Below are 72089 nucleotides of genomic sequence, written 5' to 3'. Positions count from 1 at the left end.
AGCAGCAAATCTACAACAAGAAAACATCCAGGGCACGTGTTGTAGTGGAAAATGCGTTTGGAAGACTAAAGGGTAGATGGAGGTGTCTTATGAAGAGGAATGACAGTGACATTCAACTTACAAAATCCATGGTCCTAACGTGCTGTACTCTTCACAATCTTTGTGAAAGCCATGGAGAAGACTTTGACCAGGATTGGAATACATCTCCAGAAGAGCCAGTACCAGTAATAGCAGCACAGGATATGGAAGAAGAGTGCAGCGAAATACGTCAGGCTCTGATGAGGCACCTTAACGTTAACGTTGTTACCGTGAATAATTAAAATCTTTAATTACTTTTTGCTAAATGCTAAATAAAATCAGACATACTCAGAGAAGTCGTTCTTGTTTTTTATTCCACCAAAAAAATCATCTTCATACATATTTTGTAAAAGCAAAATTTTGATAATGTAGAAACATTGTTTACAATAAAGAGCTTGTAAAGGTTTGTTTTTTATTAAGCTAGTGCAGGGATACGCAATTAGCGGAAATCCAGCTGTTTTGCAGAACTACAAGTCCCATCATGCTTTTGCCTCTGGGTGTCATGCTTGTGACTGTCAGAGTCTTGCTATGCCACATGGGAATCGTAGTTCTGAAACAGTTGGATATCCACTAATTGCATATCCCTAAGTTTTTTTCTTCAATTTCACTACCAATAAATGTTTTTTTTTTGTTTTCTTTGTATGAATTTCTCACTTCCTGTTCCTCCTTAGTAAGCTGTTCAATAAGCTGTGCTGACTGACTAAACACAGCTCAGATGATGTTGTCAGGTTTACTGAGAAGGAACAGGAAGTGAGAAATTCAGACCAAGAAAAAAAACATCTAAAAAGGAAATTAAAGGAAAAGGTAAACCAAAAATGCCAAGTATATTCGCAATTACATCTACAATGCAAAAATGAGAAGAAATTAAGCGATCGGGGGTGCCCTTTGTTGAAATCCAGGCTCCACCGTCCAAGGGGGGTGATAACGCAAAGGAGGCAGAAGGGAATCAGAGCAGCAGCACAAAGAAAGCCATGTGCAGCAAGGAGCAAATGTGTCCAATCTTGTGTGATCGCTGATGGCTCAAAGGAGCCTATTAAAAAAAAAATCTAACCTTTAAAACCCACTTTATTTTTAAACGTAAACATGGGTACAGGTCCTGTGCTGCATGAAAGGCACTAATGTCTGGGTGGTGACCTGGGTTGACGATTGGCTCCAATCACTTGAACAAGCTGACCAAGGACACCGAGGAAGGCCTGGTTGAAGGTAGCCAACTGCTCCATCTGCTGCCGGGCAATTTCTGCCTCCTGGCGCATAGCTTCCTGTGCATCCTGACGTAGTGCTTGAAACCGCCTCTCAGAAAGGTTATCCATTCTTTCCAGCTGCCTTTCTTCTGCTGCCCGCAGATCCAACTGTAACCTTCTCCTTTCACCTGTAATATACAAAATACCTAAATATTGCTTTTGGTAACATCTGCCAAACCAATACTGTAAGCTCCTTTCTCATCTGCCCCACTAGACTGTACCACACTGATTCACTGCCACACCTCTGTTCCCCCCGCTCATCTGCTACACCAATACACAGCACTGCTCATCTGCCCACTGCTGAACCCCCTTCTCATCTCTTCTACCACTGTACCTCCTGCTAATCCCCCCCTTCTCATCTCTTCCACCACTGTACCTCATGCACATCTCCCCCACAGCTGATCTCCCCCTCCTCATCTATTCAACCACTGTACCTCCTGCACATCTCCCCCACAGCTGGTCCCCCCCTTCTCATCTCTTCCACCACTGTACCTCATGCACATCTCCCCCACAGCTGATCTCCCCCTCCTCATCTATTCAACCACTGTACCTCCTGCACATCTCCCCCACAGCTGGTCCCCCCCTTCTCATCTCTCCACCACTGTACCTCATGCACATCTCCCCCACAGCTGATCTCCCCCTTCTTATCTATTCCAACACTGTACCTCCTGCACATCTCCCCCACAGCTGATCTCCCCCTTCTTATCTATTCCAACACTGTACCTCCTGCACATCTGCCCCACTGCTGTTTTAGTTTAAGAAAATGCAGTTAAAAATTACTTTATTATCATCATGTCTTACCATTGTGCCTTGGTGCATTGGGAGTACTCTGTAGTTGGCTACTCTGTGGTTGGCTACTCTGTGGTTGGCTACTCTGTGGTTGGCTTGAGGAAATACTGCTGCTGTTGCTGCTGAAAGACATTGAAGGTCCATCTTCTGATAAGTTTGATGCATCAGTGGAGAGTCCATCAACTGTTTCTGAAAATAAACATATGGTTAGATATTATATTTTAAATGGTAAGCAGAGCGATATCCTATGCCAAGTTTTTAAAAAAAAAAAACTTACCAAAGGGGTCTACCATAGATTCGAGAATTACAGTTGCAGAGTCCAGACCTCCCTCCCTGCCTTGGTTTGCTGGCCGATGACCGTAAATGGCGTCCATGGCGTCGTACCACCTCCAAGCAGTTGGACAGTTTCCACTACGGCTGTTGGCGTCCTTAATTTTTTTATATTGTGCTTTAAGCTTTTTAAGCTTTGCCCTACACTGGCCCGACGTCCGTTCAAATCCCTCGGCTGCCATCCGCTGAGAAATATCTTTATAGACCTTTTCATTTCTCACTGATCCATCAAGCTCACTCTGAATAACGCCATCGCCGATGATTGCTAAGAACGTAGATAGTTCCTCAGATAACCAGACCCTGCTGTTGTTTGCTGGCATCCTTCTCCTTTATATGGACTAATAAGGCGACGTGGTGATTGTTTGGCGCTTTGCTTTGACGTCAGCATTGATGTTTTCTGACCACCAATCAGTGGAAAGTACTGTGTAACGCCAGTAGCTCCGCCCTAACCGTACCGTTCCATTTTCTATGGACCCACATGAGAAGCAGGACCCTGAATGGTGCGGTACGGTTCGGTTTTATGGCACGCTTTCATAATGGAAACACCCAAAATAGCGTACCGTACCGAACCGTACCGAACCGATCCGCTCAGTGGAAACGTAGCATAAGAAACTGCCCTAACCAGGTCCATACCCTCCCGCTCAGTCAGGATAGTGTCTATTCTGGAGAGCGTCTTGTGCGTTTCCGTATAACAGGAGTACTCCCTAATATCAGGATGATGAAAACGCCAAACATCTCTGAACCCATGAGCAGACATCCACCCCGCGAGGGGGACTGGGGTGCCAAATGTTGCACCCAGCCTATCCAGAGCAGAGTCTGACACAGAGTTGAAATCACCCAAGATAAAGATCCTCCCCTCCGCTACCTCATATGTTGTCCATATCATGTCATCTAGATGAGCTAGCGAAAAGGGAGGAGGAACATACAAATTTACAAATGTTAGAAAACTATTCAGCACTTGTATGACCAGAATAACATACCTCCCCTTAGTGTCAGTCCGAACCGCATGTACGGATATGGGCAAAGCTTTGGTGACCAGGGTGGAGACCCCTCTTCCATAGGAGGAGTAGCTGGCATGGTAGGCCCCTGCAATATGAGCCCTTTTTAGAGAGCGGACCCTGGAGCCCTGGAGATGAGTCTCCTGAAGTAGAATTAGGTGTGGTTTATACTTTTTAATATAATCAAAGATCAAAGATTGTTTAAATTTTGAGTTGAGGCCTCTGACATTCCAGGCCAAAATCTTGAGACTCACCTCCATGGTAAAAAGACATGAGTTGGGGGACCACCTCTCCGGGACACAGCCACCCATAGAATCAGGGCTCCAGACCCCTCCCCCGACATACAGAGAGCAGAGTAGCAACAGTATCGTGGACTCACCCCAACACCCCCCACCCCCTCCCCGCACCCAGCCCCAACCTGCCAGGCATAGAGACATAATAGTTAACTGATTTCTTTTAAAAACAATTAAAAATAGATAATCAATCATATAATGTACATTTAGTTTCTAGTTTCGTTTTTACATGCTGTTTCCTGCTTCTGTGATGTACAGAGCCACAGAGCCAATATAGTGATGGTTTGGAAAACAAAAGTGATAGGTGTTGAGGGGTTTTAGGCACACAGTAATCACACCTCCTTGATTAGTGACCACCGAGAGAAAGCTCCCAGTACTGTGGTTATCAGGAAACAGACAACCAGGAAGTGTGGAGATCAGAGAAGAATTACAGCAACTTGAGAGCAAAAACAAACAATGAGGACATGAAAACAGCACTGTATTAAAGTAAAGGAAGCTATTAAGATAAAAAGAAAAATCCTTTACAAACCCTTTAAGTCTTGTGTTCGGACTTTTTGGTTGCAGCTTTCTTTCATTTGTGATTTGCATCAATTACTTTGTTTATTCACATTGAGAGGTGGAGGGATAAGCGCAGGAATATTTATTTATTTATACAATGATCATTGCTGATGGATATACCCTGCGGCAGTGATCGTCCAAAAGACAAAGAAAACAGACTGGCTTGTTGAAATGAAGTTGTTTGATAAATCATCTTTAGTACAAATAGCCTGCCTATAGATGGATCAAAATTAGTCCGGATTCTACCGAGCCAAATTTTGATCTGTCTACGGCCAGCTATAGCTTTTTCCAGAACTGTTTGAGAGGTGGAGAAGGAGGTGATATGTTGCCTCCTCATCGCCTGATTCAGGGCCCATTCACACTAGAATGCAGTGCGGGAAAAGACACATTCCCGTGTGACTTCCCGCACCGCATTCCAATCACACTGCCCTTAACGTCACTCCAAATGCAGGATGCAAACGCAGTGTGTTTACCCACACCAGATCACATGGTACAAAAGTAGCATGCAGGGGGGTTGCCATGCATCTTAAAAATGTAGCCCACTTCAATCGGCAGAGGATCCATGAGCAGATCCCTTCCTGAATCAGAGCTGAACAGGATGGATGTCAGTTTTTTACATCTGTGCCCATTTCTGTTTGTGGGAGGAGACACAGGAGGACCTGTGACAGCTCTATGGGCGGCTGGATGAAAACAGACTCCAGTGTCTATTTACTGTCTGGTTACATCAGGCTTTCTCCGATGTGTCACATTTAGGTCCAGATAAATGGAGGAGGACACAGTCCTTTTCTATTTCCCCCCCCCCAGACCTGGAAGAATTCAGAGCTAGGTAGGTGTAAACATTTCATTTACATCAGCTTGTCCATACGGCTGCATGGACCTTTCCGATCAGGTCCTCCTGAAAGATTGAGAAGAGGACCCCGAATGAACTGATGTGAAAGGACCCCTGTAGGTCACCAGAGTGCACTTATTTCTGCACTCCTATGACCTGTATTCAGCTGACAGCGGGCTAAAGTCTGCAGTCGGCTGATGTTAAAAAAATTGTTACTATGCAATTGCATGCCACAAACATTTTGGCGCAAGTCAATATATTGGCCCCACCCCATTATTTAACCAACAGGGATCAGGGATTGGTGGGGATGATAGACGGGGGGGGGAGTTTTCCATTTTAGCCCCAGGCACTGGATTACCTTGTTTCAGCACTGGGCCGAAGGTAATCTGAATGAACTGAGAGGCTAGCTGGAGACAGTCCTTTTAAAAGATTGGGAGATGCAGTGTTTCCTGGGAATGGGAGGAGGAGTCTTCTCTCTCAGATGTTGTCTTGAAAGACTTCTGGAAAAGACGTTACTGGTGAGTGTAACTTGGGATTTCAGAATTTGCCTCCTATTGACTTCAATGGGGTTTGTATTTTACATCGCCAATGTTTGGATTTTTTAATGGATTTGCGAAAGGTGCCCACAAGTCAATCTCAAGCACCACTCCCCCCCATCACTATGCAGCACAATGCTCTAAATTAGAACAAAGAAATGAGATTCTCCTGCAAGAAATTGTAATAAACTGTCAATTTTACCAGCCAATGGGAATAATAGATTGTCCTCCATAAAATAGAATACAAATATTTAAACATGTATAATATTGTACATATTCCTTCTATAACATATATTTAATAATGAATGTACAAAATAGAAAGTAACTTTATTTAATCCTTTATATAGAATTCTGACTTTTTATTTTTTTCTGTATAGGTGGATTGATGAACTGAGTTTTTGGTCAGACTTGTCTTAAAAAATAAGTCAGATGAGAAACGAGCCATATGAGTGTCTTAAGTGACGGAAAGTTATTCTTGCAATTCACTGGAGGATTCACGCAAGATTCAAGACATATCAGTGTTCTAAATGTTGTAAGTGTTTTGGATCCTCTTCAACATTGATCCATGCTCAGAGGACAACAAGAGAGAAGTAATTTCAGTGTTCTGGAAGTGACAATGACTTTACAATAAAGTCCAACCCATGTATACATAAGAGGAGTCATTTCAGAAGATATTTCTCGTTTGGAATGTAATAAAGGTTTTACAATGGAGGCAAAACGTATCATACACCAGAAGGTTCACACTGGAGAGAAGCCGTATCAGTGTTCTGAATGTGACAAAGCATTTTCAACCAAGAACAAGCTTATCATACACGAGAGGGTTCACACTGGAGAGAAACCGTTTCGGTGTTCTGAATGTGGCAAAACTTTTAAACAGAAGGGTGGCCTCCACACACACAAGATGATTCACACTGGAAAGAGGCCATATCAATGTTCAGAATGTGACAAAGCTTTTATACAGGAAGCTAATTTTATTACACACAAGATGACTCACACTGGAGAGAAGTCATATCAGTGTTCAGAATGTGACAAAGCTTTTACATCGAAGTCAAATCTTATCAGACACCAGAAGATTCACACTGGAGAGAAGTCATATCAGTGTTCAGAATGTGACAAAGCTTTTATAACAAAGAAAGGGCTTATCACACACCAGAGGGTTCACACTGGAGAGAAGCCTTATCAGTGTTCAGAATGTGACAAAGCTTTTATAACAAAGAAAGAGCTTATCACACACCAGAGGGTTCACACTGGAGAGAAGCCGTATCAGTGTTCTGAATGTAACAAAGCTTATAAAACAAAGTCAAACCTTATCATTCACCAGATGATTCATACGGGAAAGAAGCGGTATGAGTGTTCTGAATGTAAAAAAGCTTTCACAGAGAAGAGAGAACTTATAAGTCACCAGATGGTTCACACTGGAGAGAGGCCCTATGAGTGTTCTGAATGTGACAAAGCTTATACAGACAAGAAAGGGCTTAACAGACATCGGAAAATTCACATTGAAGAGAAGCCATATGAGTGTTCTGAATGTGACAAAGCTTTTACACAGAAGTCATGTCTCATCAGACACCGGAGAATTCGCACTGGAGAGAAGCTGTATCAGTGTTCTGAATGTGATAAAGCTTTTACAGAGAGGCACACCCTTTTCCGACACACAAGGGTCCACACCAGAGAGAAGCCATATAAATGTTCTGAATGTGGCAAAGCTTTTGCATGTAAGTCATATCTTATCACACACCAGAAGATTCACACTGGAGAGAAGCTGTATCAGTGTTCAGAATGTGATAAAGCTTTTATAGTGAAGACAAGCCTTACCACACACCAGAGGGTTCACACTGGAGAGAAGCTGTATCAGTGTTCAGAATGTGATAAAGCTTTTACAGTGAAGTCAAACCTTATCATACACCAGAGGGTTCACACTGGAGAGAAGCCATTTCAATGTTCTGAATGTGACAAAGCTTTTACGAATAATGCCGGGCTAATCAAACACCAGAGGATTCACACGCTTCAGCTGCAGTAAAGAAACTCTGGAAGAAGGGGGAGGAGCTAAGCTGCAATGAAAGACTTCAGGGTGTTTTATTAATTTCACAGCTCATGTCATCTCACAGATACTCAAAGTATATTGCTATTGTGAAATAATAAATAAAATAAGTGAGCAAACAAGAATGTGATGGATGGACACTTTAGTATTTATGTCTATCGGGTACAGCCTAGACTATTCTACATTTTGACAATTTTTTTGGGCGGGCAACAATGAACCTTATTCCTTATGATTCTCATCTGTACCTTTTTATGTGGCTTTGTCTGAACATGTAATGCATTTGTATGATTCGCTAACTGAGCTGTATTCTCAAGTGTTTTCCTAATTGCCTGATCCTGAGCCAATACATGACCAACACTGCCTCAGTACAGGGAGACTGGGTAGCAGTCAAGCGACATCTTGCCCAGACTCTGAAGCCTCAGTGGGAGAATCCTTTCCAGGTTCTGCTGACAATTGCTATACCTGCCAATCATGAGGGCTCCAACTAAGCCCATCTTATACATTTTATTCCTCCCTTCTCATGATCAAGGCCTCCTGTCCATCTTCCACCTCCTCTCATGGATGACAACTTTGCAGACAGGGACACCAACCATGCCAAAGTCTCCATTCCATGAGAAAGCAACTTTATCCCAGCTGGCTACTTGTGTTTTATTCAGTTCTGATGAAAGTCTATAGGATTCCATCAGGTGAAGATTGGATCTCCTTATTATCTAGTTTTCCTGTCCGTCTATTGGTCACCTCCATAGACCAATCATACAGTACAGCTACAAGAATTCTGATCTCACAAAGAGTATGTGGTCATATCCCTACAACTTCATCTGGGGGACTGAAATTTCCCTGATTGGGGTTCTCTTTATTGAGTGAAAAGATCTTTTATTTTTTGGTAGAATTTTTTTTTGTGAAAACATTTTTTTGATCCTAGAAGCATTGTGTGATGTTAAGTATAACTATGGGCAAAAACAATGATGACATAAATGGTGCAATCTGTCATTAACCATTTTATTCCCCGAGACTTTCTCCCCCTAAACCCACCGAGTCACAGAGCGTTTTCTTTTTTTCAATGTCTCAGTTCTGCACATTATGGCCCGGATTCACAAAGAGTTACGCCGGCGTATCAGTAGATACGCCGACGTAACTCAGAATCTAAGCCCGTCGTAAGTTTAAGTGTATGCTCAAACTGAGATACACTAAGGCCCCGTACACACGGCCAAGAAACTCGACGGGCAAAACACATCGTTTTGCTTGTCGAGTTCCTTGTTCGGCTGTCAGAAAACTCGTCGAGCCAAATTTTCCCATTGCCCAACGAGGAAATAGAGAACATGCTCTCTATTTGGCTTGACGAGTTTCCCGACGGGTTTCTCTGCGAAAAGTGTACACACAACCGTTTTTCTCGTCAGAATACGTCTCCTATCGAGTTTCTTGCTGGATTCTGCCGAGAAAACCGGTCATGTGTACAGGGCCTTAAACCTAGCTAAGATACGACGGCCTGTGCCGACGTATCTTAGGGTGCAATTTTTATGCTAGTCGCTAGGTGGCGCTTACGTTGATTTCGGCTTAGAATATGTAAATGACTAGATACGCCGATTCTCGAACGTACGCTTGCCCGTCGTAGTAAAGATACGCCATTTCCGTAAGAGGTACGCCATGTAAAGATAAAGCTGCCCCCTAGGTGGCGTAGCCAATGTTAAGTATGGCCGTCGTTCCCGCGTTGAAATTTGAAAATTGTACGTCGTTTGCGTAAGTCGTCCGTGAATAGGGCTGGACGTAATTTACGTTCACGTCAAAACCAATACGTCCTTGCGGCGTACTTTGGAGCAATGCACACTGGGATATGTCCACGGACGGCACATGCGCCGTTCGTAAAAAACGTCAATCACGTCGGGTCAAAAATAATTAACATAAAACACGCCCCCCTCATCCTCATTTAAATTAGGCGCGCTTACGCCGGCCCCATTTACGCTACGCCGCCGTAAGTTAGGAGGCAATTGCTTTGTGAATACAGCACTTGCCTCTCTAACTTACGGCGGCGTAGCGTAAATACGATACGCTACGCCGCCGTAAAAATGCGCAGATCTACCTGAATCCAGCTATATATCTTTAGAATTTGTAGTCTACCCAAATGTATTATAGATCAACAGATTTTCTGGGCTTTACCCACCTGAGCTCCGGAAGGTTTTACCCCTTTTGTGTCCAGGGCATTTTCAGCACTGCGTTATTTTAACTGGCAATTCTCTGTCATGCAACGCTTTACTCCACTGAAATTGATATGATTTGTTTCATACAAATAGAGCTTTCTTTTGGTGTTATTTGGTCACCACTGTTTATATATATAATGGAAAAAAAACATTTTGAAAAAAAAACAACAATAATTTTTACTTTTGATTATCTAAAAATAAAATAAGAATAAAAGAACCACATTTCTTCATATATTTTGGTCAAAATGTATTCTTCTAAACAAAAAACAAAAACAAAATTCCAATAAGTACTGTATATATTCTGATGTACTGTTGGCCTATTTCATTTTTTGGGACCCCTAAAAAGCCAGGACAGTACAAATACCCCCCAAATGACCACTTTTTAGAAAGTAGACAGTCTGAGGTATTTTTCGTAAGAGGCATGGTGAGTTTTTTGAAGTTGTAATTTTTCATCACAATTTTTTGGAAAATTAAGATTTTTTTTTTCACAATTTTGTTTTTACATCCTGTCACCGGTGCAGTACAGCGTCATCATATGACTGGTGTGGCAGTGATCAGGGGCACTAACAGGTGACAGTATTAAATAAATAAATATTTTGGCCGTATGCTTGCCTTTACTTGACTATGTCTCGCCTTTTTCTATTTTACAATAAAGCTCTTTTGAAAACAAAAAATAAATAAATATAATTACATTTTTTAAAATATTTTAAATAATATTTTTTTTACCTTTTTCCCACATTCTTTCATCAGAGTAGTTTAGTGACACTGTACTACTCTGAGGGAGGGGGGTGGGGATTTGATCAGGGATTTTCTTTTCTTTTTTGACACTTTAGTTTGCTGCTGCAGTGATGGCCACTGTAAGGCCTCGTACAGACGGACGGACTGTTCGCTGAAAACGGTCCGCCGGACCGTTTTCAGCGGACATGTCCGCCCGTAGATTTCTGTCTGATGGTTGTACACACCATCAGACAGAAATCCGCGCGTACACGATACCTGGTGACGAGGCCGCGACGATGATGCGGCGACGTGCGCGGCCCTGGAAGTTCAATGCTTCCACGCATGCGTCGAAGTGATTTGACGCATGCGAGGGATGGCGGACGATCGGACATGTCCGGTGAGTCTGTACAGACGACCGAACATGTCCGATGGACAGGCTTCCAGCGGACATGTTTCTTAGCATGCTAAGAAACATTTGTCCGCTGCAAAACGGTTGGCTGGACAAATGTCCGCTGGAAACCTGTCCGGTCGGCCATACACACAACCGAACATGTCTGCTGAAACTGCTCCGCTGACCAGTTTCAGCAGACATGTTCGGTCGTGTGTACGGGGCCTAACAGAAATGTCTTGCGCTGTCATGAATGGGTTACATGCATAACTATTGTGTGCTAGACATGTGCATTTATTTTTGTACGAATGCAATTTCGTCCACATTTCTGATATTTTCACATTCGTTTAAACAAACAATAGCGAATGCGCAGAATCCGAAATCCAAAAGATCCAACATAAAAAATGCTTTATATTCGTTTTGTTGCGACAACAGTTGGATATAGATAGACGATTCGACATGACGGTGACAATAGCGATCTGTGTCTATCGAACCTGCGGTTGAATGTGTCTAACCTTAACTCTATTCATAGTCCAAGATTATTCTACATAGAGAGGAAAGATTCGACTCAGAGAGAAAACAGTGGATATAGAGAGAAAAGATTCAACGTAGAGCGAAAATATTTGACATTATAGAGACATGAAGATTTGACGAAGCAGCTAAAAACATACGATTGCCTCCAGCGGATTTATGGTCAAATGCTCCGCCCATAGGCTATGGAAGAATTCTAATGTTGGTTGACTAGTAATAATAATTAATAAATATAATTATTACTAGTGTCATATAACATTAGAATTCTACCATAGCTTGTGGGCGGAACATTCGACCTGAAATGTACGATTGCGGCGTCGTACAGTATAGATGCTTCGTCAAATCTTCTTAGAACATCCCACAGACACCATAAGCCTTTAATGACAGATTCGACCTTAATTCACTCGGATTTTTGGATGAATGCATTTTTTAACAAAACAAAATAAATAAAAAAGTATTTCGGAAGTAACTAAATAATTGTATTTTTTGGACCAAAACTAAATTCTGAAACAGAATATTTCAGTGTGCACATGTCTATTGTGTGCTGTGATTGGCCCACGGTTATCACGTGGTACAGGGTGCAGTGAGTTTTCCCAGGTACCATGTGAAAGCTGTGGGCCAATCACAGCATCACTGCATAAATCACAGCTGTTAGGAATAGAATTCCTTCATAACAGCTTTGTTTACATTGTGATCTTGTGATCACATAGCGATGGATCCCACATGACCCCCGGGCCTATCAAAGCGGATGGTTACTGGCAGATGAAATATGCTTTGTCTTGCGGACACACCGGCCGCTGTATCGGCGACCTGAATGCCCCAGGGAACACGCCAGTGTGAACGTGCGAAGCGATGCAGGATACAGGCGATACTTAGCCTATAGGTGTTTCCCACCCCCAGTATATGTACTTCAGGAGGTCGGCAGCTGGTCCCTTTAATAGGAAATTTAGATATATATGTTTTTTTCCTGGGTTTTTCTTGGGAATACATTAAAAAATATTTGTGTTTTCAGTAATTAATTACAAAGCAGCATTTACATAATTTGTGCACCCCCATATATTATTTCTAATCAGATCATTTTTGGTGAAACAAGTTTTTAAACTTTACACAGTAAGAAAGTTGCACAGTAATAGACGTTGTGCAGTGTACAATCACGATAGGAGAGAATGTAAATGAGCACAGGATTGGAAAATCATCGTCACTCAATTTACAATAGTAGAGTTTTCTATCAGCAGCATATAGTACTTTTTCCTGATGGGGAAAATAGAGAGATCCTGCTCTTTTTTTTTTTTCGGCAGTTTTCCCGTCGGAAAAACTCCGATGGAGCATACACACGGCTGGGATTTACCGGCCAAAAGCTCTCAGCTGAGTTTTCCCGTCGGAAAAACGGTTGTGTGTACGAGGCTTTTTAGTTTCTGCTATAAAATCTTTCTTCATAAATTTAGGCCAAAATATATTCTGCTGCATTTATTTACTCAAAAAAACAAATCAGTGTCTATTATGTATTCTGTGTGAGAGTTATCGAGTCTACAGACTATGGTGAGTATATATGAAATGTAACATCCCCGATGTTCTGATTGTCCATCTCATTTTATTGAGGTTCTAAAATTCCAGGACTTTACAAATATCACCGAAATGGAAAGTAGACAGTCCAAGCTCTTCAGTAAGAAGTATGAGGATTTTATTTGAATTTGTAATCTTTTGCCACAATTTTTGGGAAATGGATAAAGTAAATAAAATTTGATTTTATTTAACAAAGTTGTCACTTTACCAAATTATTTCCCACACACGGCACAGGAATCCTTACAATTACACCCCAAAAATACATTCTTCTATTCCTCCTGAGTACGGGGATACCACATGTGTGAAATGTTTTTCTCACTTAGATGCATAGAGAGGCCCAAAATCCAAGGAGCACCTTTGGCATCTTCAAAGTGCGTATATTTTGCATCTACTATCCTGACTACTTATCATGTTTATTGAGGCCCTGGAGTGTCCGGACAGGAGCAACATCTACAAAATGCCAACTTTTACAAAGAAGACCTTTCACTGTAATAAATAGAGACATGACGAGTCTTTTGAAGATCACATTTTTGGGAAATTGAGAAAAACAAAGTAAAAATGTAGAGTATTTGGTTTACACACCGCTGTCATATAATAAAATATTTCTACAACAAGTTTTGTAGCATTATTGGTGATACACAGGAACAACTGTCCAAATATAGTCCAGATGTATATCCTGGTAATCTTAGAACTCCCATTTCAAATTTCGCCATGTGTGAGAGAATTGTACTGATTTTTCAGATTCTACCTCGTGATCCCACACCATTCAAAATGGACTCTTACCAGAACCAATGGACCCCATTACAGAGTCACTAGTGCCTGATCCAGAAATTCCATCCGGAAGTGTAGGGCCATTGAAAAATCTTTAAACCATCCCAGGATGTCTCAGGTGGATAACATATTGTGCTTCTCTACCCCGATTCATTTCACATGTGTGGTCTGGCTGTGCTCACCTATGAGGTTTATTAGGTATTAGGTGAGCACAGCCAGACCACACATGTGAAAAGAATAGGGGGAGAGAAGCACTGCAGCAAGGACTACCCTACAATATGTTATCCACCTGAGACATCCTGGAGATGGTTTAAAGATTTTTCAATGGTCCTACACTTCCAGATGGAATTCCTGGATCAGACACTAGTGACTCTGTAATGGGGGCTAATGGTTCTGGTAGTCCATTTTGAATGGTGGTGGATCACGAGTAGGGATGAGCTTCGAGTCAAACTCATGTTCCACTCGAACATTGCCTGTTCGTCTGTTCGGCGAACAATTAGGGGTGTTCGCGGCAAATTCGAAAAGCCACGGAACACTCTGTTAAAGTCTATGGGAGACATTTAAAGTGCTAATTTTAAAGGCTAATATGCAAGTTATTGTCCTAAAAAGTGTTTGGGGACCTGGGCCCTGCTCCAGGGCACATGTATTAATGCAAAAAAAGTTTTAAAAATGGCAATTTTTTCGGGAGCAGTGATTTTAATAATGCTTAAAGTGAAACAATAAAAGTGAAATATTCCTTTAAATTTTGTACCTGGGGGGTGTATAGTATGCCTGTGAAGTAGTGCTTGTTTCCCATGCTTAGAGCTGTCCCTTCACAAAGTGTCATTTCTGAAGGAAAAAAAAGTAATTTAAAATCACTTGCGGCTATAATGAATTGTCGGCTCCCGGCAATACAGAGAAAAGTCATTCATAAAAAAAAAGTGTGGGGGTCCCCCCAAATTCAATTACCAAGTCCTTCAGGTCTGGTATGGATATTAAGGGGAACCCTATGTCAAATAAAAAAAAATGGCGTGGAGTTCCCACCAAAAATCCATACCAGACCCTTATCCGAGAATGCAAACTGGCAGGCTGCAAGAAAAGGGGGGGCGAGAGAGCACCCCCCTCCTGAACTGTACCAGGCCAAATGCCCTCAACATTGGGAGGATGCTTTGGGGGTCTGTGACCCCTCAAAGCATCATGTCCCCATGTTGATGGGAACAAGGGCCTCATCCCCACAACTCTTTTGGGGGGAACTCCACCCCATTTTTTTCTAAATTTGGAGTGGAGTTCCCCTTAAAATCCATACCAGACATGAGTTTGACTCGAACTCGAATCTCATCCCTAATGTTGACATTCATGGTTCCCTCAATGATCTGTAGCTCCCCAGTGACGGCAGCACTCATGCAGCCCCAGACCATGACACTCCCCCCCACCATTCCTGACTGTAGACAAGACACACTTGTCTTTGTCCTCCTCACCTGGTTGCCGCCACACACGCCTGACACCATCTGACACCAAATAAGTTTATCTTGGCTTCTTCAGACCACAGGACACGGTTCCAGGAAACCATATCCTTAGTCTGCTTGTCTTCAGCAAACTGTTTGCGGCTCTTTCTTGTGAATCATCTTTAGAACTGACAGGCTGACCCCCCCACCCCTTCACCCTCTGCAGCAATGCTGGAAGCACTCATACGTCTATTTCCCAAAGACATCCTCTGGATATGACGCTGAGCATGTGACCTCAACTTCTTTGGTGGACCATGTCGAGTCTTGTTATACCGCTGGATGGTCTTGGCCACTGTGCTGCAGCCCAGTTTCAGGGTCTTGGCCATCTTCTTATAGCATAGGTCATATTTATGTATGTAGAGACACAATTCTTTATTTTTTTTCAGATCCTCAAAGAGTTCTTTGCCATGAGGGGCCATGTTGTACTTCAAGTGACCAGTATGAGAGAGTGAGAGCGATAACACCAAATTTAACACACCTGCTCCCCATTCACACCTGAGACCTTGTAACACTAACGAGCCACATGTCACCGGGGAGGGAAATGGCTAATAGGGGGTGTCCTCACTTGTGTTGCCAGCGGTTTAGGCATTAATGGCTGTGTGTTGAATTATTTTGAGGGGACAGCAAATGCACACTATTATACAAGCTGTACACTCACTACACAACATTATAGATACAAAGTGTCATTTCTTCATGTTGTCACATGAAAAGATATAATAAAATATTTTCAAAAAATGTGAAGGGTGTACTCATTTTTGTGAGACACATTGGCCCGGATTCACAGACATCGGCACACATTTATGCCGCCGTAGCATATCTCCTGTATGCTACGCCGACGCAGCGTAGAGAGGCAAGCATGGAATTCACAAAGCCAATGCTCCCAACGTTGCACCAGTGTGGCATATATTTCGTAGGCGTAAGCCGGCGTAGGTGGAAGTGGGGTAATCCATGCAAATGAGGCGTGACCCCATGCAAATGATGGGCCGATGCTGGACGCATCCCTGCGCGCATGCTCACAACCACGTCGGAACAACTGCCTAAGATATGCCGGATCACTGTGTACGTTGTTAACGTAACCTACGCCCAGCCAAACACAAGTCCAACGCACAATGCGTAGACTTGTGTTCCCTGGTCCATACCTTTGCATGGGTTTGCGCCTCATCTATGGGGAAGTACTTTATGCCGGACGCACAACTTATGCAAACCGCGTATATCATGCGCCGGGCGCAAGTACGTTCGTGAATCACCGTATTTCCCTCATTTGCATATTTGAATGCTTAATCAATGGGAGAAGCAACATACGTCCAGACAACATTTGCGCCCACGCCCCACCGGCGTAAGTAAGATACGTCGGGTAGGATGGCCTGTTTTTAGACGTAAGTTGGTTTGTGCCGGGCGCATGTTTGCACTATGTCGGCGAAAAGTGATTTACGTCGGCGTAAGTGCTTTGTGAATCCGGGCCTATGTGTGTATATATATATATAATTTGCGTTTTATGGTTGGCCCCCCCTTTTGTCCTTGTTCCCCCATGTGCCCCCCCTAAATATGAAAGCTAGAGACGCCACTGCCCGTGTGATCTGTACAGCCGGAGCCAATTGTTCCTTCTGGAGGAAGGAAAGAGTTAAAGCTCTGAAATGAATGGAGACGTGTATAGAACTTGTACAAACAGACCTTTGCACCCGTTATCTGCAAACTTAGTAACAGTTTAACTTGTAGGGCCCCTTGGAACACTCTGTGCTTTATAATATTCAGCTAAAGTCATGCCATGGAATCCCAATGACACTTCTCTTTTTAGTACCTTCTTAAGAGATGATTTCTTCCTATCTGGTGTTATTTCACAAATACTGTCTGGATCCTTGTGTCTCTGCTGTGATATTCAAGTAGTAAATAAGCGATATTGTGCTAAGTGCATATAGAGTAAAGTTATATGATGTAAGTGACGCGGATGATCCGTGACCGACAGCAGCTCTCACACCAATATACACTTCATAACAACAATTCAAATAAAAAATGTGTAGCGCTGTCCAACCATGACCTTAACGATTAACCATTTCCTTACCGGGCCTATCCTGGCACCCCTCTTCTACAGGCAAAAATCATATTTATTTTTGCTAGAAAATTACTCAGAACCCCCAAACACTATATATGTTTTTTTTAGCAGACACCCTAAGGAATCTCGCACAGTATTTGTGCAATCATTTTTCAAACGCCTTTTTTTTGTAAAAAAAAAACGGATTAACCACTTAAGCCCCGGACCAATATGCAGCCTAAAGACCCAAGGTGTTTTTACAGTTCGGGACTGCGTCGCTTTAACAGACAATTGCGCGGTCGTGCGACGTGGCTCCCAAACAAAATTGGCGTCCTTTTTTCCCCACAAATAGAGCTTTCTTTTGGTGGTATTTGATCACATCTGCGGTTTTTAGTTTTTGCGCTATAAACAAAAATAGAGCGACAATTTTGAAAAAAAAGCAATATTTTTTACTTTTTGCTGTAATAAATATCCCCCAAAAACATATATAAAAACATTTTTTTTCCTCAGTTTAGGCCGATACGTATTCTTCTACCTATTTTTAGTAAAAAAAATCGCAATAAGCGTTTATCGATTGGTTTGCGCAAAATTTATAGTGTTTACAAAATAGGGGATAGTTTTATTGCATTTTTTTTTTTTTTTTTTTTTTTACTACTAATGGCGGCGATCAGCAATTTTTTTCGTGACTGCGACATTATGGCGGACACTTCGGACAATTTTGACACATTTTTGGGACCATTGTCATTTTCACAGCAAAAAATGCATTTAAATTGCATTCTTTATTGTGAAAATGACAGTTGCAGTTTGGGAGTTAACCACAGGTGGCGCTGTAGGAGTTAGGGTGCACCTAGTATGTGTTTACAACTGTTTGGGGGTGTGGCTGTAGGAATGACGTCATCGATCGTGTCTTCCCTATAAAGGGAATGACGCGATCGATGCGCCGCCATAGTGAAGGACGGGGAAGCCGTGTTTACACACGGCTCTCCTCGTTCTTCAGCTCCGGGGAGCGATCGCGACGGAGCGGCTATAAACAAATAGCCGCGCCGTGGTCCCGGATCGCTCCCCGAGCGGACCCGACCTCCGCATGTAGCGGGGGGGGTCCCGATCGGACCCCCCACCCGCTAATAGGCGAGGACGTACCTATACGCCCATGTGCCTGTACGTGCCATATTGTGGACGTATATGTACATGGGGTGGTCCTTAAGTGGTTAATGAATTAAAAAATAACAAAACAGTAAAGTTAGCCCAAATTTTTTGCATAATGTGAAAGATGAAGTTACGCCGAGTAAATAGATACCTAACATGTCACCCTTTAAAATTGCGCGCGCTCGTGGAATGGTGCCAAACTTCCGTACTAAAAATCCTCATGGGCGACGCTTTATTTTTTTTTACTGGTTACAGGTTTTGAGTTTCAGAGGCGACACCTCACATGTGTGGTCTGAACACCGTTTTCATGTGTGGGCAGGATATACGTATACATTCATTTCTGCGTGCGAGCACACGGGGACAGGGGCACTTTAAATGAAAATTAACATGATTTTTTTTTAAACTTGTTACTTTGATACTAAAAAAAATAATTATTACTTTTATTCCTATTACAAGGAATGTAAACATCCCTTGTAATAGGAATAAGCATGACAGGTCCTCTTTACAGTGAGATATGGGGGAGGGGGGTCAATAAGACCTCACATCTCACCTCTGGCTGCAAAGCCTGAAATAATAATAATAAAAAAAGTTTACCGCTTCCTAGCCAAAGCAGCGCAACTTTTTTGAATGCAGAGGCTGGACATGACGTCATAACATTGCGCCCGGCCTCCGACGAGCATAGAGACTCCGGCGACCATCTGGTTCTCTATGGTAGGAACCCGGCGGATCTGTTCTCAGACTCACCAATCGCAGCGGTAAGTCGGTAGAAGCACCGAAGGGTGGTGGGAGGGGGGTTGTCCCCTCTCGCCGCCCGCAGGAACGATCAAGCGGTGGGACTGCCGCTATGTACATTCTTACGGTGCACAGAATCACCGGCTCTAAAAGATGATATCTGAATGATGCCTGTAGCTGCACCCGTCATTCAGATATCCCGGCTTAAAGTCAAGGACGTCCACCCGGTACAAAGTGGTTAAAGTGCAAAAAAAAACATTAATGTAATGCAATAAGGTGAAAATTTAAAAAAATGAAAAAAGGGAAAAATTAAAATTATTATTAATAGTCCAAATGTCCCAATTCCACATCCATAAAGTGAACTCAGAGGGCCAGATTCAGGTAGATCTGCGGCGGCGTAACAAATCGCATTTACGTTACGCCGCCGCAAGTTTTACGGGCAAGTGCTTGATTCACAAAGCACTTGCCTGTAAAGTTGCGGCGGCGTAACGTAAATCCCCCCGGCGCAAGCCCGCCTAATTCAAACGATCCGGGTAGGGGGTGTGTTCCCGTGCCGAACGTACTGCGCATGCGCCGTCCCTAAATTTTCCCGAGGTGCATTGCGCTAAATGACGTCACAAGGACGTCATTGGTTTCGACGTGAACGTAAATGGCGTCCAGCCCCATTCACGGACGAGTTACGCAAACGACGTAAACATTTTAAAATTTCGACGCAGGAACGACGGCCATACTTAACATTGGCTATGCCACCTAGGGGGCAGCTTTATCTTTACGCCGCGTATCTCTAACGGAAATGGCGTAAATTTACTGCGACGGGCAAGCGTACGTTCGTGAATCGGCGTACTGACTCATTCGCATATTCTACGCCGACCGCAATGGAAGCGCCACCTAGCGGCCAGCGTAAATATTGCGCCGTCGTATCTTAGGCATGTTTAAGTGTATCTGAGTTTAAGAATACATTTAGACATACGACGGGCTTAGATTCGGAGTTACGTTGGCGTATCTGCTGATACGCCGGCGTAATTCTTTGAGAATCTGGCCCAGAATGTGTGCTGATCCAATGTCCAATTTGTGAAGACACCCGGTGCTCCCCACAGGATAGATGGGGGAAGTATATTGGCTTACCAGATTTGAAGACCCTCCAGGGTCTATCTGCACATTAGTGAGCTTTCACCCCTCACTATGGGCTCAGCCTCATCCACCAACCGGCCTGCTTAATTGGATTCCACAGGTGTATATTCCACAGTTAACATGAGAGAGAGAGACCTCCAACACAAGAGAGAGACCTTTGACACGAGATAGAGAGACCTCCAACACAAGAGAGAGAGAGAGATCAACATGAGAAAGAGAGAGAGAGACCTCCAACATGAGAGAGAGAGAGAAAGCTCCAACATGAGAGAGAGAGAAACCTCCAACACAAGAGAGAGAGAGACCTCCAACACAAGAGAGAGACCTCCAACACAAGAGAGAGAGAGATCAACATGAGAAAGAGAGAGAGAGACCTCCAACATGAGAGAGAGAGAGAGATCTCCAACATGAGAGAGAGAGAGACCTCCAACACAAGAGAGAGACCTCCAACACAAGAGAGAGAGAGAGAGACCTCCAACATGAGATAGAGAGAGAGACAGACCTCAGGTGAGCCTGTGTCATTTGCCAGGGTGACTGCCTGTATACATATCCTGCTGGTCAGTGGTGGTTCTGCAACTGGTATAGCAATTGGTTTTCGAGCTCGACATCTGATCGTGACAGTTGCGCAATGAGTTTATCTTCCTCTTTCATATGATGAATGTGTGACTGGACTCTGAAGTTTCCTTAACTGATGATAACTGTGGAATATACACCTGTGGAATCCAATTAAGCAGGCTGGGTAGTGGATGAGGTTGAGTGCATAGTGAGGGGTGAAAGCTCACTAATGTGAAGATAGACCCTGGAGGGTCTTCAAATCTGGTAAGCCGATATACTTCCCCCATCTATCCTGTGGGGAGCACCGGGTGTCTTCACAAATTGGACATTGGATCAGCACACATTCTGAGTTCACTCTATGGATGTGGAATTGGGACATTTGGACTATTAACCACTTGCTGATGGCTGGACGTCTAAAGATTAGATATGTGCATTCCCGTTCGTATGAATGTTATTTTCGTACGAAAATGTTCATTTTCGTACCCGCAGAATAATGTGTACATACGAAAAAATTTAAGCACCAAAATACGAAAACGACGGGATTACGAATGAGTCGCATAACGAACAACCGCAAATACGAACGAACGATCCGACGAAAATACGACAATACTCTGCCGAATCCAGGGGGTTTCGAAAGACCACTAATGAGATTCGAAAAAATGTGTATTGAAAAAGGTATACTATCACATACTCTCTCAATAAGTTATGAACTATTAGCACAGTCGGGGAGTTTCCCTCTGAGGTGCATACAAGAATGGGAACAGGAATTAAACAAGACATTTAGTAGTGAACAAAGACAACGCATATACAAGCGAGCGCACGAAACATCAATCTGCGCAAGGATACAAGAGACAAATTATAAAATCTTTGCGAGATGGTACAGGACACCTGAAAGGTTAAACCAAATTTTCTCAGAGGTATCGGATAAATGTTGGAGGTGCCAGGGAAGTAAAGGGACGATGTTACATATATTCTGGGAGTGTCCCATGTTAAGGAGTTTTTGGCGAGAGATTAGAAGGGTTCTCCAGATTTGTTCAGAATATGAGATACCAGATGACCCAGAATTCTACCTTTTACATATGAATCAAATATCAGAGAAAGCATACAGAGAAACAAGCATATGCCACCTCCTAGACGCTGCAAAGGCTTGTATAACGAAGATGTGGAAGTCACCATTGGCACCAACTATAGAGATGTGGATACGTAAAGTAAAGGAAATTAGCAAATTAGAAGAATTAGTATGGACAGCACAACATAAACAGGAAAGGCATCTAAGAATGTGGACCTCCTGGAAGTCCTTTTTGGACTCAAGGGTAGAGGTTTAAAGAGGTTAAGGGGGGAAAAAAAAAAAGTTTTTATAAGAAGACTGGAGATCTGAAGGGGTTGTGACTAGGTAGACATGAAGAATAACAGAGAAGGGGGTGAGGGAATTTTTTCCCTTTTTTTTTTTTTTTTTTTTTTTTTCCCTTTTTCCCTTTTTTGGTAGGGTGTTTTGTTGTTCTTGATGTCCCCGGGATAACAGGTGGGAAGAAGACAGAGGTTTGAAAGGGACGCATGTTTGATTTTGATGATAAGGTAACAGGAGATGTATAATACTACGTCAAATGTATGTTGAGTGGTATTATCTGTATTACTTATCTATTATGTATTGTGATTATTATTTTTTTTATAATAAAAAAACAAGTTACAAATCTAAAAAAAAAAAAAAAAAAAAAAAAAATACGACAAAACGAAAACGGCAAAAGAACGAATATGACATCTATAACAAAAGACTTGCATTCTGTATTTTGTTTGAATCCTTGTTCTGTTCGTATTTTGATTTTCAGTCGTATGTTCATATGACATCTAACAAAAGATTTTCATTCTGTATTTTGTTTGAATCCTTTTTCTGTTTGTATGTTCATATGACATCTATAACAAAAGATTTGTATTCTGTATTCTGAATTCCTTTTTTCTGTTCGTAATTTGGTTTCAAAATACAGAATGTAAATCATTTGTTATAAGATGTAATTTTCGTTTTTTTGAATGGGCAGTGAGTGTAGTTAGTTAGTGAAGCAGCTTCTCTTTTGTGCTGAGTACAGTAGTACAGTAAAGCCAAATAAACTTTTCTGTGGATTTTCGTCTGAAGTGAGATCAGTTGGCCAGACTTTTGAACCTGGAACCCAAAAATGGTTTTCTGATGGAGTTTAAAAACGAACGAACGTTCGGTAAAACGATCGTTTTTATGTTTGTTGTTAAAAAAGTCTGACCAAGTGTATGGGGCTTAACAATAGTTAATATGGATGAGCCGCGTGTTGAAAGTGAATCCCGCGATATATTTACGAAAGTACAAAATGACGAACATTCACGAAAAAATTATTGTCTAACAAGTAACGAACATGAATTAAACAGAATAACGAACCATCCCGCATGTACGAAAATAAAACGGTAACCAAAATACGAAACGATCGGAATACGAAAAAAAGCGTCGTACGAAAAACGAACGGGAACAAACAGGAAAACGGGCGTCTTACGAAAAACGAACGGAAACGAACCTACGGAACGATACGAAACAGAAAAAAAAAAAACGAAAAAAAATTCTGTGCACATGTCTACTAAAGATGTCCTCGGCTTTGTGTGGTGGTATCTGAATGATGGGTGCAGCTTCAGGCATCATTCACATATTGCAGTTTTCAGACGGCGATTCCCTACACCATAAGAATGATCATAGCGGCTGGTCAGTCAGTTGATTGTTCTTACGGGCGGCGAGAGGGGACGTCCCTCGTCCTGCCGCCCTCCGTTGCTTCTACCAACTCACTGCTGCGACCGATGAGTCAGAGAACAGATCTGCCGGGCCCCGGATGTCCACTATAGAGATATCTGGTGGACCAGATGGTCACTGGAGTCTCTATGATCGTCGGAGGCTGGGCACGATGTTATGGCGTCACGCCCAGCTTCTGCATTCTAAAAACCGGCCCTGTTTTGGCTGACAAGCCGTGATCTTTTCTTTTTTTGGGGGGAATTTTAGGCTTCCCAGCCTAGAGGTGAGATATGGGGTCCCCAGATATCACTGAAAAGAGGACCTGTCATATCATTTCCTATTACAATGGATGCTTACATTCCTTGTAATAGGAATAGAAGTGATCAATTTTTTTTTTTTTTTTTTTTTTTTTTAGCTTTTTCTTTCAAATAGTTTTTATTGGTACATGTCAAGCATATCAATACAACGTTATCAAGTACCGTGTGGTATACAGTGCAGAGTAACTTGCATAGCCTCAAAAGAAGGTACAATACCGGGTTACATATTGCACCGTCCATGCACCCACCGAGTGGGTATCTAGACGGTAGGTAAGATATAAACAGAATATGAACAGAATACAATTATGTAAACAAAAAGGGGGGGGTAGGAGGGATAAAGAGGGAGGAAGGGGGGGGAAGGTAGAGAGCATCATAAGTATATCAATACAATCAGAGGGTAATTCAAGCGGTCCATTGACCGTTATACCAAGTTTGCCAGGGATCCCAGAGGGTCAATACTGTGGAGCAGGAGTGTTTCCTACGTGCAAGGGTGGACTCGTATGTGTAGTGGGTTCTCACCAGTCGCACTACGTCCGTCAGTGATGGGACAGTCTTGGACTTCCAGTTTCGAGCGATCATTAGTCTTGTTGCTAACAGTACATGTACGGTCACCAGTCTCAGGGGCGATGGAATGTCCTCAATGGTTAGGTTAAGGATAGCTAGCGGGGGTGTCAGCGAAATGGGTGTACCAAGAATGTTCCGTAGCATCAACTCCACTGATGACCATAGCTGTCTTAAGCATGGGCAGGACCAGAAGATGTGGAGAAGAGTGCCGGGGTTTTTACATCCCCTCCAGCATTCGTGAGATGTGGCAGGGTGGAATTTGGCTATCCTAATTGGTGTAAGATTCCATCTCATCAGCAATTTTTGTGAGAGTTCCCAAAGGGAGGTGCAGGAGGTATATTTGTGGTTAGCTTTAATCGCTGTCTGCCACTGGCGGTCAGAGAACGGGGTAAGTAAGTCATATTCCCACTCCAGGAGTGGTTTGGATTTGGTGAAGGAGTTTTTTTCTTGGAGGGTTGAGTAAATTATGGAAGTACCTTTGGTCTTCGTCGTATCAGAGAAGAGAAAGCGCCATATGTGCAGAGGTAGGTGTCCTTCCAGAGGACGAGAGTTGTTAAGGCAATGTTGCAGTCTGTAGTACGTAAGGTAGTCTGAAGCAGGGGCTTGTAGGGTCTCTTGGATGTGTGGAAATGATTTGGTGGTCACTAAGGGACGTAGTTCGTGGACGTTGGATACGTGTTCAGTCAGCCAGTGGGGGATAGGTAAGTCAGGGGTCAGCAGCTGAAGTGTTTGTATGGGTATTGGGATAGGTTTGGTTGCAAGGGTCGTCCAGGAGGAGGAATGGAGTGTCTTCCATACTTTGACAGAAGCCTGAATAGTAGGGGAGTATATGGAGAGTTGTGGTTGTTTGGCAATCGTGCTGAATAGCCATTGAGAGAGGTTGGGGCCAGGAACCATGTGGGATTCTATAGCGCCCCAAAGTGTGGTGGGGCGTTCCACCATCCACTCGCGCAGCTGTGAGAGTATAGTGGCCATATAGTAATCTCTGATGTCTGCTAGGCCCATGCCTCCCACAGACCTGTGTTTGACAAGTTTAGCCTGGTTGCATCTGGGTTTCTTGCCTTGCCATAGAAAGTGTCCAAGTATGGACTGTAAGGATTTAAGGTAGGATTGTGGCAGAGGGATTGGGAGTGTCTGGAAGATGTACAGTAGTCTGGGTAAGATCATTAGTTTAAAGGCCGCAAGTCTCCCCGCCCAAGAAAATTTGTGTCTGGAAATTTTTGCAGTTTCTCGGATAAGCATCTGTTTCGCCTCGGTATAGTTTTGGGGGAATAGGGTTGATGTGGATTTAGTCAGTGTGATACCTAAGTATGGTATACCTGTGTCTGCCCAAGGGTAAGGGTATTTGTGTCTAAGCAAGTTGCTAGTGATGGCGTCCAGTCCTATGTCGAGAATGTACGATTTTTGTTCATTCACCTTATAATAAGACACATTAGCAAATTTCCGTAGTAATAACTGCACCAAAGCCAGGGAGGAAAGGGGATTACTTAACATTATTATCACGTCATCTGCAAACAAATTGGGCCAGATTCACAAAGGTTAGCGGATCTTTAGATCCGTGTAACCTATGTTTTTTAAGATCCGCCCTCGCAAGTTTGTGAGGAAAGTGTCAAATTCACAACACACTTACCTCCAAACTTGCGACGGCGGATCCTAACTCCCCCAGCGGAATTCAAATTCCGCGGCTAGGGGAGTGTCATATTTAAATCAGGCGCGCTCCCGCGCCGATTTAAATACGCATGCGTCGTCCGGGGAATTTCCCGTCGTGCATTGCTCCCACTGACGTCAATAGGACGTCAGTGGTTGCGACGTGAGCGGGACTTGCGACGCGCGTGTTCGTGAATCGGCGTACGCAAACGACGTAGGAAATTTCAAAATCGACGCGGGAACGACGGCCATACTTAACAATACTTACCCCTGCTTTTAGCAGGGGTAAGTATACGACGGGTACCGCGCTACGGAAACGACGTAAGAACACTGCGTCGGGTCCGCGTACGTTCGTGAATTTCGCGTATCTCGCTGATTTACATATTATTCAGTGTAAATCAGCGGGAACGCCCCCGGCGCCATTTTTAAATCAAAAAAAAGATCCGACAGTGTAACACAGTGTGACACTGTCGGATCTCAGCCCTATCTATGCGTATCTGATTCTATGAATCAGGTGCATAGATAGGACTAGAAAAAAACCGAGATACGATGGTGTATCTGAGATACACCGTCGTATCTCTTTTGTGAATCTGGCCCATTGATTTTATGATCCGAGATGCCAATTTTTAGGCCCGTTATTGATTCGTGAGTTCTAACGTGTTCTGCTAGGGGCTCCATGATGAGATTAAAGATTAGTGGCGATAGGGGGCAGCCTTGACGCGTGCCGTTGGAAATCAGGAAAGGTTTTGAGAGTATTTCCGAGGTATATACCTGGGCTGACGGGGAGGAGTATAGTGCCATGATGGCGGAGAGTATAGGACCCTGAAACCCAAATTTAGTGAGGGTCGCGTGCATGTAACCCCAGTGGACCCGATCGAACGCCTTCTCTGCATCCAGTGATAGGAGCAGAGAAGGCGTTCGAGTCGACCCCGCGGCATGGATGAGGTTAATGAATCTACGAATTGCATCAAAGGCCTGCCTGCCTTTAGTAAAGCCAGATTGGTCTTTATGGATGAGTAGGGGCATTAAGTCTATCAGGCGGTTGGCTATTAGTTTGGCGTGGATCTTGGCGTCCAAGTTAAGGAGGGAAATAGGACGGAAGTTTTGGGCACATGTGGGTTCCTTGCCTGGCTTCGGCAGAGTAACAATCAGGGCGGATAACATTTCAGGGGGAGAGAGGAGGAAGAAGCAGCATCGTTGCAGACATTAGTCAGAAAAGGTGCAAGTATCGGGCCGAATTTCTTATAGTACTCGCTAGTCAAGCCATCAGGGCCTGGGGATTTGTTGGAGGGCAGCCCTGCGATCGTTTGTAGGATTTCAAGGGGAGTGAAAGGTGTTCAGCGACTCCAATTGGTCCACAGACAGCTTAGGGAGATTGATGTCGTGGAGAAATGCTTCTATGTCTTGGGGAGACGGTTGGGGCACTGAACTGTCATCTTTAAGGTTATATAAGGTGTTATAATAATAGCTGAAGGCATCAGCAATCTCCGTGTGGTCAATAAGTTTCTGTTTTGAGGAAGGATGGAACAGGTGGGTAATTTTGGTTTTGGCAAGATGACCTTTGATTCTATTGGCCATGAGCTTGCCAGCTTTGTTGCCTGTGGAGTAGTGTGTGGCTTTGAAGTAGGTATGGGCCCGTTCATAGGATTCCAACAGGTGTGCCCTAAGGTCACTCCTCAGGAGGTCTAGTTTGTTTTTAGCATCAAGGGTGGGATTAGACTGATTTTGAGCCTCCAGCATTCTTATTTCAGAGGTCAAAGTGTCTAGGCGGTGTGTTTTCAACCTCCTCTCTCTTGCCCCTATTTGAATAAATATTCCTCTTATGAACGCCTTGTGTGCGTTCCACAACATAGAATTGTCTTTCACAGAACCTGCATTTAGGGAGAAAAATTCAGTTAGACGGTCTGCGATATACGCAGAGTGTTGCGGGGAGTGAATGAGGGATGCATTAGCCCTCCAGACCCTTGATCGTGCAAGGAAGGGAGAGGCATTTAAGGACATGGTGACGGGTGCGTGGTCGGACCACGTAATGGTAGAGATCTCAGAGTTCAAGACACTGGGAAGGGACCATTTGTCTACCAGGAAATAGTCAATCCTCGTGTAGGAGTTGTGGCGAGGGGAGAAGTATGAATAGTCTCTTTCAGTGGTGTGCAGACATCTCCAAGCGTCGTATAGGTCGTGTGTTCTCATGAAGGAGCCCATAGGCGATGCATTTCTGCCCGTTCGGGAAGAGGCGTCAATCGAGTTGTCAGGGACTATGTTAAAATCCCTGCAGATGATTAGGTGTCCTCGTTTAAAGCGATTGAGTTTTTTCATAAGCTTGGACAGGAAGCTGATCTGCCCTGTGTTGGGGACGTAGACGTTGACTATAGTGTATCTTACATTGTCCAAGGAGCAGTCCAGTGCAAGGTATCTACCATTGACATCTGTCATGCTGTTATGGAGGGTAAATGGTATGGTGTCTCTGATGGCGATTAAAACTCCATTTTTCTTCTCAGGGCCAGAGGCCTTAAGTATAGTTGGGAATTGTTTGTTGGTACAGGTCGCACAGATGACGTCACATAGGGACGTGCGGGCTGTTTTCCATAGTGACGCCCTCTTAGCAGGGTGGTTTAGGCCCTTAGCATTTAGGGTCATGAATTTAGGCATTTTTGGTACAGTGTAGTAAGAGCGGATAGTTAGGTACTCACAGTTCGTTGCGGGTCTTCCAGGTGTGGGATCAGGTGGGATGTGGCGTTGAACCAAGTCCTAGTTCAGGAAGTGTGTTTTCTCAGATGTGTGGAGCTCTCCAGGGATCCGGTAGAAAGGGGAAGGAAAGGAGAGGGTCAGGGAGCGCAAGGAAGGGTTAACAGTAACAGCAATGGGTGTAAACAGATTAACAACAGTGCTGGGTGTGTTTAAAACACCGTGGTCAGTAGTATATCAGAAACGACTACTGAATCTTTTGGGGGGTAAAAGTCCGTGTATCAACTGCAACGAGCAGGCACCGACCGGAGTGCATGTTTAAATAACAGGTAGTAGCGCACCAACCATATGGTCAATTAGCAACACTGGGGTGAGATTCCATGGCATTGGGATGTGGATGGTTAGGAGAGGTGTCACGGGGTGTTGCGTTGCCATCTGGAATAATGTGCCATTTTTTGAGGAGGTGAATACCCTCTTCCACCGTATGCACATTGTGTTTAACCCCATTTCTTGTAATCATAAGTTTGGTCGGGAATCCCCATTGGTAGGGAATCTTGTGATTGTTCAGAGGTTTGGTGATGGTTTGGAGCTGTCTCCGCTGCTGACGGGTGTATTGGGAGATGTCAGCGAAAAGCTGCAGCTTTGTGTAGGGCGGAGGTAGCTGGCCCAGCCGTCTGGATTTGGACATGAGCATATCTTTAGCGTGGTAGAAGTGAACTCTCATGAGGGTATCTCGGGGTATTTCAGGTGGCAGATGAGAAGGCTTTGGCAGGCGGTGAATATGGTCGATGATTGTTTACACAGGGGGGAGATCAGGTAGAAGCGTGGCGTTCATTTTTCTGGTGTATGTATTGAGGTCCGCAGGCAAGACCGATTCAGGGATGCCGCGTATTTTCACATTGTTGCGCCTTGACCTGTCCTCGAGGTCCGCCATCTTGGCGCGCAACCACTGGTGGTCGTCTTTTGCGTGGTCATGGGCATCTACTAAATCATTAACCGTGACTGTCATGGTGCTCATCTGGTGTTCAATACGGCCCACCCTCCCGTTTACATGTGTCATTTCAGTTTTAAAAGCTGAGATCATGGTGGAGATGTCACTATGCAGCGATGTGTGCAGGGAGATCAGCATATCTTTTAGCACTGTGTCCATGACAGGCTGGTCGGTAGTGGGAAATGCTGCTATAGGGGATGATGTTGGATCCAGTGAGGGGAGGCTGTCTAGTGTAGGCCTTACCTCAGAGGCCTGGGGGTGAAGGTCCATCCTCATCCGCGCTTTAGCAGGGCTGGCAGTAGTGGAGGACGGTCCGGAGGGTGGCGGTGGGCCGTGAGGGGGTGAGCTGGGATGCACGAATTCGTCCCCATCGTCCGGCAGGTCAGTGTAGGCTCTCTCCCCTCGCGGTGAGCGGTCGCGGGCGCCATCTTGGATTTGAGCGCCATGAGGTGAGGAGAAAAAATCAGTCAGTTTCCTCGCGGGCGGTAATCTTTTCGTTTCCTGGAGGTGCCAGGCGGGTTCCCCAATGTGTGTTGGCTCTGGTGGTGCATTATTAGGGCGTAGGTTGGCTGCTTTTTTTTCCCAAAATATTTTATTGGTTTTACAGGAGAATCTTATAACAAAGACAAAAGAACTAGGGTACAATGCCTAGTCCACAAAAAATTGTACATAGTCCAGTGGTGTACAGCGTTAACATACAGGTAAAGATATTTCACGGACTTGTTTGATTGTTGTAATAATTTAGGACTATAAGACAGACCTCCAGGGAGAGGCAAAGATAAAGATAAAGGTAAGTAGAGGCTAAAGAAAGAAGTAGAGAGAGGGAGGAGAGCAAGCAGAGATCTTTATACATTCTAGATACACCGTAGTGAGAATCATAGCTTTAACACCTTGAAGCACCATATATGAAATTGGCTCATTAGTAAGAGAGAAATAGAGGGCGATGGGGGGAGGGGAGAAAAATGTCATTATGATATCACAGTACCTCGGCTGAGGGGTGTTCACGTAGGTTGAGGAGTCGTAAAAGCAAAGGAACCTGAGGATAAGGCATTCTTTTCTGGTATAGATAGGCAATGCATGATGAAAGCTGACCACTTTAGTTCAAACTGAAGTTTGGAATGGTTGGGGGAGGAGAGAGTATCCATATTTTCTCTGAGTAGTAAAATTTTCAGCTCTTTTATCATGGCTAGTATAGAGGGAGGGGTAGGAGTGATCCAGTGTTGGAGAATCGTCCTGCGAGCCGTGAGCAGGGCTAGAAGTATCCATTGCCGCGTGTGTCTGGGCAGGCGGTGGTATACGGAAGAGTGTGGTTCCGTGTGGGGGGGGCAACCAAAAAGTAGGAGTGTCGGGTCCATCACGGGGCAATACTGAGTCACTCTGGATACTAGGCGAATAACCGACGTCCAGAATAACGCTATTGTTGGACAGTTCCAGAGTCTATGTAAAAGCGTTGGTTTGATAGTTAGGCACCAGGGACAGGCCGGGCCTATGTCAGGTGCTTTTGCTGCAGAAAAAGGGTAGTACGCCCTATGGATGATCTTAAATTGGGTCTCTCTCCAAGACTCATTTTGAATGATGGACCTGGTAAGATTGTATCCTTTTATAATGTCCTCCACTTCCACGATACCTGGCAGGTCTTTGGCCCATGACGACACAGAGGTTTTTTGTAGGGGTACTGAAAGTTTACCACGCAGTGGAGTGTATATGTCCGAAATTGAGTAGGTGTCATTTTTAATAAGGGTATCGATGAATGATGTTCGGAGGCGAACAGCTTTATTCGGGCATATTTTGTTTATAAAGGCTACATATTGCATGTAAGGGAAGTAGTGGCTTTGGGGAAGGCGGAATTCCAGTGACAGCTGGGAAAATGGTTTGATAGTGCCTGAGGGATCCTGGAAAAGGGAGTGAATCTTCTCTAAACCTTTGTCCCTCCATTTAGAGAAGGGCTCGTACTGGAGACTGGGTGTAAACATAGGATTCCCATAAATCGGGAGGTGCTTAGAGAATAGTGGAGGTAGCCCCAGTTTTTTTCTGACTTCTCGCCAGGCCACTAGGGTGTCTCTGAAGAGCAGGTTGTGTTTGATTGACACTGGTAATTTCTGAAATGGGCTATGAAGTATAGCCGCTAGACTAGAAGGCCTGACCAGTGATGACTCAAGATTAAAGTTAGAATATTTAGAGGAACCCAGTATCCAGTCCAGCCCGACCCTCATGAGGCAGGCCAAATTATATAGCCGTATATTGGGGAGGCCCACTCCACCCTCACCCTTCGGGAGAAACATTTTGGTCAGAGCTACTCTCGGCTTGGTCCTCTTCCAGATAAATTTGGTTATGGCTTTGTTTAGTATTTGGATATCTTTATGTTTCAGTAGTAGGGGCAATGTCTGTAGGGGATATAATAGACGGGCAAAACTGACCATTTTAAATAATGCGCATCTCCCGAAGAGAGAGAGAGGAAGATCCGTCCAAGTTTCAAGTTCACCCACTAACCTATCAATCAAAGGAGGATAATTCAGAGTATATAGAGAAGACGGTGTTTTGCCAATTCGCAAGCCTAGGTATGTTATATATGTCTTCGCTATTCTTAAAGAAGAGGGGGGGTGGACGTGGCGTTGGGGGGTAATACCTAAGGGGAGAATCTCGCTCTTTGAAAAGTTAATTTTGAGTCCCGAGCACTTACGGAAGTCCTCAAAAATATCTTGTATGGCTGGTATGTCCGTGTGGGGAGAAGATGTAAATATTAGTATGTCATCTGCAAAAAGAGCAACTCTTAGTTCCTCCTGCCCTATGTGAAGACCATGCAACCGGGGGGATAGCGAAAGGAGGCGAGATAGGGGTTCTATAGCGAGATTGAAGAGCAGAGGGGAAAGAGGGCACCCCTGTCTCGTTCCTCTGTGTAGACGGAAGGGTGGGGACTGTAAGCCTGCTGCAGTGACCGTGGCGGAGGGGGCTGAATATATGTTTTGGATGAAGGAGTAGAACGATCCCTTCAGACCCAAGCGTTGCATAACCAGAGAAAGCCACTCGAAACTAACGTTATCGAATGCTTTCTCCGCGTCGAGGGTAACTATTGCCGTATCTTCAGAGGGGTGTGTCTGTGCGTATTCGAGGGCCATCAGTACTTTGCGGATGTTGGCCGCGGCGGATCTGCCTTTTGTAAATCCTGATTGGGCGTTGTGTATAAGTGATGGCATAATATCTCCCAGTCTGGTGGCTATAATCTTAGATAGTATCTTGGAATCTATATTTAGTAGTGATATGGGGCGAAAGGATCCTGGGTCCAGTGGGTCTTTCCCCTTCTTTGCAATAAGTTTGATATTGGCCAGATGGCCCGTAGGAAGATATGGTCCCCCTGCCCAAATGTGATTGAAAACCGTGTGGAGAGTGGGTAAAAGGTCTGGGTTTAGGAGTTTGTAAAATTCGGGTGTGTACCCATCTGGTCCAGGCGCTTTTCCATTGGAGAGACCGCCCAATGCCCGTTTAATTTCTGCTAGGGATATGGGCGCATTTAGTTGTTCTAGCTGTTCGGGGTCTATCACGGGAAGTTTGGTGGTTTTTAACAGGGTTTCGGCCAGATCCCTATTCACCGGTTCTGCGCTATATAATGTGCTATAAAAGCTTTCCAATGTCTTATTGACGTCTTTGGGTGTTGTGGATAAAGAGCCGTCGGGGTTCCTGAGCTTGTCAATGTGTGTCGGCGTATAGGGGCCCCTAGTGAGTCTGGCTAGAAGTTTGCCTGCTTTGTTCCCAAATTTGTGGAAGAGTAATTGTGTTGCTGATTGTTTTATCTTTTCCACTCTTTCCGCCCAACTATCAAATTTTTCTTTGGCTGTTACCCATTCCTTAAAATTGCTGTCTGTGCGGTTGTCATTTAGGTTTTGCTGTGCCATGCGCAGTTGGTTATTAGCTGCCACGAATTGCCTTTGTGCGTTCTTTTTGTATCCCGCTGCGTATGAGATAATCCTACCTCTCAGGTAAGCTTTACCCGCTTCCCAGAATAGGTTAGGGTTGTCTGTGTGTTGGGCATTGTCTCGTGAGTATTCCCCCCAAGCCGCGGTCAGCATAGCTTTAAGACCATCATCATGGGCTAGAAAAGCTGGGAATCTCCATTGAGGGGGAGAAGTAGTTGGCCTATGATAGTTGAGTGAAATCGCGATTGGGGAGTGGTCAGAGATCACCAAATCATGTATGATCGTGTCGTGTATGCGCGGTAAGAGAGCGTGTGTGCACAAAAAGTAATCAATTCTTGCGAACGTCTTGTGGACCGGTGAGTAAAAAGTGAAGCCCGTGTCTATGGGATGTTGCAACCTCCACGTATCAATAAGGTTCGTAGCCTGTGTCATGTGCCAAAGTGGGGTGGGTCGGGAGGAATGGGTTGGTCGAGATTGTAGTCTAGGTCCGGACCTGTCCTCCTGGTCATTGAGCGTTGAATTGAAATCACCCCCCACAAGATGGGGGGTGGGGTCATGTAGTTGTAGTAGTGGCGTCAGTCGTGAGAAGTATTCCTGATCAGGAGAGTTGGGGGCGTAGATGTTGGAGATCTTAATGTCTCCTGAGGGGAGTCTAAGATGTATAGTTATATGCCTCCCTTCTGTGTCACTGGTGGTGGAGATTAGATCATAGACCAGGTTTTTGTGGATCAAAATGAGTGTGCCTGCCTTACGGTTGATCGAAGTCGATCCCACCACTTTCCCTACCCACAGTTTTTTCATTCGAAAAAAATCCTTATCCTCTAGGTGTGTTTCCTGTAGTAAAGCTACATCTGCCTTTAGACGTTTGAGGTGCCTGAGTATTTTCATTCGCTTTGTCGGTGCTCTTAACCCTTTGACATTCCAGGAAATTACTTGTAGTTGGGTCATGGTGAGTGTGGTGTGGGGATAAAGATGTAGATATTTATAGTGTTCTTACCCTGATTCCTGGAGGTGTTTTCAGGTGTGGATGGTAATAGGAAGCTTTCGAGCTCGCATTTGCATTGGTAAAACCGTCTTCTCATGGGGAATAGAAAGGTGTCAAGAGAGACGGAAAGGAAAAAAGAAGAGAGAGAAATTAACATCATCACAACCATACAATAAACAACTGACTTCGCTTTTTTCCGTATGTACTCTCCCCACCGGACGTACCGCTACACCGCCAGTAGGGGGGGCTAAATGTACTGGCATAGCCGTATTCATGTGAAAAACCTCGCAGACGCCTATGTACTAGTCTCGGACTGGTTTTCCATTAATTGTGATTGCGGGTTATCTTGTGATGAGAGTACATCCCTACTGAATGCTATACAAACCTGACACTTCGGCATCAGCCGTAATTATAATACTAGCCCTGCCTTTAAACTATGAGGTGGGCAGGTTCGTCTGAACAAGTGCCCTCGGCTAAATAGGCAATATTGCATAAAAACAGAGGAAAATAAAATAACGTAAAACTGTAACAAATTAAATGATCTTATGATCGCAATGCCAGAACAGACTGCAGGTAATCTGCCGGTTTTGGAGCATGACGCTTAGGGTGATTACCCCAGGATGAGCATCTGGGTGGTAGTACGCGCCGCAATGGGCCTGAAGTACTGGCATTAAAATAGCCCCTTAAGGAAGTGGGGACATAAAGAGAGCCAATAAAGGATCAATACAGGCGATCTGTTGGTATCCCAGAAGGAGTGGGGGAAAATCATCCGGAGCCTTGATGTTCAGATGTCTGCGTTTGCTTAAGGCGTTTTGGTGGTTCCTTACGCGGGCTTCTCTGATCTCTTGGGCCTTGTTTCACTCGATCTGCGTATGTGCTTGATGGCTCTTGTACAATGGACAACGATTGCAGGAATGCTCTGGCCTTCTCAATCGATTGAATTGTGAGCTGTTTTCCATCCGGAGCTTGTAAGCGTAGCACCGCTGGGTAGGCCAACGTGAAGCGGAGACCTCTTTTATACAAATCTGCACAGATAGGCTGAAAGTCCTTCCTTTTGCGCGATACCTCTGCCGAGTAATCAGCAAATAGTAGAATTTTGTGACCCTCAAACTCCAGCAACCTGGATTTGCGAAAGGCCTGTAGCATCTCCGTTCGGTCAGCATAGTTTAGGTACTTGGCAATAACGGGTCTGTGGCGGGCCTGGTCTTCCGATTGCGCGCCAATGCGATGCGCTCTTTCCACCACGCATCTGTGGTTGAGGCCTAAAATCTGCGGCAAGGCCTCTGAACAAATGTCCATCAGGGAGCCCTGCTTGTGTGACTCAGGGAGGCCTATTATACGTAGATTATTTCTCCTGGAGCGATTCTCGAGGTCTTCCATACGTTCGTGTAGGATTTGTTGGTCCTGGGTGAATCGCTCCAGGGCCGTCTCCATGCTGTGGTGATCTTCCTCTACCGAGGACACCCGGTGCTCTATTGTGTCCAGCCTCGTGGAATGCTCTCCCAGCTCTTTCCTGAGCTGTTGTATGCCCTCCGCTACCGCCCTGTCCACCGCCGCTGTGATGGTGGGTGAGAGCAGCGCTGCCACTGCCTTTGCAATCCGTTCATGGGTGCTTGCGTGGTCAGGCATAGCGGGGAGTGAGGTGTCCATACCTTCTGGTTGTGGTCCGCTGTCTAGCTGAGGGCTGTTGGAGCCAGGCTGAGGGCCTCCGTGCGTCGAGGTATTGCCGCGTGTGATCTCTGCAGCGGCCATGTTGCCCGGATTCGAGGCCTCCACTGTCGGTTCCGTGGCGCCCGGTCCTCTGGCCGCTCGGGCTTGCGTGAGGTATCTCTCCATCCGCCGGGGTTCCCGCGGGATGTGGGGATGTATTGTTCTGTGGTCCGGGGCTATGCCGGGGCTTTGTAAGCAGAATTTTCTGGCGGTGAGTGCGGAGCCTCCGGAGCTAGCGTCTCCTACATATGGCGCCGGAACCGGAAGTAGGTTGGCTGCTTAAATGTCGGATTCTCCGGTCAGTGCAGGAGCTGTGGTATCAGGCTTCCATGCAGCTCGGCGGTTGGACACGCCCCCCCATCAATTTTTTTTTGTAATACTAACAATAAAAAAGAAAATACATTTTTTTAAAGTGACCCTGTCCCCGTGTGCTCACAGAAGCAACTTCATCTTTTTAAAGCACAAAACATTTGAAAGCATTTGAATAATTGCTGCGCAAATACCGTGCGAGATAAACAGTTGTAATGACCGCCATTGTATTCTCTAGGGTCTCTGCTAAAAAACATATATAATGTTTGGGGGTTCTATGTAATTTTATAGCAAAAAAATATGATTTTTACATGTAGGAAAGAAATGTCAGAATTGGCCAGGTGGGCAAGTGGTTAATAATTGTTATTTTTCCCTTTTTAATTTTTTCACATTTTCACCTTATTACATTATATTAGATTTTTTTTGCACTGTAATCATTAAGGTCATGGTTGGACAGCGCTACACGTTTTTTATTACAATTGTTGTTATGAAGTGTATATTGGAGTGAGAGCTGCTGTCGGTCACGGATCATCCGTGTCACGTACATCATATAACTTTACTCTATATGCACTTAGCACAATATCACTTATTTACTACTTGAATATCACAGCTGAGGCACAAGGATCCAGACAGTATTTGTGAAATAACACCAGATAGGAATAAATCATCTCTTAAGAAGGTACTAAAAAGAGAAGTGTCATTGGGATTCCATGGCATGACTTTAGCTGAATATTATGAAGCACAGAGTGTTCCAAGGGGCCCTACAAGTTAAACTGTTACTAAGTTTGCAGACAACGGGGGCAAAGGTCTGTTTGTACAAGTTCTATACACGTCTCCATTCATCTCAGAGCTTTAACTCTTTCCTTCCTCCAGAAGGAACAATCCGCTCCGGCTGTACAGATCACACGGGTGTCAGCGGAGAAGCTGAAAGAGTTAAAGGTAAAATGTCTGAAGTCTAAACGTCTCCTAATCAGACGTACTCTTGGAGCGGCACCTACACAACATTCTCACCTCGTCCATCTAGACGGGTCACTAGAACTTCTACAGACTCTGACCCATCACTCCCCTCCTCTGCTAGAGGCACTTTATTAGGATCTATAGAGGGACAACACCGGCCTGGTTTTCTACATGGGAATGAAGGAAACAGCAGAGATACGACCACAGAGGAGATAGGAAACATCAACTCTACAACAAGTCATCTGCCACTCAGCCAACCTTCCCAACAGAGAATTCCTCATCACCAGAAAGAGACGCAATTCTCACCTTCTCCTCCGCTGAACTGACATCGGGTAAGATGGACCTTCTGGGGAAAGGTTTGGCCTTTAGCTCTAAAGTTCTAATGAAGAAGTTTTTGTTGGCACCGGACTTGTAGAGATATTTTAGGAATATTGATAGATTGAAGGTAGATTATTCTTCGAGCGGCGATATTGAGGGATCATCTGTAGTAACACCACTGAGTAGGTCTGTCTTAGGTTTACAGACACAATAGAAGTTTCCACCGCATTTTTTTTCCCAAACTCCGATCCCGGACCCAAACTTTTTCCAATTATTCGGGTTCGGGTCCGGGTTCGGGAAAACCCCAAAGTCTGTACCGAACCCGAACTTTACAGTTCGGGTTCGCTCAACTCTACAGCTAAGGAAAGCCATACTAAAACTGCATAACTAAACAATATCACACACAAAAAACATTACATACAAATATAACGTTAAATTACATAAGTGAGTATGTTGATTATCTAAATTAATTATAATTGAATTATATAAATATAATTGAAAAGGATATGTTAAATTATGTTAAAATAAAAAATAATAAAAAAAAATAATACATGCAATATAAAATTGAGCATCAGCAAAAAGAACAATTCCTTCATTGGATTATTCATTGGTCAAGAAACAGTTTAAATCTAGTTCAATATTCAACCCTAACGGCTGCATCGTTCGTAACCGGTGCAACCACTTTGTTTCATTTTGTGAAACAGCCTTCTTTAGATCGGTGCCTCGCCAATGATTGGTGACCCTATCTATACCATAGAAAGTTAGCTGACATGGATCTATGTTGTTGCATTCCTCAAAGTGCCTCGATACGCTATGGTTCGTAAAGCCCTTAATAATGTTGGCCACTTGTTCATTAATCCTTACTTTTTATTCCCTAGTGGTCCGGCCCACATATTGAAAATTGCAGGGACACTCCAAAACATAGGTGGCATATTTGGAGTGGCAAATAATAAGTGGCTCGATGGTAAATTCCTCTTTAGTTACATTAGACTTAAAAACAATTATTTTCTTCCCTTGCCTATTAGTACTTTTGCACAATCTGCAAGAGTGGAAGCCAGAACCATCTAAAAATGTCAATGGTTTCTCTGGAGGGTCTGGGACATTGGCTGCTATCTTATTGCGCAAACCTGGGGCCCTCCTGTAAATAAATGATGGTTTGGGTGGCAGAATAGTAGCCAAATCTGTATCCTTGAGTAGAAAAGGCCAGAACTTTTTGAAAATCTTTTCCACACCTCTATATTGTCTATGAAATCCAGAGAGGAAGGCCACCTTGTCCCGACGTGTAGGCCTCCTCCTGGATTCCAATAGGGATTGTCTATCCATATTTAAGACTTCTTTTTTGGTATTCGATAAAACAGATATCTTTCAGTCAACATATTGGCCTGCTGTTCAAAATCTGTGATTTGGTCACAATTGCGCCGAATGCGCATGTATTGTCCCTTAGGTATCCCTCCTAATCACTTGGGGTGATGATAGCTAGTGATGGGCACAAAACCATTACGGTCCGTGGACTTAAAATAGGTTTTTGTGCCCACCTGATTTCCCTTTTTCATCAATGTTAGGTCAAGATAATTGATGGAGGTTAGACTGAACTCAGCAGTAAACCGAAGGCCATACTGATTGGTATTCATTTTTATTAGGAGGTCTTCTAGTGTTGTCTGGGATCCCTCCCATAACAATATTATGTTGTCGATATATTGTTTATAATGAATTTTTTACGTTGTTTGCGTAAGTCGGTCACGAATACGGCTGTAAGTCATTTACGTTCACGTCAAATCCAATACGTCCTTGCGACGTAATTTGGAGCAATGCACACTGGGATATTTTACGGACGGCGCATGCGCCGTTCAAAAAAAGCGTATAAAACATGGTCAGTCCTCAGGCAGCGGTCATAATTTCCTTTGTTTAGTGATGTTGCCCATGCTATACAGCATGCAGAGGAGGTGGTGGACTGGCTTACTAAACCGTCCTCATCCTCCATCACCTAAGCAGAGACTAGTGCGCAGTCCACTGTAGCTGCCAGACTGGCTAAACCTGCCTCCTTGTTTTTTTTTAAATAACAAACATGTCATACTTGCCTCCACTGTGCAGTTTGTTTTGCACAGAGTGGCCCTGATCCTGGTCTTCTGGGGACCCTCAGCAGCTATCTTGGCTCCTCCCCGCAAGAGCTAACCCCCTTCATAGGAAGCACTCTCCCAAGGGGATAAGCTTGCGGGTGCGCTCCCATGATACAGCCGGCGGCCATAGCAATGTATTGCCTCAAATGTGCAGTAATGCATAGAAATATACTGTGTTAAATGGAAGGTAACGCACTGCAATATACAGTGTTAAACTTTCAGTAACGCGCTGATATATACTGTGCTAAATGGAAGATAAAACACTTAAATATGCAGCGTTAAACTTGCAGCAATGCACAGAACTGTACGCCATTAAACTTGCAATAACACACAGAACTGTACTGCATTAAACTGCACGTAATGCACAGAACTGTACAGCGTTAAATGGAAGATAACACACTGCAATATATGGCGTTAAACTTGCAGTAACGCACTGAACTATACTGTGTTAAATGGAAGAGAAACATAGTTACATAGTTAGTCAGGTTGAAAAAAGTCACAAGTCCATCCAGTTCAACCATAATAAATAAATAAAAGAAAAAATATCGTACAATCCCATATACACAATTCTATACCCACAGTTGATCCAGAGGAAGGCAAAAACCCCAGCAGAGCATGGTCTAATTTGCTACAGCAGAGGAAAAAATTCCTTCCTGATCCCCCGTGAGGCAATCAGTTTTTCCCCGGATCAACTTTACCCATAAATGTCAGTACTCAGTTATATTATGTACATTTAGGAAAGAATCCAGACCTTTCTTAAAGCAATCTACTGAGCTTGAGGTGAAAGGTCATAATAATACGAATAGATTAATTAGGGAAGGTATTAAACGATTGAAGACAAATAAAAATATAGTGGTTCGCCCAGCGCATAAGGGTGGAGGAGTGGTGGTACTCACCAAAGATAACTATTATGGGGAAATCCAACACCTACTGGGAGATGTGGACACCTACCACTCCTTGCCAGGCGACCCACTTATTAAACTTAAATAATCAATACTGAATAAAAAAGAGGCATTATATTTGATACCTAAGGTACCGCGTACCCCGGTTCTTTACATCTTGCCAAAGATTCATAAAAACAGGACCAATCCCCCAGGCCGACCCATAATTAGTGGGAACGGCTATCTATATTCTCGAGTTGGGGAATACCTCGACATATTGTTGCAACCCCTGGTCATACAGGGAAGATCCTACCTGAAAGATAGTAGAGAACGTATCAAATCTCTATCTTCCATAGTAGTCACAGAAGAAACTTGGCTAGTAACAGTGGATATAGAATCACTACATACTAACATCAAGCAAAGTGATGCGATTCTAGCAGTTACTGAGGTGCTCACAGAAAAATCCACACTACCATTGGCCCAGATCCAGTTTTTGGTCGAAGGACTGAGACAGGCTATGGGTAACAACTACTTCTGGGCACAGGGTTAATTTTACAAGCATGTTAAGGGGGTTGCTATGGGGGCTCGTTATGCCCCCAGTGTAGCTAACTTGGTCCTTAATAAATGGGAGGGAGAAACAATATATAGAGAAAATGACAAATCCTTGATATATTATAAACGATATATCGACAACATAATATTGTTATGGGAGGGATCCCAGACAACACTAGAAGACCTCCTAATAAAAATGAATACCAATCAGTATGGCCTTCGGTTTACTGCCGAGTTCAGTCTAACCTCCATCAATTATCTTGACCTAACATTGATGAAAAAGGGAAATCAGGTGGGCACAAAAACCTATTTTGTGCCCATCACTAGCTATCATCACCCCAAGTGGTTAGGAGCGATACCTAAGGGACAATACATGCGCATTCGGCGCAATTGTGACCAAATCACAGATTTTGAACAGCAGGCCAATATGTTGACTGAAAGATTTGTCGAAAATTGTTACTCTCCATCTGTTTTATCGAATACCAAAAAATAAGTCTTAAATATGGATAGACAATCCCTATTGGAATCCAGGAGGAGGCCTACACGTCGGGACGAGGTGGCCTTCCTCTCTGGATTTCATAGACAATATAGAGGTGTGGAAAAGATTTTCAAAAAGTTCTGGCCTATTCTACTCAAGGATACAGATTTGGCTACTATTCTGCCACCCAAACCATCATTTATTTACAGGAGGGCCCCAAGCTTGCGCAATAAGATAGCAGCCAATGTCCCAGACCCTCCAGAGAAACCATTGACATTTTTAGATGGTTCTGGCTTCCACTATTGTACTCGTTGCTGATCCTACAAGTGTACTAATAGGCAAGGGAAGAAAATAATTGGTTTCAAGTCAATGTAACTAAAGAGGAATTTACCATCGAGCCACTTATTACTTGCCACTCCAAATATGTCACCTATGTTTTGGAGTGTCCCTGCAATTATCAATATGTGGGCCGGACCACTAGGGAATTAAAATTAAGGATTGATGAACAAGTGGCCAACATTATTAATAGCGTATCGAGGCACTTTGAGGAATGCCACAACAAAGATCCACGTTATCTAACTTTCTATGGTATAGATAGGGCCACCAATCATTGGCAAGGCACCGATCTAAAGAAGGCTGTTTCACAAAATGAAACAAAGTGGTTGCACTGGTTACGAACGATGCAGCCATTAGGGTTGAATATTGAACTAGATTTAGAGTTGAAAATATATTTATTAGAATTTTAACAAGTTATACATGAACAGCATAAGGTGTCACAGTCAGGGTACAGTCATGAATACGTAGTGGTGGAGAGTCAGCCCAATGGCTATCGCCCACAGCAGGACTCCCACCAGCATATAACTCAACAGGAACAATTATGACAGGAACCCGAAACAAAAAATTGTGAGCGGCCAAAATGGCCTCCTGGTAGGTGACAACATTGTAACCAGAGTCTCCAAGAAGGAAACAATAAAATCAACAGAAAAAAAAAGACACATAGGACAAAAAAGAACCAAGGCCGAAAAACAAAAAAAAAAGAACAAAAACAAAAAAAAAAAAAAAAAAAAAAAAAAAAAAAAAAAACACAAAAAAAGGGGGGGGGGAAAAAATCAGGGGCATGAGAGGGCGGAGAGGAAGGGGGAAGGAGAGAAGAGAGAGAGAGAGAGAATATAAGGAAAGGAGGAGAGAGGAAAGAAAACCAGAGGGGGATCATGGGGGAGTGTGAGAGTTGCTGAGGGGGCAAATGGGAGAAACAATGTGAATAAGGTGGGAGGGGGGACCTAGTTTATCTTAAGGGGGTGACACAGACGTAGGCAGTCAGGGGTGATCATGGTTGGGTGGACAACATGTTCGCCAGGGTGTCAGAGGAAGAGAAGTGGAGCCAGACGAGCCATAGCATTGTATACTTATCAAAAGTGTCGTTGTCAAGAGCCAGCATCTCCTCCATTCTCATGGTATCGTTCATAATAGAGACCCAGCGTGACAATGGAGGAGTTGCGGTCGACTTCCAGTAGGAAGGTATGAGCTGTCTTGCTGAAGACATGAAAAAACGGAGGAGGCTCCGCCTCTGCGATTTAACAGAACCAGGCAGGATAGAGAGAAGAGCAATTTTAGGTGAGGGAACCAGTGATTTATCGTAGACTTTGTTGTAACATTCAAATACCTGAGTCCAGAAGGGCCGGATCCTCTCACAATCCCACCAGACATGTAGATAAGTCCCCACAGCAGCGGAACATCGCCAACAGGATGCCGGGGTGGACGGGAATATTTTGTGCAACATGGAGGGAACCCTGTACCATCTTGACAGAATCTTGTAGTTTTTTTCCTGTGCGTAGCAGGAGATCGTGGACTTGTGAGTAAAGTAAAACGAAGTCTGCCAGTCTGCCTGCCGAATGTCCTCACCCAGGTCTGCAGACCACATCCTAGTGTAAGAGGGTAGCTCGGTGTGCGTGAGTGTTTGCAGTAGGTTATATATGGCCGAGAGTAGGTGCCTGGGCGTCTCCGAGAGGGAGCACAATCGTTCAAACTCCGTGAGAGGGCGGTGTACCTGAGAGGAGGAATGTAAGTGCTTTGTAAGTGTGGACAAGTGCAGTGTAGTGAGCCAGTCATGGGCGCCTGCCGGAGTCGCTGGCGACCCCAGCGTAGGATGCACAAAGGAGCGTGCCTGGGGCCATTCAGTCCTTTTGAAGGGGCCTAACGAAGATACACCAAAGCCTTGGGGGAAGGAGGGATTGTCGAATAGGGAAGATAACGGAGAGGGGTCGGAGGACAGTAGGGAACATAACCCCCTGTTGTACCATAATCTGAGAGAAGCCAGAGTAAGCGGGGAGGGGGGAGGTATGTGTGTCAGTTCAGTTCTATATCCCCATAGGAGTGCTCGTAGGTCAACATGAGACAAGTCTTGTTCTAGGGCGACGGAGGCCTTCAAGAAAGGACGCGGGAACCACTCCAAGACACGCGCAATATGCGCGGCCTTGTAGTAGGTCTCGAAGTCAGGAATGCCAGCTCCGCCCCGCAGCTTTGGGCGGGTGAGCACATTGTACTTCACTCTAGATAGCCCCCGCCGCCACAGGAATCTGATGGCGAGGGAGCGTAAGGAGTTGAAGAAGGACTTGGGGATTAAGACGGGAACCGTTTGAAGGAGATACAGGAGTTTGGGTAGAGTGTCCATCTTCAGGGTGTTGATCCTCCCGAACCACGGCAGGGAAGTCCCCCCCCACTCCTCCAAGTCCTTCCGCAAACGTGAAAGCAGGGGAACATAGTTCAAAGAAAAAAGGTTGGAAAGACTAGAAGGGATAAGGACGCCAAGGTATGAGATTCCCCTCGTCTGCCATTTAAAAGAAAAATTGGCTTTGAGCCTAGTCATCGTAGCGGCAGGGAGGGAAACGTTGAGAGCCTCAGTCTTGGACAGATTGAGTTTGAAGTTGCTAAATGTGCCAAAGCGACGGAATTCAGCGAAGAGGGATGGTAGGGAGGTATGGGGGTCCTGTAGGTATACCAAAAGGTCGTCAGCATAGAGGGATAGTTTGTAATGGGAGGAAGGTGTTTGGATACCGCGGATGGAGACATTTTGTCTGATGGCGCAAGCTAAGTGTTCTATTACAATGACAAATAAGAGTGGGGATAGGGGGCAGCCCTGCCGGGTACCATTGGAAATGTCAAAGGGCGCAGAAGTAGAACCGTCCACCAAGACTGAAGCTGAGGGCTGCGAGTAAAGGGACATCACCTTGGAAATAAAGGGCGTCCCCAGGCCCAATTGTTCCAATGAGAGTCGAAGAAATCCCCAGCTGACCCGATCGAATGCCTTTTCGGCGTCGAAAGAGAGGAGACAAGCCCTCAGCCCTTTGCGTTGGATGTAAGAGATTAAGTGGATCGTTTTGGTGGTATTGTCCCTCGCCTCGCGGCCCGGGACAAATCCCACCTGGTCGTTGTGGATTACATTTGGGAGTAGAGGAGACAAACGATTAGCCAGGACCTTCGCAAACAACTTTAGATCCACGTTGAGCAGGGATATAGGTCTGTAGCTGCTGCATTGCGAGGGGTCTTTGCCTTGCTTGGGTAATACAGAGATGTTAGCGGATAACAACGCCTTGGGCGGTGCGGGGGTGTCATTCATTGTATTAAAGGCCTTAGCCATCAACGGGGATAAAAGTGGGGCAAAGGTCTTGTAGAAACGTGGAGTGTATCCATCCGGGCCAGGGCATTTGCCCACCTGCAAACTTTTGATGGCACCGAAAAACTCGGACGTATCGAGGGGTTTATCTAGCTCAACCACATCCGACGCATCAACAGTGGGTAGCGCCGTCTCGGCAATATAATCTCGCATGTCATCTCCCGAAGGTGTATAACACCTGGTCGGGTCTACGGACTGCAGATTATAGAGTCGCGAATAGTATCCCCGGAAGGCGGAGGATATACCATCCGGGTTGTACGATCTAGTTTGATCAGGGTGTGAAATAAAGCTAATGGAGCGGCGAGGTGTCCTGGGGTGCAGGACCCGTGCCAAGTGTTTACCACATTTATTGGCAAGTGAATAATGGAAGTTGCGCGCCTTATCTCGAGCTATCAAGGAATGGGAGTCAAGAAGCTGAAGGAGATCCCTACGAGCATTCGATAAGCGGACAAAAATGGCGGGGTCTAGGTTACGTTTGTGTAGAGGCTCTAGTTCCGCAATGGTGGAGAGGAGACGGCGAATGTCACTCGATCGCATTTTCTTTAGGCGGGAGCCATGTTGGATGAGCACGCCTCTGATCACACATTTAAAGGCTTCCCATTGGATGAGAGGGGGGGTAGTGTCCGAGGAGTGATCCGAGACGAAATGACGGATAGCGGCAGAAACTTCAGCCACACATACAGAATCCCGCAGCAAATTATCATTAAGCCTCCAGTGTGCACCCCTACGTGAAGTGGGGGGGCGTGCAAGGGTCAAGTAGACCGGGGCATGGTCCGACCAGAGCAATTGACCCAAGGACGTTTGTAAAGGGGAATCTAGCAGTGACTGGGATATCAGGAAATGGTCTAGCCTACTATATGAGTTGTGTGCTGCAGAGTAATGACTGTAATCCTTGTCTGTGGGATGCTGGACACGCCAGACATCCACCAGATGGAAGGAATGTAGGAGAGTCCTGATGCGTGTTAGTGTAGAGTGTGGGATAGAGGACTTACCCGAGGATGTATCTGCAGACGGGGACATAACGGCGTTGAGATCTCCCCCAATGATGTAGCAGGGGCCCCCAAAAGAGGATAGTCTGGTGAGGACCGATGAGAGGAACCGGGCCTGACCCACATTTGGAACATATATGTTGGCCACTGTGAAAAGAAAGTTGTTTAGTTTCAGTTTGAGAAAAATTAATCGTCCATTAGTATCAATAAGGGTGTCTAGGACCTCAGGTTTAAAGGATTTATGGAAAGCTATGGATACACCCTTAGACTTCGCTTGGGGATTAGTACTATGGAACCATTGTGAATAGTACCTGTTACGAAGAACCGGCACTGAATCAGTACGGAAATGCGTTTCCTGGAGTAGCAAGATGTCAGAACGCTTTTTATGAAAATGAAAAAGGACCTGACTCCGCTTCTCAGGTGTGTTGAATCCCCTACAGTTAAAAGACGCTAAGGCTATCGGGCAAACAGAAGTCATATTATTGGCAGGCATGAGTGGTGGGAATACAGAGAAAAGGCACGGGTATCGGTAATATCAAGCATCAGCAACTCTCGAAGATAGAAATAGCGCCAGAAAGAGCCTGGAGGAGAAAAGGAAGGAAGGAAGATAGGAATAAGAGCAAAAAAGAGGAGAGGTGGGGAAAGACAGGGGGGAGGGTAAGAGCGGGTGGTAACAATAAACAAAAAGACATAAAAAAAATGAAAAGACATGTGTTGGGTATGGACCCCATCCGCACCACTCTTGTCACTAAGTGAAGGTAGCAGGAGACAGCTAGGTAGAGGTGGTGGGGAGGGAGACCACAACAGCCAATTAAGTAATGAGAAAAAAAAATTTGCAATAACAAAAAAGGCCACTGGGTGGCTCCAGAAGGCTACGCAAAAAAAAAGGAAAAAGAAAAAAAAACATACAGCATGGCTAGTAGCCATGAGCCGAACGGCATCCATAGTGACGCCGTAAGAAAAAAAAACCCTCAAAAAAAGTAAGGGGGGGGGCGTGGTGAGATCACTCCAAGTAGGGCGGTCACCCCGGCCCCCAACTCCACGGGAGAACAATCATGGAGCAAAACCAACACATGTTACAAAAAATAGCGGTACAAAGAACGGAAGAGAAAAAAAAAAAAAAACGAGTTGGCTAAGCACGTGAAGTAGGAAACCAAACAGACTATTTAGGCAAAAATAACAGTGAAATGAAATTACGATGAGAGAGAACACAATGGTGATACAGCAGCAGAGTGAAAACATGTCATCAAAGTCATATAATTGAAGATACTTAGGAACAATCTGCGAGTGTCTCCCGGTCTGGAACATAGAGCCCGAACCACCTGAAAAGAGAATTAAGGTCGTAACAATAACATCAACATTAAGACAGTCCGGGACTCAAGAGGGACAAGCCCAACAGGCAAAATAGTGTCCGGGGGAGCGGTAGGTTGAGCCCCCAAGAATGAAAAAACAAAATGAAAAAATAAAATAAAACGTGTATGAAGAGGAGGCTTCAACCTGGTGTCATCTCCGGGGGGAAACCCCCGGGAAGGCAGGGCAAGTGGCGTGGTTAGATTGGCTAGAGTGCATTCAATCCTCAGAGTCCCGGCGAGGTGGAGGCCTGGGGTTGCGCTTGCGGCCTTGCGTCTGCCACGGAGAGGCAAAGGGTAAACCTGGAGTGGTCGGCATGAATGGCCAATCTGGGAGAGATACTTGTGGGAGACCCAGGGTGCTGAGGAAAGTAGGCAGGTCCCCCAGCATGCGGAAGATGGCCGTCTTGCCCTCGTGGTGCACACGCAAATGGAACGGGAATCTCCACTGGTATTTCATCTGCTTGGTTATCAACAGTTGGGTAAGCGGTTTCAACGCCTTTCTCATCGTCAGTGTTTGACGTGACAGATCCGGAAGAAGCATCACGGGGGTATTGTTAAACAGTATAGTGTCCTGCGAGCTGGCGGCTCTCATGATGGTTTCTTTGACCTTATAGAAGTGGACCCGGCACAGGGTGTCACGGACGAAGGAGGGGTCTTGGGTCCGCGGGCCAGAGGTTCTGTGGACCCGGTCTAGCTCAATTGGGTTGTCCTTAGGGCATTGCAGTAATTGGTTGAAAATGGCGGTCACAGCAGCCGGCAGGGCTTTGACGTCTACCGTTTCAGGGATTCCGCGAATACGGATATTGTTACGACGGTTGCGATTTTCGATATCATCTTGTTGGTACGCCAGTTGCTGTAGCATGACAGTATGGGCGTTCAGGATTTTGTCATGTGACTGCACCGTATTATTAAGACCGTCTGTGGTAGCGTCCAGGTCCTCAAAACGAACGCTCACATCTTTTTTGAAGTCAGAGAGTTCTTTCTTGTAGGTCTTTTCTATCCTTTGGACACAGTGTTCAAAGTCAGCTTTGGTGGGTAAAGATCTGATATAGCTGTGTAGGGAGCGTATTTGTGCCTCCAGGTCCCAACCCTCTCCCGATGCCAAGGAGGCCGTGGAACGGCTTCTGGTGAGCATAAAGTCGGAGTCCCCAGAAAGGGGGGGATGATTGTGCACGCTCGTCTGAGAATGTAGGGACGACTCAGATCGGGCCGGGGATGGGGGTGCCTGCGCCATCTGAGCTTCAGAACGGCGCTGTGATGCGGCTCGGGATCGGGCAAAATAGTCCTCTAGATCTCCTCCCTTACGGTCCCCACCGGATCCCTTGTGTGGTTTTTGCTTGTCTTTCCCCATGTGCCGGAGTTTGGGTTGGTTTCCAAAAGAGATATGTCCCGTGGAGTTGGGGGTTTAGGGGGTTATGTTAGGGTCCATCTCACTGCTCCATGTGAGAAGTGGATTGGAAGAGTGCAGGGCAGAGAAGGAGAAAGGAGCAGAGTCTGTGGGGGACTAACTGGGCAAAGATGGTGGCTACTCACTGTGTGGAGACTGGGGCCCAGAAGTCGCTGCTGCAGGCACTGTAGAGAGCGGTGACAGCCACAGGGAACCCCAGACTTGCGGGGAGGAGGTTAGGCCACAGGGTGGAGGAAGGAGCAGGGCACCAGGGACCCCGGGTGCTGGATGCTGGGCGCCGTCTTCCGGGGCTAGGCCGGAGCCGCGGACTATCCTAAAGGTGTCGCCGGGCGTCGGGGGCTCCCCAGCGGGTCCCGGCCGCGGAATAACTTGGCCGCTTCTTCCGGAGGTGCTGCGGATGGTGGAGGAGGAGGAATAGCCGCCCGCCCCGCAGAGCGCAGCACGCAAGCACGGGAGGCGTCGGAGGACTCGTAGGCCCCAAGATGGCGGCGGGCCTCGGCAGCGTGGAGCCGGCTGAAGGCCTGGGAGAAGATGGGACTAGCCAGACACCGCGGAATACGCTGTGATCCGTGCAGGGGGTGCCCCAAGACAGGTGCAACACTCCAGGAGCCCACCGGAGCAAGGATCGTGGAGGATGGCAGTAGATTATGCCAGGGCTGCTGGAGCTGTGTAGGAACACGTCCGTCCAGGAGCTCTTCCGGACACGCCCCCTTGAACTAGATTTAAACTATTTATTGACCAATGAATAATCCAATGAAGGAATTGTTCTTTTTGCTGATGCTCAATTTTATATTGCATGTATTATTTTAAATTATTTTAATTTATTTTAACATAATTTAACATATCCTTTTCAATTATATATATGTATACATTCTGGTCTCTCCACTAAACTTTCAACGCCGATTAGCCTGAGGCCCCATACACACGAGAGGATTTATCCGCGGATACGGTCCAGCGGACCGTATCCGCGGATAAATCCTTTCGAGGATTTCAGCAGATTTCTATGCGATGGCGTGTACACACCATCGCATTGAAATCCGCGCGGAAATCCTCTGGCGATGACGCGTCGCGCCGTCGCCACGATTATGACGCGGCGACGGGCGCGACGCTGTCATATAAGGAATTCCACGCATGCGTCAAATCATTACGACGCGTGCGGGGAATCCCTTTGGACGGATGGATCCGGTGAGTCTGTACAGATGAGCGGATCCATCCGTTGGGATGGATTCCAGCAGATGGATTTGTTGAGCATGTCAGCAAATATCCATCTGCTGGAAATCCATCCCAGGGGAGATTTATCCGCGGATAGATATCCGACGGAGTGTACACACCATAGTATCTATCCGCAGAAACCCATTTGATGGGATTTATCTGGGGATAGATTCTATGGTGTGTATGGGGCCTCAGTGCCGGGGAAAGGCACCAACCAAAGTAAGGTGCCACTTGGCGCTGTCTGATTTGAATTTTTTATTAAAAACGTTATTACCCTATGGCGGTTTTCTCTTTCTTCTGGTTCACTTCATGTGATGTGGAGTCTGGAGGAATCAAGTGACTAAGAGCTGTGCATTGGAATCCATGGCTTTTTGCTATATGCTGTTATTGACCTCTTTTTAACTAAATAGGTCAACATCTTGTGGTAATGTGCCATCCTTGAGCACATTTGCGGTGAATGCTTTCCTTTTTGGTGGAGGTGGAAACTTCTATTGGTGGAGTGGAATCATTCTCCGAGCACAAGTTTATTATTAACAAACACTTTTATCAATGGACTTTTTTTGCACATTATTTCAGATTTAACATTCATATCTCCCAAGTTGGGAGTTATGCACTATGTTGGACATTCTAACTTATTTTTGATTATTCACTGTTTTGCTAATGTTGGATATTATTACTAATATTATTATTATTAATGATTATTAAGATATTTCACTATCTGTAGCGCCCCCTACTTTTTCAATCTACTGAGCTGGCCAGATCCACCTCTGGAGGGAGACTATTCCATATTTTCACAGCTCTTACTGTGAAGAAACCTTTCCGTATTTGGAGCTGAAATCTCTTTTCCTCTAGACGTAAAGAAGGGCCCTTGTCCTTTGTGTTGACTGTAAAATGAATAACTTCTCAAGAGTGAATAAATTCAGTTCCTCTAATCTTTCCTCATAGCTGAGCTCCTCCATGCCTCTTATCAGTTTGGTTGCCCTTCTCTGCACTTTCTCCAGTTTCCCGATATCCTTTTTGAGAACTGGGGCCCAAAACTGAACTGCTTATTCCAGATGAGGTCTTACTAATGATTAAGCGGTTAATGTGTCATGTCACCTACAGTTCAGTTCTAGCAATATTATACGATTCCCAATTGAATTGAGTGAGTGAGTAACTTGTATAGCGCTACTAATGCAAACTAAATCACCTCAGGGCGCTGTATCCAATGTCTTCGTCCAGCCACGCTTCAGAATAGATGGGTCTTGTTTTTTTCTGAAGGCCCGATGGTTCACTTCCATCCGAATGTCTGTAGGTAGAGCGTTCCATAGCCGTGGTCCTTGGACTGCAAATCTTCGTTCTCCTTTAGATTTGTAGCGGGACTTGGGGATGTGGAGGAGGTTCTGATTAGTTGATCGTAGGGCCAGATTTGGGGTGTAGTGTGTTATTTTCTCGCATAAGTATTGCGACGCGTTTGTGTGTGAGGCAGAGGGTCTTGAATGTCACCCGATCCTTTACGGCTAGCCAGTGGAGGGTCCTCAAGACCGGAGAGATTTTTTACCTGTTACCAGTCTGGCTGCAGTGTTCTGGACGACTTGTAGATGAGACATCTGGTATTTGGGTAGTCCTAGGTAGAGGGAATTTGCGTAGTCGAGTCTGGAATTGATTAGTGTTCCCACTACTACTGCTGTGTCTTCTTCCGGGATGAAGGAGATGAGTCTATGCAGATAGTGAGATCCGCTGACCACTGAACCTATTTGTGCGTCCATAGTCATGTCTGAGTCAAAGATGACTCTGAGGCTTCGCATCTAATCCAATTGCTTTTACATTTCCAGGTCTGTCCCATTCCCTTACCTAGAATAACCTTTAGGCTGGGTTCACTCTATTGGGAATTGGATGTGGGTTTCACTGCATCCAATTCGCATTGCAGTAGAGTGTGACCAGAAATCTATGGGGTGAATTGCACCGGAGTCCTGTGAGTGTTTAGGTCTGTTTCAGGTCCGATTTTAGCCCAAAAACTTGGTCTGAAACAGTGAATGGAAACACACCGGACTCCTTCTATGAGCCGCGGCATTCTCCAGTGTAAACCCAGCCTAATCCCGCGTACACACGATCGGACATTCCGCCAACAAAACCATGGAATTTTTTTTCCCACAGACATTCGCTCAAACTTGTCTTGCATACACACGGTCACACAAATGTTGTTGGAAATTCCAATTAATCAAGAACGCGGTGACGCACAACACGTTCGACCCAAGAAAAATTATTTTCAATAGCCAGTGCTTAATTCCGAGCATGCGTGGACTTTTGTGCGTCGGAATTGGATACACAAAATCGGAATTTCCGACAAAAAAATGTTGTTATCAGAAAATTTGAGAACCTGCTCTCAAATTCCAACAACAAATGTCCGATGGAGCCTACACACAGTCGGAATTTCCAACAAAAAGCTCCAATTGAATATTTGTTGTCAGAAATTCCGAATGTGTGTATGTGGCATTAGGGTTTGTTCACACCACTTGTAGTGCAGGAACACATGCAAGAGCATACAAGGGAACACACTGCCCATGTGGTTAGGTGCAGCACAATTTTAACAAATCATGCATTCCCATGTGTTAGGCCGCCCATTGAAATTACCGGGCTGTGCAAAAAATATATTGTAAAAAATGTCACATTCACAAAGGTGCTCCGGCTTTTACAGCAACATGAAAAAGTGGGTTGTTCCTGTGGTTGGATCTATCTGTTACATTATGGAGACAGAGGGGGACCAGGAATAGAGGGTACCTATTCCTGGTCCCCCAGAACCACACAAGCTATTACCCAGGCAAAAAATGTGTATCAATGGACTTTCTCGGTACTGATAACATGAGTCGATATAGTAAAAAATTCATTTATTATACATAAAAACATACAGTTTTCTATAAATAAAACAAGGCTAGGACTAACGACCTCACTTGAGATACAGAATTGTTATTACAGACGGAAACAACCGTAGGGTATCTGGAGTTGTGAGGAGGAGTCCTAGGAGAACCTCTACCGGTTTTGTCAGGAGGTATAGTCAGGAGTCAAGGACCGTAGTGCAAGCTTCGCTGACCAAGGTCCCCCGTAGCGAACAAGGTGGAAACAAAAGTAGGTAAAACTCTATGCTGGTAAAAGCATTAGGTTTAGGGCGGCTGGGGTGCAAGCATCAAGGCAGGTAATAAGTATTGAAGTGGCAAGCAGCTAAAGGTAATCAGCCGTAGGCCAAGACAGGAAAACCCCCAACACTGAAGAACAGTGAGAGTTTGAGGGAGCCAGCAAATAATTACCGCACTGCCGTGCAGCGTCCCAAAAATCCAGCCCTAGGGGAGTCACAGAGAAGCTCACTTTCGTGGGCTGTAATAACAATTCTGTATCTCAAGTGAGGTCGTTAGTCCTAGCCTTGTTTTATATATAGAAAACTGTATGTTTTTATGTATAATAAATGCATTTTTTACTATATCGACTCGAGAAAGTCCATTGATACACATTTTTTGCCTGGGTAATAGCTTGGGTGGTTCTGCGGTTATATGCAGCCGCTACCCCTCTATTCCTGGTCCCCCTCTTTTTCCTAATTAATTTCGGATGATGGTACATTTTATTTTTGATCCAATTAATTCAATCTGAGGCCATACTCAAATTATATACATTATGGAGACACCGTATCTCTAAGGTTGGGAGGGCTGTGATCTATACTGTAAATCTTGGCTTTTTTTTTGGAGAATACCTTCTAGGAATTGTTTTATATTATTTTGGTGTTTATGTTTGTACCCCTTATTATTAAATGTTTGGATCATCCGCCTGGCTATTAAAATCCTCATCATCCCCACAATGTCTTCTTATGCACATTAGCTGTCCTTTCGGGGCACCACCTTTCCACTTTCCAGGGTGGTGGCAACTATGTGTAAGGATGTGGCCATTGCAGTCTGCTTCCTTGAAAAATGTGCGGGTACCAAACTTATCTTCTTGTTTACATACCACCAAGTCCAAAAAATTACCCGGTGTATGTTTCCAGCCTCCTGTACCCAATGGCATTCCTCCCTCCAGAGGATGTCGTCAATATAACTTTTGTATAGTAATTAGTTAAAGATTAAGAGTGCGCTAAAAACAACCTGATCACAATGCACAGTGCTTATTGCTACACACACTTGTATAATATTGCTACAAATGTCAAAAATAATAAAAATAAATAAATAATGAAAACACCTTCCTCCATGAAAATAATAAATAATATACAGTGCAGACAAAGATTCACCACCCCCGGGATGTGAATTGCCTGCTCACCTTCCAAGCAAGCAATTACAGTGTAATATCACTTTCAGACACCTATCCTCATTGCGGTCAGTTCATGTGTATTCCGATTCCAAGTAATGGCGCAAAGTACTGCTTGGGGTTCTCCGTATGTATTGATTCTCGAAGTATATAGAATAACATCATCGCGCAAGATTGCTACAATATCATTAAAGCTACTAAGCAAAAAGGTTCCACTCACATTTGCTAAATAGACAACTTTTGTTAACCACTTTAGACCCGGACCTTTAGGCCCCGTACACACGAGAGGATCTATCCTTATCTTTTTCCGCAGATTTTTTTCTGCCCGACCGATTTCCAGCAGATAAAAATTTCTTAGCATGCTAAGAAATCTATCCGCTGGAATCGGCTTCAGCGGATCGATCCGGTGGTCTGTACAGACTCACCGGATCGATCCGTCCGATTCCCTCCCTCGCATGCGTCGTAATGATTCGACGCATGCGTGGGTATCCTTATATGACAGCATCGCGCACGTCGCCGCGTCATCATCGCGGCAACGGTGCGACACGTCATCGCGAAGGGATTTCGGCGCGGATTTCGATCCGATGGTGAGTACACTCCATCGGATCCAAATCCGGGGAAATCCTCGAGAGGATTTATCCGCGGATACGGTCCGGCGGACCGTATCCGCGGATCAATCCTCTCGTCTGTACCCGGCATCAGGCGGCTAAAGGACCTGGCCAGTTTTTGCGATTCGGCACTGTGTCGCTTTAACTGACAATTGCGCGGTCATGCGAAGTGGCTCCCAAACAAAATTGGTGTCCTGTTTTTCCCACTAATAGAGCTTTCTTTTGGTGGTATTTGATCACCTCTGCATTATTTATTTTTTGCGCTATAAACAAAAATAGAGCGACAATTTTGAAAAGAATTCAATATTTTTACTTTTTTCTATAATAAATACCCCCCAAAAATATATATATTTTTTTTCCTCAGTTTAGGCCGATACGTATTCTTCTACATATTTTTGGTAAAAAAAATCGCAATAAGCGTTTATCGATTGGTTTGCGCAACATTTATAGCGTTTACAAAATAGGGGATAGTTTTATTGCATTTTTTATTTTATTTTTTTACTACTAATGGCGGTGATCAGCAATTTTTTTCATGACTCCGACATTATGGCGGACACTTCGGACAATTTTGACACATTTTTGGGACCATTTTCATTTTCACAGCAAAAAATGCATTAAAAATGCATTGTTTACTGTGAAAATGTCAATTGCAGTTTGGGAGTTAACCACAAGGGGGCGCTGAAGGGGTTAAGTGTGACCTCATCTGTGTTTATAACTGTAGGGGGGTGTGGCTGTAGGTGTGACATCATTGATTGTGTTTCCCTATATAAGGGAACACACGATCAATGACGGCGCCACAGTGAAGAACGGGGAGGCTGTGTTTACACACAGATCTCCCCGTTCTTCACCCCCGGGGACCGATCGTGGGAATCCAGCGGCGATCGGGTCCGCGGGTCCCGCGCCCAGAGCTTCGGACCGGGTTGCGAGCGCGTGCCCGCGACCCACGGCTGGGCACTTAAGGAGGACGTACCTGTACGTGCGTGTGCCCAGCCGTGCCATTCTGCCGACGTATATGTGCAGGAGGCGGTCCTTAAGTGGGTAAGTATGGATAGGGATGGGCTGAACACCCCCCTGTTCGGTTCGCAGCAGAACTCCCATATAGGGGAAATGTTCTAACCCGAACTACAATCCCCATTGAATTCTATGGGAGCCGAACAGGAACAATCAAAAGTCCCCTTTTTGAAGGTTTATATTCAAGTAATTGCCCATAAGAGGATTATGAGGGTTCGGGTACTGCCCTGGGGGGACAGGTATCAATGCAAAATATATTTTTTAAAACTATTGTTTTTCAGGAGCAGTGATTTTAATAATGATTAAAGTGCAACAATGAAAATAAAAAATGTGTTTAAATAAAGTGCCTGGGGGGTCCCCTCAATGTGCCTGTAAAGTGGCACATCTGTAGAATGCATAAAACAAGCTGCAGCAAAAATGAAATTTCTAAAGAAAAAAAAAAAAGTCAAATTCCATTTAAAATGATGCGCAGCTGCTATTGCCAGCACCCGCAGCCTGGCAGGTCAAGAAAGGTGGGGAAGAACAAGTGCCCCCCCCTCAAACATACCAGGCAACATGCCCTCAACATGGGGGGTGTGCTTTGGAGAAGAGGAGCCCCAACCCAAATCACCTTGCCCCATGTTGATAGGGACAAGGACTTCACCACAACCCTGGCCGGTGGTTTTTGGGGACAGTAGGCGGGGGTCTTACCAGATCCCGCCCCCCATGTGAATGAGTATTGGATACCTAGTACCCCTACCTATTCCCCTAAATAGTGTACAAAAAGTAATAAAAACAAGAGACAAGTTTTTGACAAATTCTTTATTATAAAATAAAAACATAGTGTCCCTCGATGTGAATCCATGGTCAATCGTGTCGCCCACCAGACCCAAAAGAGAAAAAAAACTCTGGGACGGCTGCCCGCCAAATGCCTCCTTTGCGCTTTGTCATTTTTTGTATAGGAAACATTTGGTGGGAGGTTGTCTCAGAAGGCGGAGTGTTTTTTTGGGGTTGTGATTGAAGATCGATTTATATCAAGGGAAGCAATTTTTTAATTATGGATTTGTCAAAAAACTTGTCTCTTGATTTTGTTACTTTTGTACACTTTGGTGAATGGGTAGGGGTACTATGTACCCGGTACCCATTCACATGGGGGGGGGGGCGGGATCTGGGGGGCAACAAGGGTTGTGGGGATGAGGCCCTTGTCCCCATCAACATTGAACTGCATTACCACGTTCGGTGGCAGCAAACTGCTGTTTGAAGAGGAAGTAAACCCTGATGGGTTTTACTTTCTCTTTCTTCCCCTTCAAATTAAAAGCACAATGGGCTAATGTGCATTGCATACTAGCCCATTATGTGGCACTTACCTACAAATGAAGCCCACGGTGTCTCCGCTGGTGGCCACATCCATCTTTGCTCTCTTTCTTCCGAGCCATGGACTCCGGCTCTGTGACTGGCTGAAGTCATGTGATGTCACTCAAGCGCATAGCATGCGGGAGCCATCAGTTACTGCACTTGCTAGTAAAGACACGGCTCGGAAAGCCGTTTCTTCACAGCGCATGCGCCGATGACATCATCGGTGCAGTGTACAGCAAATACAGTAGCTCTTAAATGGCGCATGTTTAGGAGATGTTTACAGTATCTATAGGTAACAGTTGTATGTTTAGTGTTCAGACAGGGGATCAGTAAGACCATGGCTCAACCACCTGGTTTTACTTCCCCCAGACACATGTGTGAACAAGCCCTAAGGATCCTCTGAAATGGAACAGATCCCACTTCAATCAGCAGAGGATCCATGAGCAGATCCCTTCCTGAATCAGAGCTGAACAGGATGGATGTCAGTTTTTTACATCTGTCCCCGTTTCTGTTTGTGGCAGGAGACACAGGAGGACCTGTGACAGTTCTATGGGCGGCTGGATGAAAACAGACTCCAGTGTCTATTTACTGTCTGGTTACATCAGGCTTTCTCCGATGTGTCACATTAAGGTCCAGATAAATGGAGGAGGACACAGTCCTTTTCGATTTTTTTCCCCCAGACCTGGAAGAATTCAGAGCTAAGTAGGTGTAAACATTTAATTTACATCAGCCTGTCCATAGGGCTGCATGGACCTGTCTAATTAGGTCCTCCTGAAAGATTGAGAGGAGGACCCGAATGAACTCATGTGAAAGGACCCCTGTAGGTCACCAGAGTGCACTTTATTCTGCACTCCTTTGACCTGTATTCAGCTGACAGCGGGCTAAAGTCTGCAGTCGGCTGATGTAGAAAATATTGTTACTATGCAATTGCATGCCACAAACATTACACACATTTTGGCACATGCCAATATATTGGTTCCACCCTATTCTGTACCCAACAGGGATCAGGGATTGATGGGGTGATGGGGTGATGGGCAGGGGGAGGGGGTGCAGGTTCCCATATTCACCCCAGGCACTGGATTACCTTGTCACAGCACAGGGACGAAGGTACTCTGAATGAACTGAGGGGCTAGCTGGAGACAGAACATTTAAAAGATTGGGAGATGCAGTGTTTCCTGGGAATGGGAGGAGGAGTCTTGTCTCTCTCTCAGATGTTGTCTTGAAAGACTTCTGGAAAAGACGTTACTGGTGAGTGTAACTTGGGATTTCAGAATTTGCCTCCTATTGACTTCAATGGGGTTTATATTTACATCGGCAATGTTTGGGTTATCATATGGATTTGTGAAACGTGCCAACAAGTCAATCTCAAGCACATCCCCCCCCCCCCCCCCCCCCATCACTATGCAGCACAATGCTCTAAATTAGAACAAAGAAATGAGATTCTCCTGCAGGAAAATGTAATAAATTATCAATTTTATGGCAAACAGGAGGCTCATATTATGCTATAATCTTTCTTTACTGTCATCCAGCAGCAAGAGAGTTAATGAAAAGAAAAAACGTTACACAGATAGGTATGCAAATGAACATAGGTAGACTGTCCAATCAGGTAACAGGAGTATGTTATAAAGGTGAGGTACAGGTGATATTCTTCCTCTTTCTTGCTGCTCCAGCCAGATAAGTACATTGAAATTTGTTCCTCAGGTGCTTCTACATATATTATATATATATATATATTGTGACAAGGTTGCACGGAATAGCGGTAATGTAATGCAGCAAAGTCGCTGAACTTAAGCAATAAATATGGCTTTATTGCACTCAAAAGAAATAATACAAAAACAAAATGGCCTACTCCAGCTTAGGAGGCTAACTAACAGTACGGCCCCTGACTACTGTGTACTGGAGGGGCTATTCCAGCCTCCAGTATAAAACAAATAATAGTCCAAATAAGGGATTGTCTGTGACAGACCTTGTTTCTCCAAAGAAGACAGTCTCCAACCTGTCCTGTTCAGCTCAGCATGCCTTTCAGACTGAGCTCTCCCTCCTCCAGTCTCTATCAGGTGTGCGTAATTAATAGGGAGAGAGAGGAGGTTTTCCTGTTCGCCAGGCTTAACCCTTTCTAAGACAGGGAAAGCTGATCTTTCCAACCGTTCACTGACATACATGGAATCATGTACCCTGTCACAATATATAACTCATTACATATATATATATTTATATTCATATTCTGCAGAGTTTCCCTGCAACCCTGCGCTTGTCACAGTTTGCAGGGCCGTACTTTTTTATCCTTAACGGCAGTCCCAGCATTGCCCACCCCCCTTCTATTCATTATCTTCCCAGGTGGTCTCCTCACCATTCCAATACCCCCGCTTACAGCACACTCACTTGTTCTCTGACGGCCCGCGTTCCCTCACCGCGGCCGTTCGGCAGTATCCCGGCAGTCCGGGATATCGTTTCCTCACAGCTGGTGCTCAGCTGTGGCGCGGTGCCGCGCGGATTCGCGGCCCGACACGCAGTGTGTCTCCTCACTGCGCTGCAGCGCTGCTATACCGCCGTTCCCTGACAGAAAGTTTCTGTCAGAGACACAGGCAGGAAGTCCGTTCTCCTGTGTGGGTGTGTGCCTGCCACATACCAACCCTGAACCCTGTTTAGGTTTAGGGGTGTATGTTTGGCACACACACACACACATAGTAACACATTTACACAAACAAATTTAAATAAACATATGTTTGTTCATATGGATATATGCATATAGATATATGTATATATACTTTTATATATATATATATATATATATATATATATATATATATAGATATGTGTATATATATATATATATATATATATATATATATATATATATACATACATATATACTTACACACTTTGAACTGCAGTCAGAATATTAGTAATAAATATATATATATATATATATATATATATATATATATATATATATATATATGTAAAAAGATTGGGATGATGGCGCTGAGAACATGAGGCATCGCCTTTGAGAACGTCACATGACGAAACGCGTCAGGTGACCTAGACAGACGCTCATACGCTTGTTCATACGCTACCTGCCAGCACGCCACTTGTCTCAGCTGATCACTGCGATATTGCACGCGGACGCCAAGGGAGGATTTTAAGTTGGCTATCCCAGCAGTGAAGCAATAAATAGCAGCAGCAGACAGTAGGCTAGTGCAGCTTGGGGCTTTTTACTTTTTACTTTTTACTTTTTATTTTGTGATTGTTTTTAAACCTATTGTTCGTTGGAATTCCCTCTGCGCAGGGACTCACGTGGAGCCTCCATTCCCACTGTTCATTTTTTCCCCTTTTAATAAATTAATTTGTTGGGTATACCCTAACAATATAAAACGTATTACGCTATGCGTTCCTTCTTTTTATTTTTTATCTAATGAATGATCCAACGCGGACACCTGAAAAATCACTTCAAGCACCCCCTGGTCCCTGGACAAAGGAGAAACTCGAGGACTGATCGCAGGAGACCTCCACCTTGTAGACATCGAGGTACCACCACCATCCGCTTTTTGCCCCCTGGGGGGTGACGACATCTGGTGAGTGGGGACCCATGTGGGGGAGCACAGCTGTCACGGATACTTCAATGCACGTTAATGGCACTTCAAGTCACCAGTTAATTGAGGGTTAACCTGCATAAAGGAACGTTAACATAGGACTATCTTGTTTCGGTTCAACAAGTGTGTGGCTTATAAGCCCTCCTATTAATTTTTCACTTTTTCTCTTTTCCTGAGTTGCCAGGAACTTTTGTGCACATATGAACTTTTTTATTTTCAACCAGCATACTGAGGTGTAACAATTTATATACTTCACTCTGAGTCCACTTATGTGAGGCTCCGCATTATCCCTTAGGCACATCGAAATACATTGTTGCACTATTTATATTGATATATATTTTCTCTTTGGTTACTAATTTTTGATACTAGATGTTGCATCACATTAATTTATATTGGTACTAGACACCTAAGCTAAGGATATAAATTCGTAATATACGCACCAGCCAGGGTGCCTAGTGCCCCTCAGACACCCTGACACCACACAGGGGTCACTAAATATACTTTCTCACGGTATTCCTATTTTATTTTCTATTTTAAGCACTCCTAATCATTCACCTATAACTAGTTAACAATTAGATCTGAGTGACTAATATCTGCCTCCAGAGATCGTTGTCTACATCTCTTTGAAGACTGCACACATTTTTTTGCCTTTTGTTTTTGCTTTTGGTAATCAGAGATATTTTTATATCCTCATCTGATAATACACTGCAACTAGTCTTTTATCTGACATTTATACTTTGAGGCACCAGGTTAAAAGACCCTGCAAAAGGAAACTCCCACATTAACCCTCTCCGAGGCACCTATATTATTGGCACCATTAAATAGGGTATCTGAAGGATTGTGTTTCCTACTAGGGAGGTCCATTGGATTGGATTTTTCCTGCAAACAGATTACCCAACACCTGTGAATATACAGGAACTGTGAACACCTAAGGGTGATCCAATTTGCAGCGCCATCATCCCAATCTTTTTACATCTTTATTGATCTCATCACTGAGGTTCCTTAGGGAGGCAGCAGCATTAATTTACATCCTAAGCGCGGACTCCCCTTTATTTTTATATATATATATATATATGTTTGGGTATACGCTCATAATATATGTGCCCTTTTGCTGACATATATATTGTCTGCTGATACAAAATATATATATAGTTCTGCTGCATATATATTAATTAGTTGTTCTATTATATTTTCTATTTCAGAATAATTTGTCTTCAGTCAATCACATTTACTCACACCTCACTATGTCTAATAAAGATTCCACTACTGTTACCCCCTCAGATATCCCTGAGGTAAACCAGAAAATCCAATCCATAGTAGATAAATCCATCCAATCTGCTATGCAGACGGCCATATCTTCCATGCATGATTCCATTGCCCAATCGGTAGTCATGGCCCTGTCTCAAAGTAAACCTCAGGTTACCCCTCAACCTTAACCTATTACCCCATCTGACATTTATTGGTCAGCGGAGGACTCTACATCCCACATGATTCAGGGATTGAAAAAAGCGGGTAAAGTGTCTCAAAAACGACATCATATATCTCATACCGGTCCCTCCCATTCTAAAAGAATGGTCCTGATGGAGAACCAGGGTGAATCTTCTAAGCCTCCTAGTAAAGGAAAGGCTACTGTCAGTGACGAGAGGTCACACGTTATACCCTCTGCCCGGGAGGAGTTGATCTTACAACGGGTAAAAATGGCCTCAAAGAGGCAAAAACCAGACTCTTACCGTACCTCTTCCAGCAATTCTTCTTCTGATGAGGAATCTTTATCAGAAGAAGGAAGAGACTCTGAATATGAGAATGTCTCTGATGCGGAAGAAGGAATACCCCTTGAAAAGGAGGAATCCGAGGATGCTATTATAGACGGCTCTGGTGACCCGTATTTCGACCCAGGTCAAATTAAACATCCCCGTTCAGGGGAATGGGTTACCCATTCCCTAGTTAAAAAAAATTAAGCCTCTGGATCCAGAAACCATTAGATAAGAACGAGGCTAGTAAGTTAAGAGCAGAGTGCCCGAGACCGTCCCTCCCAAAGAAATTAGCCAATACACCCTAATTAGACCCCGCATTAGTTAAATTTCTTCTAAAATCAGGAAAACACCCAAAAAAGGGGGTGGACAGATCATATCGTTTCTGTCAAGATAAATTATTAGACATGTTAGGCCCCTTAGCTAAGATTCTAGATTTAATAGAAGAAGCAGTTCATCTAACACCCCAATAGATTTAAATGTCCTGAAAGGTTGGGCTCAGCGAGCCATTGTACTATTTGGCAACGCCAATGCGGCCATCTCTAGCGAAAGGAGAAGATCGATTCTGATGAAGCTGGATCCACAGCTTATGCATCTCGCTTCATCTCAACCTTCCATCACCGAGGGTCTACTTTTTGGTGACTCTTTTATTAAAGAGATCAACAAATACGTAGCTCTCTTTACTTCTTTAGACAAGGCCCAATCATCACTCAAAAAGGTTTTCCAACCAAAAGTTTTTCCCAAACCTGGGAAACGCAAGGGCCGATTTCCCAACAGATCTTCTACCAAAGGTCATTTCCCCAGAGGCCCTCTGAACACCGTGTTAGGTTACCAGATAGATTTCACCTCTTTACCGACTCAAAGTCAGGATCCTATTCCAATAAGGTTCTCAGAAGAGGACAAAAAGCTCATCTCACTGGAGATAAAAGAGCTTTACTCCAAAGGGGCCATAGTTCAAGTTCCCTTGCAAACTCCAGGTTTTGTGAGCAACCTGTTCCTGGTCAAGAAGAAGGATGGAGGTTTCAGACCAGTAATAAATCTGAAATATCTAAACAATTTCGTCCATTACCGCCATTTCAAAATGGAAGGTATTCACCTGTTAAAAGACCTTTTATTACAAGGAGACTGGTTGGCAAACATAGATCTGAATGATGCATATCTTTCAGTGCACATGCACAAGAATTCCCAACCATTTCTTCAATTCCTGTGGCAAAACAAGAAATGGCAATTCACCAGTCTCCCATTCGGTCTGTCATCTGCACCCTGGTGCTTTACGAAACTACTGAAACCAGTAGTAACAGCTCTAAGGAGCAGGGGTGTTCATCTAATAATATATTTAGATGACATTTTGATCATGGCACAATCACTTCAGACTATTCATTTACACATTCAATGGACGATATCCCTTCTGAACATGCTGGGATTCATAATCAATTACAAGAAATCCATCCTAACCCCTTCAAAGGAGGTAGAATTTCTGGGTTTTCTTGTCAATACCCAACTATCCCTTCTGAGTCTTCCAAACAGGAAATTGAAGACGATCAGATGAGAGATTCGCTCAGTCCTGAACAAAAGTCAAATATCTCTTCGGACAATTGCGAGGATTGTCGGTCTATTATCAGCTTCCATTCAAGCGATATTTCCGGCACCTCTACACTACAGAGCACTACAGAGACTAAAAGCCCAACATCTAAGAGACGGCTTGGCATATTCCGACGAGATAACACTAACTTCGGACACCAAATAAGAATTACTTTGGTGGCTGACTCACATCCAGATGTGGAATGGGATCTTCCATCCACATCCGGATTTAATAATAGAATCAGACGCAAGCAACTCAGGTTGGGGTGCTCGCTGCGGCCCTCTTACAACAGGAGGGAAATGGTCTCCAGACGAAGCTCTGTTACATATCAATTGTCTCGAACTCTTAGCGGGATCATTTGCTCTCAAGAGTTTTGCGAGAGACAGATCCGATTGTTGTATTCTACTGCGCATGGACAACATATCCGCAGTACAATACATCAATCGCTTAGGAGGTACAAAATCCAAACCTTTGGCGAACATTGCAAAGGATTTTTGGCATTTTTGCCTGGACAAGAACATTATATTGAAGGCGGAATACATCCCAGGCCTATCCAATTCCATTGCAGACTGGAATTCCCGTTATCTAACAGATTCCAGCGATTGGATGTTGAACCAGACAATTTTTCAACATCTAAACTCCCTGTGGGGTCCTTTCCAGATAGATCTGTTTGCATCACGCCTGAACAGACAGATTCCAACATATTTCAGTTGGCGTCCAGACCCAGAAGCATTGGGGACAGATGCCCTTCTACAAATTTGACCGAAAGGAACATCTTACGCTTTCCCTCCCTTTGTTCTAACATCAAGGGCTCTCCTTCTGACACGTTACCTAGAATCGAACATAGTTCTGATAACCCCTTACTGGCCATCCCAAACATGGTTCCCTCAGGCTCTGGAGATGAGCATAGACTACCCACGATTACTCCCAGTATTCCCTTCTATTCTACTAGACCCATTTAAGAATCCTCATCCTCTTAAATGTTCTTAACTCCTGGGGTGATAATGAGAATCTGTCTTTAAAACATCTATCTTTCAAACTAACAGTACTACTTTGTCTCATCTCCCTTAAAAGAGTAGCGGATGTAAAAGCCCTAGATATATCCCGTAGACAATTCTCTCCCCAGGGTGTTCAATTTTCCATTTTCAGACACACAAAGACCAACTTACATTCGGTCTTCTATCCGGCCTTTCCCTTCAATCCAAACCTTTGTGTAGTCCAATGTCTAAAAACCTATGAAACCAAATCTCAACCTTTTAGAGACCCTGACTCATCGCAATTACTAATTTCCTACTGCAAACCCTTCCATCCAGTTTCCTCACCCACCTTGGCTAGATGGGTGAGACAAACCATGGATTTGGCAGGCATTGACATTTCCATATTTGGCGCCCACTCCACCAGAGGTGCAATGGCCACTAAGGTATTTCAATCAGGTGGTTCTCTATCAGATTTAATGCAAACCGCAAACTGGTCTTCAGAATCCACTTTTAAGAATTTCTATTTTAGACCTATGAATGTATTTTAACTATAGGTTGTACGTTTATTTAATGCTCTAGAGTATACAGCTTTGAACAAGCATAATATGAGCCTCCTGTTTGCCATAAAATTGGAGATTTTCCTACCCTCGGGGACGGAAAATATAGATTTTATTAAAAACAGGAGGCGAGTATTATCCCACCCTAATACCCTACCCTTCAAGATTTATTTTGCTCTTACATAATGTATTCTTTTTCAGCTTAATGCGCATATTCTACTGTGGACTTCATGACATATTGAAGAATGAGTTCCAGTTCAAGTTGTTCCAATTAGTTTCCAGTTCAAGTTATTTCCAGTCTAGTTTTATCATCAAGAAAGAGGAAGAATATCACCTGTACCTCACCTTTATAACATACTCCTGTTACCTGATTGGACAGTCTACCTATGTTCATTTGCATACCTATCTGTGTAACGTTTTTTCTTTTCATTAACTCTCTTGCTGCTGGATGACAGTAAAGAAAGATTATAGCATAATACTCGCCTCCTGTTTTTAATAAAATCTATATTTTCCGTCCCCGAGGGTAGGAAAATCTCCAATTTTACCAGCCAATGGGAATAATAGATTGTCCTCAATAAAATAGAATACAAACATTTAAACATGTATAATATTGTACATATTCCTTCTATATATAATATATATGTAATAATGAATGTAAAAAATAGAAAGTAACTTTATTTAATCCTTTATATAGAATTCTGACTTTTTATTTTTTTCCTGTATAGGTGGATTGATGAACCGAGTTTTTGGTCAGACTTGTCTTAAAAAATAAGTCAGATGAGAAACGAACCATATGAGTGTCTTAAGTGACGGAAAGTTATTCTTGCAATTCACTGGAGGATTCACACAGGATTCAAGACATATCAGTGTTCTAAATGTTGTAAGTGTTTTGGAGCCTCTTCAACATTGATCCATTCTCAGAGGACAACAAGAGAGAAGTCATTTCAGTGTTCTGGAAGTGACAATGGCTTTACAGTAAAGTCCAACCCATGTATACATAAGAGAAGTCATTTCAGAAGATATTTCTTGTTTGGAATGTAATAAAGATTTACAATGGAGGCAAAAGGTATCTCACACCAGAAGGTTCACACTGGAGAGAAGCCATATAAATGTTCTGAATGTGACAAAGCTTTTACAGCAAAGGACAAGCTTATCAGACACGAGAGGGTTCACACTGGAGAGAAACCTTTTCGGTGTTCTGAATGTGGCAAAACTTTTACACAGAAGAGTAGCCTTAACAAACACAAGATGATTCACACTGGAAAGAGGCCATATCAATGTTCAGAATGTGACAAAGCTTTCATTCAGAAAGATAATTTTATTACACACAAGATGACTCACACTGGAGAGAAGCCATATCAATGTTCAGAATGTGACAAAGCTTTTACATCTAAGTCATATCTTTTCAGACACCAGAAGATTCACACTGGAGAGAAGTCATATAAGTGTTCTGAATGTGACAAAGCTTTTATAACAAAGAAAGAGCTTATCACACACCAGAGGGTTCACACTGGAGAGAATCCATATCAGTGTTCTGAATGTAACAAAGCTTATAAAACAAAGTCACAACTTTTCATTCACCAGATGATTCACACTGGAAAGAAGCGGTATGAGTGTTCTGAATGTGAAAAAGTTTTCATAGAGAAGAGAGACCTTATAAGTCACCAGATGATTCACACTGGAGAGAGGCCCTATGAGTGTTCTGAATGTGGCAAAGCTTATACAAACAAGAGAGGGCTTATCAGACATCAGAAAATTCACATTGAAGAGAAGCCATATGAGTGTTCTGAATGTGACAAAGCTTTTACACAGAAGTCAAGCCTTATCACACACCAGAGGATTCACACTGGAGAGAAGCTGTATCAGTGTTCTGAATGTGATAAAGCTTTTATAGGGAGGCACAAGCTTTTCCAACACACACGGGTCCATACCAGAGAGAAACCATATCAATGTTCTGAATGTGGCAAAGCTTTTGCATGTAAGTCATATCTTATCATCCACCAGAGGATTCACACTGGAGAGAAGCCATATCAATGTTCTGAATGTGATAAAGCTTTTACAGTGAAGATAAGCCTTATCACACACCAGAGGGTTCACACTGGAGAGAAGCCATTTCAATGTTCTGAATGTGACAAAGATTTTACAAATAATGCCGGGCTAATCAAACACCAGAGGATTCACACGCTTCAGCTGCAGTAAAGAAACTCTGGAAGAAGGGGGAGGAGCTAAGCTGCAATGAAAGACTTCAGGGTGTTTCATTAATTTCACAGCTCATGTCATCTCACAGATACTCAAAAATTATATTGCTATTTAAAAAAATAAAAATAGTAAGCAAACAGGAATGTAATGAATGGACTCTTTAGAATTTATGTATATCGGCACAACCTAAAAAGACTTTGACCATTCTACATTTTGAATTTTTTTTGGACAACAATGACTGTTTCCTTATGCCTCTCATCTGTACCCTTTTTATGGGGCTTTGTCTGAACATGTAAAGTATTTGTATGATTCACTAACTGAGCTGTGTTCTCAAGTGTTTTCTTCATTGACTGATCCTGAGCCAATACATGACCAACACTGCCTCAGTACAGGGAGACTGGGTAGCAGTCAAGCACCATCTTGCCAAGACTCTGAAGCCTCAGTGGAAAAGTCCTTTCCAGGTTCTGCTGACAATTGCTATACCTGTCAATCATGGGGGTTCCAGCTAAGCCCATTGTGTACATTTTCTTCCTCCCTTCTCATGATCAAGGCCTCCTGTCCATCTTCCACCTCCTCTCATGGATGACAACTTTGCAGACAGGGACACCAACCATGCCAAAGTCTCCATTCCATGAGAAAGCAACTTCTTAATCTGGCACAGGCCTTGCAACACCAAGTTGCTGCTGTTATTTGGGATGTATTCAACATTTCAACCTTATCCCAGCTGGCTACTTGTGTTTTATTCAGTTCTGATGAAAGTCTATAGGATTTCATCAGGTGAAGATTGGATTTCCTTATTATCTAGATTTCCTGTCCATCTATTGGTCACCTCCATAGACCAATCATACAGTACAGCTACAAGAGATATGATCTCACAAAGAGTATATGGTCATATCCCCACAACTACAATTGAGTGGAAAGATCTTTTATTTTTTGGTAGATTTTTTTTTTGTGTGAAAAACACTTTTTGACCCTAAAAGCATTGTGTGATATTAAGTATAACTATGGGCAAAATCAATATTGACATAAATGGTGCAATCTGTCATTAACCATTTTATTCCTCGGGACTTTCTCCCCCTAAACCCACCGAGTCACAGAGAGTTTTGTTTTTTTCAATGTCTCAGTTCTGCACATTATTAGCTAGATTCACAAAGAGTTATGCCGGCGTATCAGTAGATACACCGTCGTAACTCTGAATCTGCGTCGTCGTACATTTAAGTGTATTCTCGAATTGAGTTACACTTAAATGTAGCTAAGATACGACTGTCTGCAACGTCGTATCTTAGCTGTCTAGTTCCGCCGGCCGCTAGGGGCATGAATGATGATTTACGCCTAGAATGTGTAAATCAGCGAGATACGCCTATTCACGAATGTACGCTTGCCCATGGCAGTAAAGATACGCCATTTACGTAAGGCATTTTCAGGCGTAAAGTTAGTCGAACAAATAGCTGGCCTAGCCAATGTTAAGTATGGACGTCGTTCCCGCGTCGAATTTTGAAAATTTTACGTTGTTTGCGTAAGTCGTCCGTGAATGGGGCTGGACGTAATTTACGTTCATGTCGAAACCAATAAGTCCTTGCAGCGTACTTTGGAGCAATGCACACTGGGATATGTCCACGGACAGCGCATGCGCCAATTCGTAAAAAGGTCAATCACGTCGGGTCATGGTTCATTTACATAAAACACGCCCACCTCTTCACTATTTGAATTAGGCGCGCTTACGCCGGCTCATTTACGCTACTCCGCCGTAACTTAGGAGGCAAGTGCTTTGTGAATACAGCACTTGACTCTCTGACTTACGGCAGCGTAGCGTAAATACAATACGCTACACCGGCTCAAAAATACGCCACCCTACCTGAATCCAGCTATATATCTTTAGAATTTGTAGTCTACCCAAATGTATTATAGATCAACAGATTTTCGGGGCTTTACCCACCTGAGCTCCGGAAGGTTTTACCCCTTTTGTGTCCAGGGCATTTTCAGCACTGTGTTATTTTAACTGGCAATTCTCTGTCATGCAACGCTTTACTCCACTGAAATTGATATGATTTGTTTCATACAAATAGAGCGTTCTTTTGGTGTTATTTGGTCACCACTGTTTATATATATAATGAAAAAAAACATTTTGAAAAAAAACAACAATAATTTTTACTTTTGATTATGTAAAAATAAAATAAGAATAAAAGAACCACATTTCTTCATACATTTTGGTCAAAATGTATTCTTCTAAACCAAAAACAAAAACAAAATTCCAATAAGTACTGTATATATTCTGATGTACTGTTGGCCTATTTCATTTTTGGGACCCCTCAAAAGCCAGGACAGTAAAATACCTCCCAAATGACCCCTTTTTGGAAAGTAGACAGTCTGAGGTATTTTTCGTAAGAGGCATGGTGAGTTTTTTGAAGTTGTAATTTTTCTTCACAATTTTTTGGAAAATTAAGAAATTAAATATTTTTTTTCACAATTTTGTTTTTACATCCTGTCACCGGTGCAGTACAACGTCATCATATGACTGATGTGGCAGTGATCAGGGGTACTAACAGGTGACAGTATTAAATAAATAAATATAATTACATTTTTTTTAAATATTTTAAACAATATTTTTTTAACTTTTTCCCACATCACATCTTTCATCAGAGTAGTTTAGTGACACTGTACTACTCTGAGGGAGGGGGATGGGGATTTGATCAGGGATTTTCTTTTCTTTTTTGACACTTTATTTTACTGCTGCCGTGATGGCCACTGTAACAGAAATGTCTTGCGCTGTCATGAATGGGTTACATGCATAACTATTGTGTGCTAGACATGTGCATTTATTTTTGTACGAATGCAATTTCGTCCACATTTCTGAGATTTTCAAGTTCGTTTAACCCCTTAACACCCGCCGCACGACTATATACGTCCGCAAAATGGCACGGACAGGCAGATGGGCGTATATATACGTCCCTGCCTTCTAGCGGGTGGGGGGTCCGATCGGGACCCCCCGCTGCGTGCGGCGGGCGGATTCCCTCGGGGAGCGATCTGGGACGACGGCGCGGCTATTTGTTTATAGCCGCTCCGTCGCGATCGTTCCCCGGAGCTGAAGAACGGGGAGAGCCGTATGTAAACATGGCTTCCCCGTGCTTCACTGTGGCGGCTGCATCGATCAAGTGATCCTTTTTATAAGGGAGACTCGATCGATGACGTCAGTCCTACAGCCACACCCCCTACAGTTGTAAACACACACTAGGTGAACCCTAACTCCTACAGCGCCCCCTGTGGTTAACTCCCAAACTGCAACTGTCATTTTCACAATAAACAATGCAATTTAAATGCATTTTTTGCTGTGAAAATGACAATGGTCCCAAAAATGTGTAAAAATTGTCCGAAGTGTCCGCCATAATGTCGCAGTCACGAAAAAAAACGCTGATCGCCGCCAATAGTAGTAAAAAAAAAATAATTAATAAAAATGCAATAAAACTATCCCCTATTTTGTAAAC

At 44.0% G+C, this 72089-nt stretch overlaps 2 protein-coding genes across 2 annotated transcripts; both read left to right on the top strand.

Annotated features, from left to right (window-relative positions):
- Positions 1-4248: 4248 nt before the first annotated feature.
- Positions 4249-8809, top strand: LOC120921576 (zinc finger protein 605-like). Its single transcript, XM_040334077.1, has one exon. The coding sequence runs from the start codon at positions 6359-6361 to the stop codon at positions 7670-7672; it is 1314 nt and encodes a 437-aa protein (XP_040190011.1). The 5' UTR covers positions 4249-6358; the 3' UTR covers positions 7673-8809.
- Positions 8810-37289: 28480 nt separating this feature from the next.
- On the top strand, positions 37290-68692 carry LOC120921579 (zinc finger protein 605-like). The gene is made up of 2 exons (XM_040334080.1): positions 37290-38080; positions 67134-68692. The coding sequence occupies exon 2, from the start codon at positions 67462-67464 to the stop codon at positions 68605-68607; it is 1146 nt and encodes a 381-aa protein (XP_040190014.1). The 5' UTR covers positions 37290-38080; positions 67134-67461; the 3' UTR covers positions 68608-68692.
- Positions 68693-72089: the final 3397 nt, after the last annotated feature.

Source organism: Rana temporaria (assembly GCF_905171775.1).
Source record: "Rana temporaria chromosome 2 unlocalized genomic scaffold, aRanTem1.1 chr2f, whole genome shotgun sequence".
NCBI lineage: Eukaryota > Metazoa > Chordata > Amphibia > Anura > Ranidae > Rana > Rana temporaria.
The sequence above is the reverse complement of the archived record's forward strand: the minus strand, read 5'-3'. Positions and strand labels throughout refer to the sequence as shown.

Excerpts from the sequence above, each read along its gene's own strand:
- LOC120921576 (XM_040334077.1), top strand. The coding sequence starts at position 6,359 with ATGGAGGCAAAACGTATCATACACCAGAAGGTTCACACTGGAGAGAAG.
- LOC120921579 (XM_040334080.1), top strand. The coding sequence starts at position 67,462 with ATGGAGGCAAAAGGTATCTCACACCAGAAGGTTCACACTGGAGAGAAG.